The sequence below is a fragment of the Solanum lycopersicum genome, chromosome 12, assembly GCF_036512215.1.
Source record: "Solanum lycopersicum chromosome 12, SLM_r2.1".
NCBI lineage: Eukaryota > Viridiplantae > Streptophyta > Magnoliopsida > Solanales > Solanaceae > Solanum > Solanum lycopersicum.
This window is the reverse complement of record NC_090811.1, coordinates 48,483,616-48,555,704: the sequence shown is the minus strand read 5'-3', so window position 1 is coordinate 48,555,704 and position 72,089 is coordinate 48,483,616.

The following is a 72,089-nucleotide window of genomic DNA, read 5'->3' as shown; positions in this document are numbered from 1 at the left end:
GTTTTGACCCTACAAATGACTAGTTACCATTCTTCATGGTCATCCTTGGATGTTTGACCTCCAAACTCATCAAACTATTTTCTAATGCAATAATTTCACCATTTTAGACCTTATAAACTAATGGAACACATGTTAGGCTCTATTTTGACCTAATTCATTTTGGGGTCCTTAAAATATCCCTCACTTGGAAAACATTCATCCATGAAATGACACCTTTTTAATTACTTCTTTAAAACCCCAGCTGTAGACTAGCAACCCATCATATATGCATTAATTTTAAATGCACATACCAAAATCAAACAAAAGATAAATGTCATGCTAATCATAGATAACCATAATCATATAACGACCTTAGAGATAATGTCACGACCGGGGAGAAATCTTGAGATGTAGCAAGTAAAGTCATCCTTGGAGATGACATAAAGAGGCCCTTAGCATTCGTCATAACATATAATAGGTCTAAAATGCGGAATAATTAAAAACTTGTAATACCCCAAAATGAGTGAAGGAGTATAGAGCATAACATGTTTTTATTAAGGGTATAAGGTCCTAAAATTAATTATAATATTGTTTATAGGCAGTGTGTAAATATTGAGGTTATTTGGAAGTCGAACATGAAGGGACGACCAAAACGTTCGACGACTAGTAACCTATAAGCCTCATGTGTCTTTATGTGTTTATATATATTATATGTAATGAAATTATAAAGTCTTAAAATGAGATATAATGATGTTTAGATATGGTATATGGAGTTTCAAGAAGCTTGGAGGTCAAACGACCAAGAACATCCAAGTCGTTCGAAATATAGGCCTTAAGACGCTCAATGTGTGTCTTGATGGGGCCTATCCTGTTTGGACAAGTTGCAGGTTTTTATTTTTTGTGAATCTTATGTGGAAGGTCTAAAAATTTATAAGGTTTGTATTTTCATTGGAAACGTTTGGGTATGAATTCTAAAGGGCCCCGCAAAAGGCCTCAGAAGAAGGACCCAAGGCTGGTTGAGACACTTCCTTGGCAGTGTCAATCGACGCACCAAACGACGGTCGGTTAGTAAACCAACGGCTTGTTGGTTAGTTTTAGTCGATGTAAACTTATCTTTGGCAGGTCTCAACCCAAAATTTGTATAAGGACCATTTGACGAAAGACAAAGGACGTCCTGTCGATTGACCAACGGCTTGTCGATGGGTCCGTCGATGGTGGCTTGTAGCTACTGTCTAGCGGACTATTTTATTTAAGGGGTGAATAAGAAATTCACCTCACTTACTAACCTGAGTCTAATGGATTTATTTATCTACTTTTGGGTGTTTATTAGTAAGCTAACACGTGAACATCCCATTCCGAATACCCTCTACACGACTTAAACCTTTCCCTCAAAAATATTCTCCCTAGAAACCACCATTGTTTGTATAGATCAAGAACAGCTTTGATCTTGGATTTTCATGGATGAATCATAAATTTTTATAGGTTGTAAACTAGAAAAAGTTATGGTTATCTTTCATCTCTAAATAACCTTTCAATTGGAGAGTTAATCTCTATGTTTCCAAAGAAAGTTTCATGATCAAACCTCTTCTTCAATCTAGCCATGGGTTCCTTCTCAAAACGTTTTTAATGATTAAATAATTATTAATTGATGTTAATGCATTGGTTTGACCGTGATTTTAATCCAATTGAATGATGAACCAATGTTCCTTTCTTAAATCGATTTAGCATCACATGGGCTTTGTGATCTTGACTTGTTATCAATTGAATTGTGATTCTATAACGTTAAAGTGGTTATATCTACTTTTACTTACGTGAATTGATGTTGAAGAAACCATGTGTATCAATGTATGAATATTTGAATATTCTTAGCCTAGTTTTCTATGACTTACTATAACGTTTGTATTTTGATGATTTAGTGGGGAATTGGATTGTCTAGGACTGCTTGTATCTACTTTCTTAATTGGATATTATTGACGGATTGTGAATAAGTTATTCTTGTTGATCAATGTTGGTTAGCCTATGATTCTTCTATTTTCTATTGGTGTCAAAAGTAGTATGTTCACTCTGATCTAGTCGTTATGGCAATTGTAGTAGGATTTCATTTAGGTTAAGTTGTCGTTAACTACTGTCTTGTATTGATGATATTAATGTATTGTGGGTATGAATTCTTGATGATCAAAGAAAAGGAATCTTGGCATGAATTGATCTAGGCTTTTCTAACCAACAATTTGAATGTTGTAATGAACATTATGTGATCTTGATTCTAGGGTAGATGAAGCATGATTTAGATTTGGTTTATATCTATTTGGATACTTCCATAAATTTATATTACTGGTACATGATGATTGATGAACTAAACTAGGGAGGTTAGTTGATGATCTAGGACTTTCTACTTCCTAGTACATGTGACGAGCCTTGTTTTATGTTATAGTATGATTTTGTAGCGCCTTGTACACAATTTCTTTTATGATTAAAGTACATTTAGATACTTCCATATGTATGAATGGTTGACAAACAAGGTGTATTGATCAAAGATTATTCAAGATTGATTAATTGGTAAGAATGTCTTATCCCTCTACTTTTCTATATTAATGTAATTCATGAAGCCTTGTATGGAATTTTGTGGTATGGTCCACTTATGGTGGCGGTGTTTACTTATTATCATTATATATGTGATTGACCATGTCCTTGAAGGTATGTTGACAAATATATGAACACGTTCTTATGAGTATACTGTGTGAAGCCTATGCATACTTTCCTATTCTAGTTGTGATATAGGTTTTATGGCTATTGTATAATCATGTGTATTATCCATGTTAGGATAAAGTATACGTTATTCCATTGATGAGTTAAAATGGTTAATAATCCCTTACCTATATACCTCTATGTGAATTCATGAATAGTACAAATTAGGAGTCCTAAGTGTAATATAAAGTTTGACTTGTCTCCTATGCTATCTGTGACGTGTGGTCTATATTTGAAAGAGTATTATGGTCTAAGAGGGTGGGTGACTCAATTTGTTGTAGATATACATTATGTGATTATGTTGACCAATGTACTCACACACTCACTTTACATGCATGATACAAGTAGTATAGGTCATGGTGTCTAAATGAAAGGTAGTTGTCATATTCACTAGTTTCTACTACAATTCATGTTAAAATGATGTTTATAAAAGTATGATATGTGTTAGGCAACATATAAAGTTTGGAAGTGTTCGGAGGTCAAACCTCCAAGAACGACCAACACATCCGGAAACAAGTCAATGTTAAACTAGTGCATTGTAGTGTTTTGTAGTGGAGTTTTTGGTGATTTTTTGAGAGTGATTTATTATTACTAGTTCCATACATATATGGACATATAATGGGTAGAAAAATCTGAGAACGACACTCGAGAACTAGCCTCAGGGTTCCCCAAGAGGATTAAAACATTGGCCAAGCAAAATGCTACCGTAGCCACGATTTGGTAGTGGCTGCGTGACTGAGAAAGGCAAATTTTGCCCTGCGAAGAGGGGACATCACAAATCATTTTATCTTGACCTCCCAGTTTTGGTCGCCTCATTTTTAAGTCAAATCTGAATTTGTTAAAATGTCCAATAAGAACAGGGATATTTTGGGTAATTTTTAAATCAATTATTTATGGTTATTAAATCCTTTCAAAACCCCTATATAACTAATCAAACAAAAACCCTCAACTCAAAACAAAACCTCTACATTCCTTTTTCCAAAACCTTTATTGATGAAGGTTTGAAGCTCTACGGAAGAAGACTGATTTTCCATGTTTTTCTCCATCAATTTCTTGGGATAATCTTATATACTGAGGTATGGTTCTTCATTCTTTAACTCTCTTCTATTCAAGGAGCAAATTTCTAATGGTTTCAATAATGATCAAAAACATAAATTCTTCTATTTCAATTTCTAGTTATGGGTGCATGAAACAATTTGAAACAATTTTATGATATAATTGATGTTAGTTTAATGATTTTAGATCAAATTCCTTATGAACCAATGAAAATCATGAAATCCTTATGTGATCCTTGCTCTATTATATTGAGTTCTTATGTACTTTACTTTGGTCGATTAGATTATGTAGGAATCATGTAAGAATTGTATATAGGCTGTCCTAATTGGATGACTTTCATATTGTACTACATTTATTCAATGTAAAGATTGATTATTTGTTTGAGTTGGAGACTATAGTTATTGGTAAGATCCTTTGTGTAATGGATTGGTTGAATTGACTATGGGTTAGATGTCTCAATGTTGAAAGAGTGTTACGTTGTCCTAAGATGCTCTATGATGTGTAGTATAGGTTTTGAATTATGTTAATTGATATGTTCCAGTTATGGTGGCGGTGCTTATGTGTTAACATTATTATGAACATGGCCTTGTCAGCATTATTATGAGAATTGTAATGTTATCATATTATGACATGTATATCATCAATGGGAAGGATTATGTGGTATGTCCGAACATGTGAGATTAAAGGATGAGATCTTGTAATTGATTATATGTGACCATGATAGATTAGGGTGATGCCTCTAGTTGTGTTACTAGTGTACCTTGATAGGTTGACTTGATGAATCCTATATTACTTGCACATTATTGTATATGTGATATGAAGATGATATGTGTTTCTTGATAGGTAGACTATGTCTCTCTACTTGATGCATGCTAAGTATATGAATATGAACATCTTTACTTAGTAGGCTTATGAACCGTAGTCTTGTATGTGTATGGATGAATGTTTAATGAATGTCTAGGATCGGTAGAACTAAGATAGTGCCCTTCTTAGTATGAATAATACGTGGAACCTTCTATATAGTAAGAAGGTTAAGATATCCTTGGGCAGTATCTATACTTAGGAAGGAGAATAGAGTCCAAAAAAGCCCTAATATTCTAAATAGTGGACTTAGGGATAGGTTGGATGGAACGACATGAGACTATCTCTGGGAAAGCCATTTAGCTATCCTTATTGACCACTGTGTGGAAGCCCTAGTTTACACATTTTTTGTAGGTGCATTATTGTTAGGTAATGACTAAGAGATGATACCTTTTCATATGCACTTATGTGATTTAACTTACTTTGTGTGAACATGGCTAGCATCGAGTGAGTATGGTTACGTAGTAGCTCTACTTGAGAATAATACTAGAGTTAAAAGAAACCATTGATATTACTTAACCATGTTCCTACATGGAATGTTTCCTAGTTCTACCCTTAGCAAGTAGAACACCCTCCATCGGAGTAGGGTCGATTCCGGATTCCATTCCTAGCTAGTATGGTCATTGTTGGTTAATACCTATTCTCATAATGAGGGATACATTCTAATTTTGGATATGTATTGCACAATTTATGTAGTGGAATGGAACACTATCTAAACATTGCACGAGCAAGATTTGAAGGTGCTAGGATGTAGGTTCCCTAAGTATTTTCCAAGACCATTATGTGAAGTCCTTAATTGATATAATATCTCTTAATTTACTCAATGAATGACTATGACTGAAGTTAATGTGAGTTGAAGAAAAGGGTCCCTATCTAGGGTAGCTTTGAGGGTTTCTTAGGTAGGCTTGAAGAGGGTGTATGGGCGCTGAAAAGGGAATAATATTATCTTAGGTAGTCTTTAGGAGATATTTAGGTGTGTTTGAAGAGGGTGCATGGACAATCTCTTATTGTCTTACTTAAGTAAATCTTAGGATAACCTTTAGTAGTAGGGTCATATGCTTACATAGTTTGAAATGTTGTTATTGCTATATCTGGATTACTTGAAATGTGACTTATATGTAAAGTTTGTGTTAAATGTGGTTCTTATATTTATGTTTTGAAGTTTTCCTCAAAAGAGCATAAAAGAGCTAGTTTTATACAAATGTTCTATTATCATAGTTCAATTGAATAACTCCATAGTTAGTGCATTCTAATGTACTAATTCCATATGTTTTTTATCTCTGAAGGTGTAGGTGACAATTGAGGGAGGTCATTTGAAGTGAAGCTTTGAAACTATCAATATTTCAAGAAAGTTGCGGCATGTTCTCAATAGATTAGAGGACATAACTATGTTTATCTTTTATATTATAAAGACATTGTAATAGACTTAGATATTTTTAATTTTTGATGTATGGGCCGGACCAAGATATTTTTGTGTCTATGATGGAGACAATGAGACTTAGCATTTCCTATGTTTCTATAAAAGCGATTTTCAAGATGATGTTTGTGAAAATTTTTAATTCCTCATACTTTTCTATATTTTTATGTATTGAAAGATGTTTAAGGGATTTCATAAGACCTCGGAGAGGTCAAATACTAATGTGATGACTCAAGACTACTCTAACTTCTAATGTTTACTTGCGGGTCGTTAAATAGGGTTGAGGATTCATGCTCCCCTATGGTAAGATTGCATATACATGATTGGTTGTATGGTGGTTAGGTTGGTATTGTGTATCCGTTCTTGTTAGCTCAGATTATACGTTATGATACTCTCCATGATAGTAGGTCTATTTTTTTAGTATGTAAAACTTAATAGACAAGAGTTTGTTTAGATTATGTTAGCATAGATAAGTACTTAGTATCAATTGTAGTATGGGATGTCATCCATACATGGCACAAGTATGAGTTGAAGCTATCTATGGTATGATCCCTATGAGATGCATAATTATCTTGAGTAGTTGTTAATATTTCTTTACATGACATGATTAACTTAAGATTATAGTTCCTTGTCAATGTGAAGTAGGTATACTAGGGACACCTATAGTTAATGAAAGAGGATAGGGTGACTTCAAGATATACTTAGTGTGTAAGGACGAATGGGATGCCTCACGTGCCTTGCACAAGTGTGACTTGAAGTGATCTAGGGTGCATAGTTCCCATCTGTTATGAAGAACATAGGTCTTAAATATGAGAGTGGATTATGATCAAGAATGACCAAAGAGAGATACTTAGCTTTCATAGTAGTATGGGAAGCTACCTTACACTTGCACAAGTATACTAGGAGGTGGCTTGTGCAGTAGATCATTCGATAAGAAGGAAAATGTTTTAAGAATGACCTTTCATATGCTTTATGATGATTTATTATGCTTATGGTATGCATAATTATTTTATGCTATTATATCTTATGATTATGTCTATTGTTGACTAAACCCTTTGAGATATCATATGTTTGCTATTATAGTTTCCATACTTGATACATTTCGTACTAACACATACTTTTACTACATTCTAATCCACTGTAGGGTCTTGAGGAGATTGAGTTGTTTTCAAGGGTAGTGATTCAAAGATTTCAAGAAGTCAAACTTGGTGAGTCCTCACACCATCCGAGGACACCACCCCTATATTGTTTTTTATGTTCTTTACAATGTTTAGAATTTTGTGGGATGCATCTTAAAGAAATTTGTACTCATGGAGTCATAAATGGTTTTTTGAGACATGTTATAAAGACTTCTGTTTTTTGAAATGACTTCCAAAATATGTATTGAAGAATAAGTTTTAGGTAGGTACTAATTTTTATCTACATATGTGTGCAATGATTAATTTCTAAGGCCTTTTACAGGACGTCTGAGAGGTCAAGTTTGTCGTGTCACTTCTAAGGGGTTCTCCCCGTTTGTGAAAAACATGTTATCTTAGCATAAGGTTATGAAATGGTCTTACAATGTCACAAAACCCCATTTATGAAAGCTTATTCATAGATGTGAGTCACGACACATCTGTGATTAGGAGGATATGAGATGCTTAGGAAAGTTCCACTTTTTGTCTCTTCAAGTCGTGTCATACAGATTGGATTTAGTAGGCACTTTTTAAATGTTTTCCTATACTTTTGTCTAGATTATGGCTAACACTATGGATAATGCTAGAAGGGAAGGTGGTGGAAATGAGAATCAAAACATTTCCCCCAAGGATTCCAAGGTCTTCCTCAAGTTCCCAATGATCCACAAATGGGAATGTCACGTTAGATAAGCTTAGTACTTCTATGAACTTATTGTCTCAAGCCAATAGGTAGGTGATGGTAAACCCTATAGGGGGAATGAGTACATACTGGATTAGGCAATTTTTTGAAGATGAACCATAAAGAATTAAGTGATTCCAAGGTGGAGAAAGATCGAAATAGGTTCAAAGATTAGGTTTATATGACTCTTGTTATTATGGGATTAACTTCTAGGAGAAACTGGAACTAGCCGCTGACCTATTGAAAGATGTGGCACAAGTTTGGTATGAATAATAGAAGGATTCTAGGCCGGTAAGGATGGGTCCCATAGAGTGGGAGACTTTTAAGTTAGCTTTCCTTGATAGGTTATTTCCAAAGGAATAAAGGGAGGCTAAGTTGGAGGAAAACGTAAAACTCAAGCAAATAAATTTTAGTGTTAAGGAGTATGCTTTGAAGTTTACTCTTTAGTCTAAGTATGCTCCAAGCTTTGTAGTAAACCATAGAGACTTGATTAATAGGTTCATGACAGGGTGTCCAAACTAGTATAATAAAAGTGTCATATGGAAATGCTTGTTAATGATATGGATATCTACCGGCTAATGGTGTTTGCTCAACAAATAGAAGATTCCAATATTAAGAAGGAGAAAAAGTGAAGTAGGATGGACATTGATGGGACCGATTGACATGGTTGTTCTAAGAATCGAAAAAAGTTTTTAGGATATGGTCATTCTAATTCTTCGAGGTATTAGGATGAGAGGGTGTGTAACCCTAGGCCTCAATGGAATAGAAATGAGTATGTATGGGCTACTTGCTCTAGGTCTGGTAAGAGACATGAGGGTAGGTGTTTGCCTGGTAGAGATGGTTCCTATGCGTGTGGTGAGAGTGGTCTCATTATGAAGGTTTTCCTAAGTTAAAAGCTAATGTGAGGGAAGGCAAGGAAGTTGCTCCTAGTAATGTTGAAGTTGGTTTTCCAAAAAGGAATAGGTTCTATAATCTCCAATCCACGGATGATCAAGAATGATCTCCTTATATCCCTTTACGGTATGTGTTTCTTTAATGATTTAGGCAAAATATCGATAAAATATTATGACTATAATTTGATTTATTGATTATGATGTTTTCCTAGTGATGGTGAATTTGAATTTAAAAGCCATGTGTGGTCCTAAGTGGGGGATAATGGAGTTATTTTTCCAAAAGGTATTAATATGATTGTGGGTAGCTATGATTAGCGTGGAATTGATTTTTTCCTTGATTTTTTATGTTCATCTAGGAATAATTCATATGTGTTAAGCTGCTAGTCTAGAGTTTATCCTTTAAATAAGTGTTTAGGAATGTGTAATTCGTGGTTGAATGTTTCCCAAGTGGGGGATATTGTAAGGACATCATAATGAATTAGGAAAAATTAGAGCCTAACATGCATGAAATGAGCTTATAAGTTCGAAACTGTTTAATTATTGCATTAGAAGTTAGTTTGAGGAGTTTTGAGGTAAAACATCCATGGACGACCAAGGCATCGGTAACCAGTTGTGTGTATGTGCTTGTTTGCCTTAGTATGTTTCAAGGGGTTTTGAGTGGTGTTTTGAGTTCAAATTGATAGGAAAGGTTTATCATATAGATGGACATATTTAGGGTTAAAATTTCCAGGCACGACTCGCCGAGGACCACACTTAGGGTCCTTGAGAAGGACCCTAAAGCTGGTAGTACACCACCTTGGAAGTGTCGAAATTATGCCCCGTTCATTGGTATACTCTCCATAGATGGAGGTTGTTGCTCTACACTTAGGCGTGGGAGCTTCTTTTCCTGCAGATGTCTTGGTATGGCTAGGGATGAACTGGCAAATTCACCCCATCCAAATTAATGGCCTCATTTATAGCAACATATTTAATAATGACAAATACAATAACTAACTGATCACAGGATGGTGGAAAGAAACAAGCTAGGTATCATGCAAGATTGCAGGAATCATAGAATCAAGTTGAGATCCAATTGGAAAGGAAAGTACACAATTCATACTGCAGGAATCATAAGATGAAATAGAGATCTAGTTGGAAAGGAAAGTAAATAATTCATAATGCAGGAATCACGGAGTCTTGATGAGATCCAGTTTAGAAGGAAAGTAAATATGCTTGCAACAATCAAAGAAATGCAGACAAGGATGTTCTCCCAAGTAAAATGGGGAACACAAGTCAATCATAGAACCAAGCAATCAAGCTAACAATTAGAGGAAATCAACTCAAGAAAGCAGATCAAATAACGACTCAAGGCCATCAATCAAAGGAAAGACATGATTTGTCATGCACATATCTGATATGGACATGACTCATCAAATCATCACAAAGAGATTCAAAAATAACAATCAAAGATGCTTGATTCAAACACCTTTGGTTTTTTTAACAAGGGCAATCTCTATTTAAACCCTCTAAAACATTAGTGTGAAGTATGCAACTTCACTTAAACTTATTGGAATCTTCTTTCATATTTGATAAAGCTATCTGCACGTGCGTGAACAATTGTAAAAGAAAAAGAGAAGGAAAAATTCTGAGATTAGGTTATACAAGTAGAGGTAGTATCAAGTTTAGAGGATTTTATTTGCACATCAGACAAGATCGAAAGACTACTCATTCTGTAAATTAAGTTGATCAAGATTGTAAGGAAATCCTTGAAAACCAAGGGACTAGACTAGGCACCACATTAGTGATCCTAACTAGTAGGAAAATATCTATGTTTATTTACGTTTCAGCATATTACTTCCTTATATTCTGTTGAGCCAATTTGCAGGGAAGTCGACTACTACACATAGGCAGTGGACTGAACATTTATTTTAATACACCCCATCTTTTTTTTAATTGGTATGAGAGAATGTCGCAAAGATTCAGTGTTTAACCACGCGTTAGACAAGATGAAATGGCACACTACTAGATCCCTGGCGCATGGACACTATTCGTGTCGACCACCTTTCTTCAATCTGCAACATTACTCTCACAAGAAAGATTAAGTATCTTTGTCTCCTCAAAAGGACATTAAGCATGAATAGTCATTAAGAAAGGCCTAAATCCAATTCCTATACTAACAGAGAAATATGGGAATAAAAAGCCCTTTGACCTTGAATCATTCTATTTTACTAAGTAACAACAAGAAGTAATTAAAAATAATGCAAGCGCTATAAGTTTGTCGTATTGTGCAGTAAGCGAAGTAGAATATGACAAAATATCAACCTCAAAAACCGTGAAAAAAATGTGGGACAAGCTTTAAGTAACGTGAGAAGGAACTGTTAGAGTAAAGGAAAGCCGAATCATCAAACTCGTAAATGAATACGAATTATTCAAAATGAAAGATGATGAATGTGTTGAATCTATGTTCTCAGGATTTGGTAGAATTGTTTGCGAACTAAAATCACTTGGAATGGTATGGTAAAACTAATTACAAGTCAGTAATCCAATCAGATGTCTTCCCAAGGCTTGGGATACTAAGGTTGCGATTCTTGGTGATGGATCTGCAGAACATGACATGTGATGATCTATGAGATAATTTAATGGTGTAGGAACATAATCATATAAACAGGTACAACAAGGATGAAAAAAAGAAACAGTGGTATTTACTTATGACACATTTGAAACCGGAGAGGAAGCCAATAAAAATGAAGATAAAGGAATGGACTTCATAAATCATTGACTACAACAAATTCTCACACAACGAACTCAATAAGAATTTAAGGGTAAGGACTTCAAAAAAAATAACGAATGATGATACTACTTTAGAGAACCAGGACACATCGAATAGAATTTTCCAAAACAAAAAAGAAGAAGAAGAAATCAACGAATTGAACATCCAAAGAGTCTCGGGGCATGGGAACAAGGAAAACAACCGATGGTGACTACCATGAAATGACAAACATGCGAGGTAAGAACCTATAATTGTTCAGAATGTGATAACTTACAAAAATCTTTAGATATGGTTAGTGATGAATTACAAAATGTTATTAATGAAAAAAATAAACTCGCTCAAGAAGAGAAGAACTGACAGTTTCTTCTTGAAGCAAGTCAGATTGAAGTTGACTTGCTAACCAAAGAGCTAGAGGAAAAAAAGATACATTTGAACACTATTTGAAAGTCATGCAGCCATAATTTTGTTCAACTAATTAAAGAAACTATTTAAAGAAAAACTCCACAAGTCATATTTCTAACACATCAACTAGATCTATCACTCATCATTATTCTCCTAATCCTTTTGCAAATGTTGCTTGTTTCAATTGTGGTGAAGTGGGTCATAACTCCTTTAATTGAAGAAAATATTCTTCTAGAAAGTTGATTTGGAGACCTACAGTTTCTAATCATTAAGGACCTAATATACTTTGCTACCTAAAAGAAACTAAACTTCCCATCTTGCTGGAGAAATCCAAGAAATCTTAGAGGAAAGGAATGTAGGTACTTGATAGTGGATGTTCAAGACATATGTCTGCAAAGAATGAAAAATTCAATTCTATAAAAGTATGTGTTATATTTGGCGATAATGATAAAGGATAAGTAACTGGAGTCAAAACTATCACATTCAGTTCATCAGGTAATTTAGCAGAAGTATATTTTGTTGAAGTACTCAAACACAATCTTCTCAATATTAGTCAACTATGTGATGCGGGATTTCAAGTCACATTCAATACAATCAGTTGCATCATCAAACATCCTGGGAAGCATCTTATACTTATTGGATATACAGTAAATAATATCTATATCATAAATAATTTTGATTTTCCATACCTTAAAACTTATTGCAGTATCAAGTGATCCATGGGTATGACATCGAAAGCTTGGAGCCACAAGCATGCATGCGCTTGAGAAGTTATGAAGACTCAAATTTGTAATTGGTTTGTAAAAAGTTAAATTTTAAAAAACTAACATATATGATCATGCCAATTGGGTAAGCAGAGTCATTCATCCTTTAAACAAAAGACATTGTAAGTACTTTCAAACATCTCGAGCTCCTCCACATGGATCTATTTGGTCCCACACGAACCGCAAGCATTAGAGGTAAACGATATGCATCTGTAATTGTTGATGACTATTCTAGGTTTACATGGGTAATTTTTCGATCTCATAAAAGTGAAGCTTTTAATAAGTTTGAAGTTTTATGTAGAAAAGTCCAAAGAGAAGCTGGTTATTGCATTATAACCATTCACAACGATCATGGTGGTGAATTTTACAATAAAGATTTCAAAGAACTCTACGCTGAAAAAATGGCTTCTCTCCAAATTTCTGTTTACCCAGATCTCCTCAGCAAAATGGAGCGGTAGAAAGGAAAAGTCGATCACTGTAATACACAACCAGAACAATGTTTCTTAATCGAAATCTTCTCGACCATTTTTGGGCAGAGGTAGTGAGTACAGCTTGTCATACTCTCAACATGTGCCTTATCAAGAACATATTAAAGAAGACTCGTTATGAACTTTTGAGGTCAAACAAACACAACAATAGTAAGAATAATCTCGGAAAATTTTATTTGAGAAGCAAAGAAGGTATTTCCCAAGGCTATTCACCTTTCAGAAGAGCCTTTCGTGTTTTCAATATATGAACATTAAGTATTAAGAATCTGCTCATGTTGTGTTTGATTACACTAACCCTATTATCAGGGAAAGTGAATCCATTATTGATGAAGTCATTGAAAATGAAGCAGCTACATCAAAAACTGCTCAACCATCAGTAGACATCACAAGGACCCCTATCGAATAAAACACTGGTGAGACGAATACGGTGGAAAAGGAGTCAACTACACCAACTGATAAGGGAAATATTCCAAGGGTATGGAGATATAATTCAAAATATCCTGAGATTTACATTCTTGGAAAACCTAATGATAAAATACAAACAAGATCGTCCCTTAGAAAGCAAGCCTCAATTGCTCTTATATCTCAAATGGAGCAAAATAGAAAAAATGAAGCTATGGAAGATGAGTCATGGGTAAAGTAAATGTAAGAGAACTTGATCAATTTAAAACAAAGCAGGTATGGACACTCATGGAAAGACTAAAAATTTCTCCGTAATAGGAATAAAATGGGCCTTTCAAAATAAGTTAGATAAGAATGGTAGGTTATTTGAAATAAAGCTTGCCTAGTTGCTCAAGGCTACTTTAAACAAGAAGTGATTGACTAATATGAAACTTTTGCTTTCGTAGCAAGGTTAGAATCCATTCATATCTTATTTCCATATGCATCTTTTAAAAAATTTAAACTTTTTCAAATTGATGTAAAATGCATTTCTAAACGGGGTTATAAATGACGAAGTGTTTGTTACACAACCTCCGAACATTGAAAATTCATCTTGTCTTAGTTCTTTTTATAAACTTTCAAAAGCAGTTTATTGCCTCAAACAAGCTCCAAAAGCTTTGTACGAAAGCCTCAACATATTTCCACTCCAAAATAATTTTCAAAGAGGAAAATTGGATACAACTCTGTTTATTGAGAGATGTGGCTTTTATATTCTTATCGTTCAGATTTATATTGATGAAATTATTTTTTGTATATCTAACTCCTCATTGTGTGTGAATTTTGTTAATCTTATGAAAGGTGAATTTTAAATGAGTCTTATGGGAGAACTCACATTCTTACTTAGACTTCAAATCAAGAATTCATAAAACATAACCATTATTAGTCAATCCAAATATAACAAAGAACTTATAAAAAATTTTGGACTCGACAAAGGAAAAGCTTTTGGGACTGCAATGACCCCCTTCACGTGTCTTGCAACAGACGCACCACAAAAAGATATGGATTTAAAAATTGTATTGGGGAATGATTGGCTCACTATTATATCTTACTGCAAGTCTACCATACATCATGTTCATTTTATGTAAATGTGCACGTTTCCAAGCAGCTCCTATGGACTTTCATCTCACTGTAGGGAAAATAATCATCTGTTACTTGATCGGAACCACCAAAATGAGCCTATGGTATACTCACTTCTCCCACATTGAGTTAATTGGCTACTCTTTTGCCGATTTTGAGGGTGAAAAAAATAATAGGAAAAGCACTAGAGACACTTGGTAAAATTTTGGGACAATCTATTATCTCCTGGCATAGAAAAAAGTAAGCTTCTGTAGCACTATCTACTACAAAATAAAAATATCTTGTTGTTGGAATCAATGGTACTCAATTACTATGGATGATGCATCAATTACATGATTATGATCCATTTTTTTGAACGTATTCCGGTTTAATTCGAAAATACTAGTTCTATGAGTCTATCAAAATATAATGCGCACCATTCAAAGGCTAAGCATATTGACATTAAACACCACTTTTTTTTTCTTGTTTAGCGTGCTCTACTAGTTTCTTTTCCTTAATCATCTTTTGGTTCCTATAATGTCTCTTTCTGTACCATCTTTTCTCCCATTCTCCCATAAAACCTCCCTCTTCTGTCTTTGCCTTCTTATTTCTCCACTTGTTCCTTTCCTTTTCTCCCGCTTTTTCTCCTCTATCATGACTAAGACTCGCTCACCATCCTCTATAAAAAAATGGGTCCACAACCCTTGCCTATCTCCTGATATCATATCCCTAACCCCTGATTCATTTGATGAATGACGCGAAACCTCTCCTGTATCAGTAAAGGGTAAGCTATCTGCCTCATGCACAAGGAAATCTAAGAAATCAAAACCCAGGCTTTCAGAGACTCTCTCTCCTAACGATATGCATTGGTTCTAGGGACTAGATTAGAAAAACATGTATCAAAGGTTCCAAAATTGCCCTGTTGAGTCAAGAAATGTGGTTAATCTCAACCAGTTGGATGATTCAAACTGTTCTATGAGCCCCTTTTTAAAGCTCAGAAATTATCGCTTTTTTTACTCTTTATGGTATTGAAGTTTTTGACAAAACTTTTTGGATTTTTATGTTAATCTTCGTCGATCAAGTGATAGTGGCAAGTTAGAAACTTTAGTCTTGGGAAACCGTCTAGTTATCAGTGAACCACTATTTGGAGACATCTTTGGTATAATGTTGCTAGTGTTATTACACACATAAATGGTACATGGCTCGATGATTTTAAAGTAATCCTAGAAGAGGCTAAATCTTTTATTGCTGAACCATAGTCCTCTTTGTTCGATTTTGGTCCGCTGGCTCTCTACTTTGAAAATTGCATGTTGGCCTATATTGTTGCAACTACCTTGCTGCCTAGGAAAGGCTTTTTGAGAAACATCTCAAATACGGATGTATTTGTTCTTTACTGCCTATTTAAAAATTAAAGAATCAACTGGGCACAATAATTTGAAGAATATATGTGGGGAAGTTTTGAGGATACAAACCCCTCTACAAGTTTACCATATGGATATCTCATATCTCAAAAAAATGTGGATTACCTGTTTGATCTTTCCATGTACAAGCCTATGGTGATAAACTTCACATGTGAATCGCGAACATTTTAAAGCATGGTCGATGTAGAGAGAGGAAACAGATGGGTAAAGAAAGACTCTGTCCAAGAGAAAGTGGAAGCTGTGAAACCAACAAAGGTATCTGCAAACTCTGCTGCTCTTCTTCTCAAGGAATCCAAGGAACCCAAAAATTCTATCGTGGCTAAGGAACGCGATTAGAGACTCAACTGTATCCGCCAAGATCTCACCTAGCGTCTGCACCTCAATATGAGCCACATCGTGGTGCCGCCACATTGGCCTCATTCAGAATGAGACTGATAACAACTTTCCCAATAAGAATATGGAGGACATCTCTGTGCCAAATGGGCACCCCTGCACAACTTGAAGATCAGACATGGAAACAGGTCAAAGGTAGAGGCCTTAAAGGCCCTCTCAGTGATGATAGAGAACAGCAACCTGGCGAAATTAACCTCAAACCCGTCTACCAAAGCTGCTACCAATACAACCCTATCCCAAGTAAGAATATTATCTGCAGTGGGGATAGGCAGTGAAAGACTAAAAGCTAGAAAAAATTGGTCGCGAATGTGAGTTTGGACTTCTTGCTAAAGCTTGTGGTGTCCAAAATCCAATTTTCTCTTTCACCGTCAATGGAGAGCTTCTGTGAAATCCACCTCTTGGTGGACTCTGTCAAATCTCAACTCCGATGAAAATGACCACGCTTTATCACGTCCCACCGGTAGTCAAACTCAGGGGTGAGGGGGACCCTCATGGTCTCAGTTTCCCTACCATATAGAAAATGGTTGATGGCAGGAAAAGAGATATCCACCTAGAAGCCTTGAATACAGACACTTTTGTGAGGTGCCTATTTTGCGGTGTTAGCACGCCAGTCCAAAGAACCTCAGAGAGCCACTATGTAAAAGGAGTAGAACTCTCACACCTTCTTCTCACTGTAAGACCCCACACTTTTAGCCGTCCACTCAAGTCAACAACGGGTAAACAAATCTTGTACCACAGGGACTATTTGGAGGCTATCTATAAGAACCCAGCAATCAACTGTCAGCAGTCCAGTCATAACCCCCTTTTCATTCAGCATCTTAGCATCCCTGTATGCCTTGTACTAACCATCTGCGCGCCACCTATTGGGATCATGAGCGATTGGTGCAGGGACCTCATGCTGGGATATCGCACTAGACTACGAATTCTGGCCCTCATCATACATGGCATGGTTGGCAGGCACATCAGGGATAGGGGCTCCCCGTGATCCAGAACAAGAGGCAGCGACCTTATTCGGCCCTGTAGAGTGGGAAAACTTAGAACCGGTGGCCTCCTCGAAGCTAGATGTTCCCTCATAACCCGAAGAAGACCCAGATGGTGTGTCAGTTATTATGCGCTCTTCATTAGACTCGGAGACAAAGATTACACCGGGCTCCACCTTCTTGGGGGTCCCTAGAGTGACTCTAGCAAGTGGTATCAGGGTTGGGGTGCCTTGAGGCATGTATCCAAGTTCCCTCTTATCTTCCGATGAGCTAATTAGGCGCCGGGATGGTGCCACAAACCTGGACCGTCCCTTGAATAGACAATATCTTGTTTAGGGGCCATTAGTACCTGAAAATGGAGTTGTTAGTTTCCATGTAATGAACTAACACACATAGAAGAAGCCAATCAAAATTTGGATACATAGGACATATGTTAGTGCAGAACTGCAGACTCAGAAGACGGCACTATAAAAGGCCTATAGATAAAAGTCATGAAACGACGATCCGTCAATGTTGTCTGTTGTGGATACTTAGCAAATTTCAGAATTCATCTTTCCTTAAAACTATCCCATTAGAAATGACGGACGAGCACAACGGCCTGTCGGTCCATCGACAGACCATTGTCTACTTCCGTCGTTTGACACTTAGAATAATTTTTGAAAATTTCACAAAGCAAAGTTTCAAACAAAAATGACGGACGTGCAGAATTGCCCGTCGATCAATTGACGGACTGTAGTCCACTTCCATCATTCAACAGTTAGAAATTTTGAAGGTGAACCATCGATGAACCCAATCGATGGTCCGTTGATCAACTGACGGTCCTTAGATTGGGTCTCGTTATATTGGTCAAAGACAGGATTTGGGTCTTGGTTTTTTTTCCACAAAGGATCACTATCAAATACAAACTAGTACACCCAACATGAAATGTAAAGCAAAATACTAATTCGTCATTCCTAGGGATTCAATTTTGCAAATATCAACCATGAATTCTAAGAGAGTAACAAGCCATAAGTCGGAAAAACAAGAAAACAACTAACAAACATAGTTCATTTAGACAAAGTTCACCCACTACCCATTCAATTTCTATAATTCTAGGGGACATGGAACTCAATTTTAACAAGTTTATCAATAATTATGTCCCTAAGTTAAGAGGCACATACAATAACTTTGAATACACAAGCAGATGAATGATAATTCATTGAGAAAGTGAAGATGAAATAGCTGTACGGTGTAGTGTAGTGAATGGGTAGGTGAATGTGCAATAAGAACCTATGACTCCGCCTCCAAACATCGGCCAGAGATGAAAACTTACATAGAGCAGAACAGGGGGACAAGTGTTTTGGGGATTTTTAGAGTTAGGGAGAACTGGAAATTTAATGGAAATTTAAGTGGGTGACTGTGGGAGTTTAATGGGGAGTTATGGGAATAAGGGAGAGAAACAGTTGTGGGGGGGGGGGGGGTTTAAAAGGTGTGAAAGGGTAAATAAACAATTATAATCTTATATATCTGTTTGGGTCGGGTTGGGTCAATGATTTTATAAACTAACGGTACCCCGTCGTTGGTCAGTAAGTGAATCGAACCTTTGTCGATGGATCCATTAGTTGTGCCATAAGACTCAATTTTAAAATCATACCTGAGACCTACAAAAGCATCGACGATCTGTCAATAGGTCCGTAGATCTGCGCACAAGACCAATTTCTGCAGAATTCATGTGGTTTGGTCCATGCACATTTAGCACCCATTAAGCCATTACTTTTGTGTTTTCTGGACACTTTTTTGACACGAACCCTAAACTACTCTCTAGCCAACAAACAAAAAACTAAAAAAAGGAAATTAAACATGACATTGAATAAATAAAAATGATCCAAAATAATGCGACTATTCCTACAAAGCAAAGGAAAACCTATTGTTGGCTAGAGGATACACATTGGGTTGCCTCCCAAGAAGTGCTTGATTTAATGTCGCAGCACGACGCAAGACCCTTTATTACTCAGACTTCATCTAGGTAATATAACTCAACTACTTCATGGTGACTCTCCGCATGCTTGACGTAGAGCTTAACTCTATGCCCGTTGATTTTGAACCTTGCACCCTCCTTGTTTTCCAACTCAACCGCTCCATATGGGAACACCTTAGTGATCAAAAATGGACCAGTCTATTTTGAATTTAGTTGTCCTGGAAACAAGCGCATCCTATAGTTAAATAAATTTACTAAATTACAAACTACAAAGTCGCGCTTCTTGATCTTTTGGCCATGGTACATCTTCATCTTCTCTTTGTAGAGGGTTGAATTTTCATATGCTTTTTGGAGAAACACATCAAGCTCATTCAACCCATTACTTCTCCACTCCACTACTTCATTGTAATCCATCTTCAGTTTCTGCATTGCCAGATGTCCTTGTGCTCTAACTCAACCAGAAAGTTATATGTCTTTCCATATACAAGTTGGTATGGAGACTGACCTATGGGAGTCTTTTATGCTATCCTGTAAAAACAAATAGCATCATCAAGCATCCTAGACAAATCCGTTCTACAAGCATTTACCATTTTTGATAGGTTTTGCTTGATTTCTTTGTTGAACACCTCAACTTGCCCACTAGTTTGCGGATGGTAAGGAGTGGCCACATTAGTAGAACCCCATATTTCTACAATAACCTTTTGAATAACTTGTTGCAAAAGTTGGAACCCTCATTACTAACAATGGCCCTAGGTGTGCCAAATCTAGAGAAGATGTTGTTTTTCAAGAATGCGGTGACACTCTTCCCTTCATTGTTAGCAATTTCTATGGTTTTCATCCATTTTTACACATAATCCACCTCCCCAAGAATATATTTCATCCCATGAGAAATTAAAAACGGTCTCATAATATCAATGCCCCATACATTAAATAACTTTATCACTAGAATGGTATTTAAAGGGAGCTTTTGCCTCCTCGAATATGTCCATCTCTTTGGCACCTATCATATGCCTTAGCGAACTCATGAGCATCTTGATGGATGATTGCCAATAGTACCCACATTGCAAGATCTTATGGGCAGTCCAGATACCGATATGATGCCCACCTACAGGCGAGGAATGACATACCTCAAAAACACTAAACATTTCAACTTCCGGCATACAACGACGAATAAGACCATCAGCACAATTCTGGTATAATTAAGGCTCATCCCAAAATAACTTTTCCACGTCATGCATTATCTTTTTCATCTGATGAAAGGACAAGTTAGATGGGACTATATCACTAGCATAACAATTAGCAAAATCAGCGAACCATTGAATCTAGTATTGAGAGGCTTCCAATACATGCTCATCAGGGAAAGTGTCATGAATTTCATCCTTTTCACCCAATTCTAGCTTAGCGTTATCCTTTAATCTAGAGAAGTGATCGGCAACTTGATTTTTTCCCTCTTTCACCTCAAAATAAAACTCTTGCAATTGTAGAAATCATCTATTCAACCTTGGTTTTGCATCTTTCTTTGCCATCAAATATCTCAAAAAGGAGTGGTTGGTATGCACTACGACTCTCGTGCCAAGCAAATAGGAGCGAAATTTTTCGAAAGCAAATACCACCGCAAGAAGCTCTTATTCAGTCAATGTGTAATTCTTTTGTGATTCATTTAATACCTTACTCGCACAATAAATTAGGTGAAGGATTTAATCTCTTCTCTTTCCCAACACCATAAAAAGAGCAACCCCACTAGCATCACACATCACCTCAAATGGCTTACTCTAATCCGAGGAAATAATTATGGACGCCGACACAAAACTTCATCTTCAACTCTCCAAACGCCTTTAGACAGGATTCATCAAAATAAAAGTAACATTCCTTATCAAGTAACTTGCGCAGAGGATGTGCAATTTTTGAGAAATCCTTAATGAACCTACGGCAGAAGCCCACATTCCCAAGAAAACTTCTCACACCTTTTACACAGATGGGTGGAGGAATTCTCTCTATAACCTCAACATTGGCTCGATCAACATTTATTCCTTTCTCGGAGATGTGATGACCTAATACAATACCCTCTTTCCCCATGAAGTGACATTTATCCCAATTTAGCACAACATTGCAATCTTCATATCTTTTGAGAACCTCGGCCAAATTACTCAAACAACAACCAAAAGAGTCGCCATCAACTGAAAAATCATCCATACACACCTCAATAGTGTCCTCCACCATATAGGAGAATATCAACATCACACATCTCCTAAAAGTAACAGGTGCATTACACAACCCAGAAGGCATCCTCTTGAATGCGAATGTCCTATAAGGGCAAGTAAAGGTGGTTTTCTCTTGATCTTCTGGTGCAATGGAGATTTGATTATAACTCGAATAACCATCAAGAAAACAATACCAACCTTTCCCAGCCAGCCTATCTAACATTTAATCCATGAAGGGCATAGAAAAATGGTCCTTCTCAATCCATGCATTCAACTTTCGGTAATCCGTACAAACTCTCCTTCCGATCACCGACCTCATTTGAACAAGCCCATTCTTCTCATTAGAGACAACAATCATTTCCCCCTTTTTGGGCACACACTGAATAGGGCATACCAAACTACTATTTATGATAGGATATATGAATTTAACATCTAACCAATTAATAATCTCCTTCTTAACTACCTCTTGCATAGGTAGATTCAAACATCTTTGGTGCTCAATAGTTGGCTTATGATTGGGCATGAGTTGGACTTTGTGTGAACAAATACCGGGTGGGATCTCATTAATGTCCGCAATAGTCCAACCAATGGCTCATTTGAACCTTTAAAAGTTTTAACACACTCTATTTGTCCTATTTTCAAATCCTATGCAATAATTACCGGCAAAGTGTCATCTCTTCCCTAGAATACATACCTCAGATGAGGTGATAGAGCCTTGAGCTCTAATTTTGGGGCTTCATCAATATATAGTTTCTCGGGTGAAGACTCGCGATGCTTCATACCTAACTCAAATTTCATTGGTTTGAAGCAAACGCCACCTCGATCAAGTACCACAACCAATGACCCACACTCCTCAATACCATCACTTTCAAAATTCATGATCACCACCGCTAATGCCTTAACACCAAGGCACTCTTCGATCTGTACCTCAAACATACTCTCAACCCTATTGGATATAGCATATACCGTTTTGAGCTCACCACTCTGCTTCATGGACCTAGAAATGTTGAAAGTTGCTTCTTCATTTTTTTAACATAAGCTTCATCTGCCTTTTTTCCGTGTCAACCAAGGCACCGGTAGCAAGGATTGGACTCCCAAGAATAATAGGTATTTTAAAATCCACCTCATACTCAAGAATCACAAATTTGGCCGGAAATATAAATGACTCCACCTTCACCAACATATCATGGATTATCCCAATAGTCCTCTACATCATTCGATCGGCCATTAATAACCCCATCGTAGTGGGCTTTGGTTCACCCAAACCTAACTTTTTGTAAATATAAAAATACATGAAATTGATGCTTGCACAAAGATCACATAGTGCTTTAGCAAAGTATAACAACCCAAAGGTACATGGAATAGTGAAAGCGCCCGGATATTCTTTCTTTTGCACAAGAGACCTTGTATAAATAGCATTACAATGTTGCATTTGGTCATCATCCTCAAAATTTACCTATCTCTTCTTAGTAACCATATCGTTCTAAAACATTGCATAACTGGGTGTTTGTTCAAGAGCTTCTATATAAGGGACATTGATGCAAAGTTTTTTCAACATAATAATAAAAAAACAGGTATTTAGCATCTTCAATCTTCTTTACCAATTATTGCAGAAACTGTGGTAGTGGTCTAGGAACGAGCATTACCTTTTGGGGTATATGTGCTTCTTTCACCACTCTATCTACCAACTCACCATTATCTTCCACCACCTCATCCTATTTTCTCACCTCATCTTCTACACAAGATGTCATATGTGGATCCATGGTTTGGTTACCCCCACGAGTAGTAATTTCCATGAATTGTCCATCATTTTGTGGATTTTTGATAGTATTACTAGGAAGAGTGCCTTGTTGACGTGGGTTCAAAGTAGAAGACAATTGGTCCATTTCTAACTCAAGATGCTTGATTATGATTGCATGTGCATCCACCTTTTTCCTAATATTAGCCAAATCACCTCTCAAATCTTTGTTTTTCTCATCACTAGCATCAAAGCCCCTGATCATCTTCTGCAACATATCTTCAAGTTGCGCCATACTACCTTCACCATACTTAGGAGAAACTTCCCGATTTTGAGATGGAACATAGGGACCACTCCAATCATTTCTGTTACAGTAGTTATCCCGATTGAAGTTGTTATTGCAGTGGTAGTTTCCATCTCAAACATAATGATCCTTTCGCTTGTAATTCCCGTAGTTCCAACCATGATTCCTTGACCTTGGTGCCAATTCTCCTGATTGGAGCTTTGGGCACTTGATCAGAAACCCTTTGTCTAATCATTCAATGCATAAGAATCCTCTTCATAAGAGAATTCTTCTGATGGCGGTTGTGGTTTGATCAAATAATTCACCATGTTTACTTTTTCACACCTCTAGTGATATGTTTCAATACCAACCCGAGCTCAGTTCCATTTGAGACATCTCCTCACAAATCTAATCTGAGGCCGGTCGTGTATAGCCTGCAGTACAAAAGTGTTTCTCCTAGTGTCCGACTTTCTACTGCTCCAAGCCTTATTTCTGCGAGATATATTCTCAATCTTCTCCGCAATCTCTGCATATGTGCACTCACTACAAGAACCACCCGCAATCATGTCAAGTATTGCCTTATTATTATCATCTTCAAACCTATAGAAGTAATCTTTCAATGAATAATCATAACTGCTATGGTTTGGGACACTTCTTAAAAATTAGGTGAACCTATCCCAAGAGCTACTTACCGACTCCCCAGGCAGCCCCACAAAATTTTTCACTCTATCTTTGTGGTTAGGATTTTTAGACACTAGATAATACCAAGCTAGGAACACATCCCTCAACTTCTCTCAAGTGTAGATGAAATTATAGAGGTACTCAGTAAACAAAATTGCAGAGTCTCCCGTTAGTGAGAGAGGGAACACCCTTAATCAGATGACATCCATGTCTAAGTCTAGCCTTCCTACACAAGTCTTGCACACCGACCTCATTTTGTCGATGTGAGCATGTTGATTCTCAAATGGTATCCTCGAAAACAAACCTCTAGTGGTGATCATATGCATCAAGCTACTAGTTACCACAAATGTATGATCCTATGGTAGAGGATGTAGGATAAGAGGCCTATAAAAATCAGTGATGTTAACATTTCCCCTATAATACTATTGATTGAGTGGGGCGGAAGGTTGCCTCCTCAAAGCACCATCACCAGGGTTCTCTACAATCACTTGGTTGTGAGCATCAACCGGCAGAGGAAGTTGACGGATGATCCCATCATCAATATTAGCAGGATTGTGTGGATCGTTTATTTTGCGGAGTGCACAGTTCAGTTCTGGATCAAATGGAAGTATTTGTTCTCCTCGACTCCATATACTTGGCATGTACAAAAGCTAGGCATGAAGAGACAAAAATAAAGAGAAAAAGTAACATTTATTTCCTAAGGTTTTGCATGCAAACTGATAAGTTATTTATATCTAAATCATTGTCTGGCATCGAGAGAATTTCAGCCCGTACCTTAATCCAGCTACGTGTGTTTAAGTTACTAACCCTTACTTTTATAATTCATATTAAGCATCATATTCAATGTTTTGATTAGTTATTAATTTTCACCAATCAAAACTAGCCTATATCATAGTATCCACTAAATCTATGTCGATACTTTTTTCCTTTAAACTATCCCAGAAGTCCGGCGAATATCAATATGGAATGTTCTAACGCGTGCACTCGTTAAAAAGACTTCTAGATGAAAAAATTACCGATGCATACAATAACCTTGTTGAGAATTGTGATTTTAGGGAGGTCTATTAGTGGGACGGTTTAAAAAGCGACACAGCGTAATTTGTTACTAGGTGTACGAATTGACAAAAAGTAAAGGCTGAGCATAAAAATCTTGGTGGCTTACTCCAGCAGATGCAAGTTCCCGATATTATGTTGGAAGACAATTAATATGGACTTCGTAGTGGTTTGCCTTGGATATGTAGGAAAAATGACTCAATATGGGTTATTGTGGATAGATTGACGAAGTATGCCAACATTATGCTCGTTAATTCTACCTACTCGACAAAATATTATGCTAGGATCTACGTTGAGGATATACTGAGTCTTCATGGGGTCCCTTTGTCCATAATATCGGACACATGTGTTCCATCCACTTCTTGTTTTTAAAAGTTCCTTCCATAAAGGATTGGGTAATCAAGTAAAGTTAAGCACCACTTTTCGTCCTTAAATAGATGATCAAGCGGAGGGTACCACCCAAACCTTGGAAGATATGCTAAGAGCTTGTGTTATCAACTTCAAGGGAAGTTAGGACTTGACGTTGACTGAGTTCTCATATAATAATAACGACCATTGGAGCATTTTTATGACATTATTTGAATCACTCTATGGCAGAAGATGTAGATCTATGGTTGGGTGGTTTGAGGTTATTGAGTCTTCTCTACGTGGTCCTCAATAAGTCTATGAGGCTATTTAGAATGTTTCGTTTATAAGTTATAGGTTAAAAATAGCCTATATTCGGCAAAAATCCAATGCCGACAATAGGGGGAGAGACCTTGAATTTGAAGAGGATGATTGGGTTTACTTGAAGATTTCACCTATCAATGGGGTGATGAGGTCCGGTAAGAAGGAAAGGTTAACTAGTATTTGGGTCCATATGAGTTGTTCCAATGAGTCGAAAAAGTTTCCTATTAATTGAAATTACCTAGTGAACTCGCTTCGGTTCGTCCAATGTTTCATGTTTCCATGCTTAAGAAGATCTGGGGTGATTCAATTTCCATTCTCCCTATAGAAGGGTTAGGTGTTGATGTGACCTTTCCTATGAATAGTTTCTGGTGGAAATCCTTGATCGTGAAGTTAAATTGAGGAATAAGGTGGTGGCCTCCGTAATGTTTTATGGAGAAACCACGTAATTGAGGGAGCAAAATAGAAGGCCGACGCCGACATGAAGTACTTCTATACTCATCTTTTTTCATAATAACGTTTGTATTTTCTATTAATAATGTAAATAATGACTAAATATGAATTTGGATTTTTCACTAATTATGTGCATATATTTTTAAAGTTTATGTCAAAATGGGTTTTCATGAAAAAGGCTTTTGTGTTGACTTGCACTTATGTGAAATACATATTTTCGTCTTCTTAAGATTTTTGGTATATTGATGTTTTTGTGAGAAGAAAAGCAGGGTAACTCATTTTTATCATTTAGAGCTCATGATATTGATGTTGAGAAGGTATCTTCTCAATACGTGTTATGAATAGGCAAGCTGTTATGTGTTGTGAGTTGTGATTTGAGTGGCTATATGTGGTGCCATGATTGGGTGTTGAAGAGAGTTGTGAAACACTCCTTTGAGTTGTAAATCATGTGAATTATATGTTGTTGGTTGGGATGCTAGTATTGATTCTATCCTTTCCCCATAAAAATATTTTAGTATCATTTGGGGACGAATGTTCCTAAGGTAAGGATAATGCAAGACTCCAAAAGTCCATGACTTAGTCATTAGAATCACATGTATAACTAAGACTTGAAACAAATTTATAGGCCTAAAATAATGTATTTAAAATAATTAGGAAGTGTTAGATTTAAAACATCAAGAAGCGTTCATGACGTCCAGAGACTAGTGAAATAGAGATTAGAGTGCCATGGCATGTTTCATGGGATTATGAAAGTCAGAATATAATGAAAATTGGTATAAAGATATTTAAAAATTATTAGGTGCATTAAGGGTCGAAAAATCCAGTTATGACTCCTCAAGGATCACCCCATGGGTTCTTGGTGAGGACCCTTGCATTTGACCAAAAGCTGTTAGTTTGACGTTGGCCAAACGATTGACCTAACAATGAGCCGTCGATGGGTCAATAACCCGTCGATAAATTCGTAGGTCCATCCTTATCCAAATCTCCAAAAGGTTTCAAAACACCCCTCTATGATCCAACCGATGCCTTGCCAGTATGGAGTCCTCGATGGACTGTAGGTTGTGGTCTCATAGGCTAGGGTATGTTTCATTGTTAAATTTTTTTGTTAGGGAATTAATTAGATAGTTACTCAGGTTGTTAATTAAGGTTTAGGGGGTGTTTAATTTAGTTAGTTGAAAGACTATAAAAGGCATAACCCACATTAAACTAACCTAATATTCAACAATTCCCAAACTCAAATTCTGTCCACCTTCTCTCAACTTTCTCTCTATTTCCCCAAAGAGCACCATTGAAGACCAAGGTCAAGCTTCACTAGGGCATATTGATTAAAGTTTTTCCCTGAAATTCTCTAAGAGTTAACAATGTATGGAAGTTATTCATCTTAGGAACTCTTTCGCCAAGATGCCTTCAGAGTTGATTTCTAATTGATTAAAACATGGTTTTCTTCTAATTCTGAAATTGGTCTCTATAATTAAATTTTTGTTGGTTTCCTTTTGTCATAATTGATATATTATGATCTATTATTGGTGAATTGTTGTATCACTTCGTCCTTGACTTTGTTCTATGGAAGAAACCTTGATTGAACCCTTTCCCTTAATCCTAGGTTGTGAATTGAGATTGAATAGATTAGTAATGGTACAATTGACTTAGTTATTGTATATATTGCTAATATATGATATTGTTAAGTATATTGGTCCATGATTATGGTTTGATTGTTGGTATGATCTTGAAGGAGGATAACAAAGAAAAATTTGTAAGACTTTGTGATCTTGAATCCTTACTTCAATGATGATGGTTTATTCTTATTATTGGTGTTCACTTGAAATATTGTGTGTGGTTAGATTAGAAAGGTGATGGTATAATTAATGTGATGAAATGTCTTGACTATGTGAATTGTCAAATCATGTTAGGTGTATGAAGATACAAGGTTGAATGTGGTTCACTTGTGTTACTTACTATGTTATCAATGTGATATGTTGATCTCACAAATGAAGGGATGTTAATAAAGAATGTTCTAATGCAATAACTAATGAGATAATGAATATGAATATAAAACGGGTAGTCTCCAATGACCTATAGTAAGATATGATGATTAAGGAAGGTTTAATGACAATTCAAAAAAGAGACTTTAGCTTAGCACCGAGCAAACTAGATGTCAGATGTGTCCCTTCCCAATGTTGGAAGGTAGGTTCACTATTGTACTCACGAGATGGAGATTACAATGCAAATGTGCATATAAAGGGTCTCTAGTATGTCTCCTAATTCATGAAGTATGTTATCCCCATAGGAATACTAGCTAGTGGATCCACCTAGAATGGGATCTTCATAATTTGGTACTACATTGGTAAGTAGATCATCTTATTTCGGTGTACGGTTTTATGACACCATATTTCATGTCTAGATCACATGGTCTATGTCGATTAAGGAAAATGTTCTTGAAATCAAAATGAATAAAGTAATGTACACTAACTAGGGTGACTTAAGAGGTTTTACTTAGTGTAGGTAAGGGTATTGGACTTTACTTATACATGGAATAAGTTGAGCTTGAGGGAAGTCCTAGGAGGTTGTTCTTATGTATTATGTTGTGAATGCAATATATATGATGAATTTACATGTTAATGATCCTATATGATGTTATTCTCATTATTGAACATGTTATTGGTCTAACTTCATGTACATGATTATAAATATGCATTATATGAAGATATATGAAATGTAGAAATTATTATGATCCTTTGTTTGGTTTACTTTGTTTAGTGGGGTTTACGGGACTTCACATAAACATTGCACTTGTATGATTTGGAAGGGGTTGTGAGTAAGGGTCATGTATATTGTTTTAATATGAACTCTTGAACAATAATTGTTGTTATAAGGTTATGTTGGACTTAAGTAACACTTAGAAAATCCACGACGTGTCTTAAGACCTAACAGAAGTGTCATGAGGTCTATAAATTGTTGTAAGATTCATTTTAATAAAAATAGGACATTAAGGAAGTTCAGAAACAAAAATGTCCATGACGTTCAGAAAACTAGTTCATGGAGGTACAAACGTGCCTTAGCCTTTTTCAGTAGCTTTTAGGAGTCGGAAATCTATGAAAATTGGTGGAATGGTTGCTAATATGTGTTTAAGTCTATTAATTGTTGAAACGAATGGGTATGACTCCCCAAGGACCATCAAAGGGAACTTGAGGAGGATCCTTGCATGTTGGAATCAACACTGTCTGGGTAGTGTGCACCCACGAGATGTAATCCACGATCCGTGTGTGGATCTAAGAGAAGTCGTTGCCAACAGTTTACCAACATTAGAAATTTTTTTGGATCCATCACCTGCACATGCATCTTACCATAACCACGGATGTGCAGTTCGAAGAAGGCTTGGTTCGTCAACTGACACACGATCCATCGGTCATGGTGTCAACGATGGCACTGTGATTTTATGCACGTTTTTAATTAAGTAACAATCGATTATGGGGTTAGGTCATTATTTAGGTGACTATGTAAACCTAAATAATTCAATTAAACCCTCATAGAAAGACCCAACCCCATTAGTATAATTACAACTCTCAAAATAAAACTCTCTTCCTTCTCTCTTCTTTCTCTCTCTATTAGAAAACACCATTGAAGACAAGCTAGGGGTGAGATTTGGGGGATGTAAAGGGATAATTTCACCATAAATTATTCATAAACATGGAGGTATGGGATCTAATTCACCTTTGATACTTGTTTCTCAAAGGGTTCTTTCGAATTATTATCAAACGTTGAGTTTTCATATAGGTTCTTCTCCATCTCGAAAATAATGTTATGAATTGTTTAGTTTATGGTTTATTATGGATAAGATGAATATTTTAACACGAATTATAACTTTATTATGATATATATTTATGTTTTTTCATAGTTTGTGGATGATGACCCTCAACCCTCAACCCTATGTTTGATCTTGATATGAATTAGGTTGTATTTTATTCAATTGACTTGGTTATTAGTTGAATTTCTACAAAATGATGCTGTTATACTAATCATGAACAAATTTAGAGTGATTTGTAGTCTTTCATGCAAGTTCTTGAGTAAGTGATTTTAGGTTATAAAGTACTTTGTGAATTAACCTAAGTATCTTGTCTTGAGCTATGATCTAGTATTGAATTTTTATGTAGTGATTCTCCTAGCCTTGTTATCATGTTGTTTATTGAATTATGATGATGTTATGAACTAATTGGTTTTAAGTAAGAGTTAATGGTAAGACCTTGGTGATGGATTATGTGGGAGACTTAGTAAGTCTTATGATCCATATTCTTTACTTCAATTTATGATCGAGTGAGATGTTGTATTAAAGTATGCCTGTTATTAGGATTTATAGGGTTGGTATTATTTTTAATTGAAATGTATTCAATATGGTTGTGAGGTTGATTAAGAAAATGTTATAAGGATGGTGACGACTACCAATGTGCCTAATGATGAACGAATATGAAAATGTGCTTACCTCACTTATACAAATTGTGATGAAAGGACTATACTTATGCAATTATTATTGAGCTTTGAAGATGATGGTTATACAAGGTCTAGAACATATGACCTATAATAACATATGGTAATTGATAAAGAAATTTCAATAAAGGGGCTTAGCTTAGCACCGAGTGAACTTGACAGTGGGAGGTGATGACTTTCCATAAAGGAAGACTCAACCTATAGTTCTACAAGTGGTGTTTACTCCCTAAAGAGAGATACTAATTTAATAGATTTCCATGAGAGGAGTCCCCAATTAACATTTTGTATGTAGAGAGATTATAATTTTCTCTTAGTTGTTGAACTATGTTGCCCCCATAGGAAGACTAGTTAGTGGATCCACCTAGAAATCTACAGTTATGTCAGGTTTTATTTTGATCGGTAGACCACTATCCATCAGTGTAAGGTTTTACAACACCTGATTCCACACTTAGCTTTTGTGGTCTATGTCGGTTAAGGCAAGTGTCCCCTATACTAAAATGAAGCAATGAAGTATAAACTAACTAGGGTGACTTCAGAGGTTTGACTTAGCTTAGGTAGGGGTATGGGTTTCTATCTCATCCTTGCACTAGTTTGCCTTGATGGGAGCTTTAGAAGGTTTATATTATGTATGTATATGATAAAGAATGCAAAAGATGATAATATTACTACTTTACATGTAATGATATTATATGGTGATTGAAATTCTTATGAACGTGTAATTGGTCTATGTTTCTCAAAGTATGAGGTTGTATATCCTTAAAGGTTATGTTATGTGAAGTTTAATATTAGTGATGGTTCTTGTTGGGTCACTTGATTGAGTAAGGTTATGAAGCTTTGCTTCGTTATTGGAGTTGTTGGATTGATAAGGATTTATGAGTAGTAGTCTTGCTTTATTAAAATGTCATTTACTCTTATCCATGATTGTGATGTAATTACTTGATGATAGGGTTGTATTTTATTATGAATTAAAATATGTTGACAATCATATTATTTTCTTTGAGTTGTTGAATATGTCTTTTTGATTTGTATGTTTTCCTTTGATGATGCATAAGGCTTTCAAATAGTAAAGTAGCATTTTTTGGTAAAATGTCCTTTTTAGCATGATTTGATCTAATATGTGCATTTTTCTCATAATTAGTACAAGTGGCGTTCTAACCCCATTTTCTCCCCTTTCCCAAACAATTTAGGTTCTGACGTTGAAGGCTCTTTGAGAATACTTTGAAGAAGGCTTGGAGTTTCTCATTCATCCAAGTGGGTAGATCCTCCCTTTGCTAGGGCGATGCCAATATCGAGCTTATGATGTTGTTTAAGTTTTAAGACTCTTATGTTCTATCTCTTTTCATTAGAGTATGGATCGTATAAATCCTATATGTGACTCTCTTATATTGATGTATTGGCTATGCCCAATTTTGTAATCTACTTAGATGTTATGAGACGAGATAATCTTTAAAGACTATCTTCTATTTTATATATTTATTCTTGTGTGCAATAAAAGTAGAAGGCTATGTAATTTTCCTATATGAAAAGGGTTTATGTATATTCGATACATATATATATTATGTGTATGTAGAGGTATATGTAATCTTCCAAGTAAAAGTAATTAAAAGTTTTAAATTTTCTGGATTTTTGACCAATGAATGTAATGATGTAAACCAAGAGGCTAGTCTTAGTCCTGAAAGAGGAAGATGACGCCAGTTATGTCTAGGGGGGTAAACCCAGAAGTGACAACTAACTTATGTATATATGATCTAAATATTATGCTATTCATGTTGATAGGAATGTGTGAGAATAATAGCTTTTTAGACTTGACTTATTATGGTATTGGTCTTTTGTTGAATATGAACTTGTCTTAAGTGATGTTTTGTCTAAAGGCTATTATATGTTTTTAATTCTCCATAAAGACATTTCAAAGTGACTTAGTATGGTTTGAATAAATTTCCTTTCAAGAATGATTTGAATGGTTTTACTTGCATAGGATTCCATACATAGTACAAATAGTTGTACTTACCGATATTCTTTCCCTTTTACTACACAATGTAGGTTCCGGCCGTTCAAGTACTTGAGGCTAATAAAAGAAGACTTGGACATATTTCTCCCAGTTTTTGTAGGTCCTCAGTGTTAAAGGATGTTATCGTTTACTATTCCAGCTATGTTGTTGTTGGGTCTAAGACACTATATCATTGCTTTATCATTTGAGACACTTTATGTAAGCCTATTATGGCGTATTAAAATTTTAATGCTATGTCCAATGTTGTACTCCGTTAATATGGTTTAATGTGAGATGATGTTATTAGACTAAATCTTATGTATTGGTTATGTTGCCTAAACTAGAAGCCTATTTAAGCTTCATTAAGTGAAGAGTCTATGTGAACTCCATATATGATATGTGAGAGCTTTATGTATACCTCAATATGTAATGTCACATACGAGGAGAAACCCCTAGAATTAACATGGCATACTTGACCTCGCGGAGGTCTTATACAAGCACATAATTATCATTCATCGCATTGACATAGTAAATTTAGCGGAAAATTTAAAACGTTTCATAGATATAATATGCTAGAAACTTTACTTCATCTCTCTATCTATCTACATATATATATATATATATATATATATATATATATATATATATATATATATATATATATATATATATATATATATATATATATATATATATAACATAAGTCATAATGCATATTTAGACCCTAAATGTCTTTGTCATCTTAGACTCTACAACTTTAGTGTACATTAGGGACACATCTCTTAAAACATAAGACAACACATAAGTAGGGAATCCTTGGAACTTAAGCACCCCTTTCCTTGAACAGGAGAATTACATATCAAGCTCCTCAATCATATAAATCCTTTAAAAATCCATAACTTACACTTTGTGTAAACTGTAGAGAAGAATGGTAATAGTACAAGAATGTTGTAAGTATGGCAACCATGCAAAAATATCCATTTAAAGGGACATTTTCTTGAAGTTATACTTCATTTCTTTTTAAGTAAATATTTATAAAAACCTTATAACGTAGCATTTATATCATTCATATAATTTGTAAAATATTCCAATGCCAAACATTACATACAATCACATATAGAATTTAATCCATTTTTGAGGCACATTACAGTAAGCTATCTTCTATTAACAGTGAACTATCTCCTCTTTTATTCATTAACAACCCAAGTAACCATCTAGTGGTACTTTGTGAAATGCATCACCTTAAGGTCAAAAAGAAACATATATATAACCTACCTAAGCCAACACATAACATCATATAAGCACAATACATTAAATACATGTTTAAATAAAGACTACACTGGCTTTACAATAAGCTACTTCTAGTTGTACATATATTTGCTTCTTTGCATATACATCATTATTAGACCTTGTTCCTGTCCCTAATATTAGTCTACTATTTCAATGAACATATGGTGCCCCATAACCCCATACATTCTTAGTAAACCCTTCATGAGACCACAAACGTTAACAATCAATTCATTCCTCAACAAGTAACTGAAGACAACTTCATTCATGTAAATACAAGACCTTCATCACATCGTCATTTAGAAAAACATAGTGCATATAAATTCATACCATGAACATCTTCATAACAAGTAGACCAATACCACAAAGTCATGCATATGGACATAAACATGATCATACATATTAGGTCACCTTCCTACGACTTCCTAAGGAGCTACTTTTGCAATGTGTAGATGGGTTCATTACTTCCACCTATCCTAAGTAACTTACCTTAAGTCCTCCTAGTTAGGATCCCATTAACTAACTTCCATTGTCCATTTTACTTTAGACAATCTATACCATTAATCGACACTAAGACCATGGTGCTAAGCATAAAATTTGGTGTCATCCCCTCGCACCAAAAGAAGGGTATCTTACTTGCCAAGGTAAGACATGAGTAACATATTAGAATCTTAGGTGATATCACTTGCTAGATTCTATGTGGCTAACATTGTTTATGGAACTTGGAAGTACATGTAAAAATCCTTTTTAAGCCAAGATAGGGCATTATGGTTATTCACTTATGGAAACACCATTTATGCCTATTAAGTCATTGTGTTTATCCACCTTATGAGATTTATGGGGACCTACCTTCCCATATTGGGAAGGGACACACATACATATTGATGTTCACTCGGTGCTAAGATAAGTTCCATTTATTGAAAACCTTTATTATCAATTCTCTATAAAACATAGGTTTAGGAGAGTCATCCCCTCATATGCTTAACTCATAGGTCATAGATAAAAGTTCATCAACCTAAGTCATGTGAGAAGATCCTTTAACATGGACATAGTATATGTATTAGCACTATCTAGTTTAGGATAAACTCTACCACACCTTTCAACGATCCTCTATTGACTATATGATCATTTATGTATGTGCATATACATATATGTGAGCAAACCTTCAACATAACACCTTAAGTCACAATGTTCACATATTCATATTCATACATATAGAAACCAAAACTAGAGATATCCTATCAAGGTACACATGTGCAATGCATAGGAAAATTCCCATACCCTTTCCAATACTAGTACACCTATCAAGTCATGCTAGCTAAGGGAACACATATTGTACTTTTATAAAAATCATCTAAACATGTATAGCTGTGGACACTAGTGAATATGGGAACTACCTTTCATCTAGACACCATGACTTATACTAGTTGTAACATGGATGTAAAGTGAGTATGTGTACACATTAGTCAACATGATCACATAATGGATATCAACAACTCATTGAGGCATCCACCCTCTTAGACCACAATACTCTTTCAAACATAGACCACACAACACACATACCATAGGAGACAAGTAAACTTTATATTACACTTACAACTCCAAACTTGTGCTATTCATAAATTCACATAGGGGTACATAGGTAAGGGATTATCAACCATTTAAACTCATCAATGGAAGCACCAATACTTTATCGTACCATGGATGTAGACACGCTTATACAATAGTCATACAACCTAGATCACATCTAGAATAGGAAAGTAGGCATAAGCTTCACATTGTATTATCATAAGCACAAGTTCATATGTTCGTTAATCATGCCTTCAAGGACATTCTAATTCACATATATAAAGACAATAAAGTAAACAGAACCACCATAAGTGGACAATACCACACTATGCAAAATACAAGGCTTCATCAACTACATTAATATATAAAAGTAGAGGATAACTCATTCTTACCAATTCATCAATCGTTGATAATCTTTGATCAATACACCTTGTTTATAAAAAAATCATACATACGGAAGTAGATAAATTTACTTTAACCATAAAAAAAACTATGTACAAGTCGCTACAAGATCATACTATAACATAATACAAGGAATCTCACATGTACTAGGAAGTAGAGAGTCATAGATCATCAACTGACCTCCCTAGTTTAGTTCATCAATCATCATGTACAAATTATATAAATTTTGACCGTATCCAAATAGATATGAATAAAATTTAAATCATGCTTCATCTACCCTAGAATAAAGTTCACATAATGTTCATTACATCATTCAAATTGTAGGCTAGAAGAGCCTAGATCAATTCATGCCAACATTCCTTGTTTTTTTATCATCAAGAATTCATACCCACAATCTGTTAATGTTATTAATAAAAGCCAGTTATTAACGACAACATAACCTAAATAAAATGCAACTACAATTGCCATAACAACTAGATAAGAGTGAACATACTACTTTTCACATCAATAGAATGTAGAAGAATCATAGGCTAACCAATATTGATCAATAAGAATAACCTATTTAAAATCCATCAATAAAATCCAATCAAGACAGTAAATACAATTAGTCCTACACAATCGAATTCCCTATTAAATCATCAAAAGACCAACGTTACAGTGAGTCATGGAAAACTAGGATAAGCATGTTTAAAAATTCATACATTGATACACATGGATTCTTCAACCTTAATTCACGTAAATAACAGTAGATATAACCACTTCAACCTAATAGAATCACAATTCAATCAATAACAAGTCAAGATCACAAGGCCCATGTAAGGCTAAATCGATTTATGAAAGGAACATTGGTTCATAAAGAAATCACATTAAAAAAAATAAAATAACATCAATTAATCATGATTTAATCATTAAAAACATTTTTAGAAGGAACCCATGGCTAGATTGAAGAAGAATAGGTTTGATCATGAAATTTTCTTTGAAAACATTGAGATTAACTCTTTAATTGAAAGGTTACTTATAGATGAAGGATCACCATACCTTTTTCTAGTTTAAAAACTATAAAAATTGATGATTCATCCATGGAAATACAAGCTCCAAGTTTTTCTTGAGCTTCACCAACAATGGTGGTTTCTAGGGAGAATATTTTCGAGGGAAAGATTTAAGTCGTGTAGAGGGGATTGGGAATGGGATGTTCACGTCTTAGCTGACTTATATACACCAAAAATTATCTAAATAAGCGTATTAGATTCATTTAAAAACAAGGGGTGAATTTTCTATTAACCCCTTAAATAAAAAAATCCGATAGACAGTAGCTACATTTCACCATCGACGGACCCATCGACTGGCCGTTAATGAATCGACAGGCCATCCTTTGCCTTTCGTCAATTATTCCTTAGCCAAATTTTGGGTTGATACCTGCACAAGATATGTTTACATGAATAAGACCTCACCAATGGTCCGCTGGTTGACTAACCGACCGTCGTTTGGTCCGTCGATTGACACTGCGAAGGCAGTGACTAAACTAGCCTTGTGTCCTTCTTGTGAGGCCTTTTGCGGGGCCTTTAGAAGTCGTACCTGGACGTTTCCGATGTAAATACAAACCATAAAAAGTTTTAAAAGTTCCAAATAAGTTTAACCAGAAACAAACACCTGCAACGTGTCTAAACAGGCTAGGCCCCATCAAGACACACATTGAGCGTCATAAGGCCTATCTTTCGAACGCCTTGGACGTTCTTGTCCGTTTGACCTCCAAACATATTGAAACTCCATATAGAATATCTAAACATCATCATAACTCATTTTAAGACTTCATAATATCATTACATATAATATATATAAACACTTATAGACATATGAGGCATATAGGTGACTAGTCGTTAAACATTTTGGTCGTCCCTTGATGTTCGACTTTCAAATCACCTCAAACTTTACACACTGCCTCTAAATCATATTATAATTAATTTCAGGACCTTATAACCTTAAGAAAAACATGTTAGGCTCTATACACCTTAATTATATTTGGGGTCTTACAAGTTTTTCATTATTTCTCATTTTAGACGTATAATATATTATGACGAATGCGAAGGGCTTGTCTATGTCCTCTCCAAGAACTAAGACGCCAGTTATATATCAGGGGTTCTCCTCAATCGTGTCATTCTCCATAAGGTCTTTATATGACTATGGGTAGATATGATTAGCATGACATTTATGTTTTCTTTGATTTGGGTATGTGCATTTAGAATTAATGCATATACGATGGGATTTTAGTCTAGAGTTGTTCCTTTGCAGAACTGTGTAGAAAGGTGTCGTTCGTGGATGAATGTTTTCCAAGTTAGGGATATTGTAAGTACCCCTCAATGAATTAGGTCAAAATAGAGCCTAACATGTGAACCATTAGCTTATATGATCAAAAAATGGTGAAGTATTGCATTAGAAAATAGTTTCAGGAGTTTGGAGGTCAAACGTCCAAGGACGACCAAGAAGTCTGGTACTAGTCGTGTGTATGTGCTACTGCGCGTTAGTATGTTTGATGGGGTTTTAATTGGTATTTGGAGTTCAAATTGTTAGCAAAGGTTCTTAACATATAGATGGAACTATTTAGGGTCGAAACTTCCAGGCACGACTCACCAAGGAACACCCTAAGGGTCATTGAGGGGGACCCTAAAGATGGCAGTACACTACCTTGAAAGTGTCCAAATGACGGCCTCCCAAATGACACCCCGTTCATTGGTGTACATTTTTCAACATTTATGCATAAGAGATAAGCCCCAAAACTGTGTGGTGTTTGTTACAAAAGACAGACCTACAGGACGAAGCCATCATTCAATCGATAGTCCTTTGCTAGCAGTCGTCTATTGAGCTTGCAACTTTTCCTGCAGGTGTCTTGGCCTGTCTAGGGGTGAATTTCCATATTCAAATAACATCATGGACGATTAATTTAGGTTTATTTAGTTATATTTAGTATATTAAAAAAATAAAAGATCCATTTAGACTCTATACTGAAAATCAAAACTTCTCCCTCTCCAAAACGCTCTCTAGGATACCATAGAATAAGAAGAGAAACTGGAGGAAGCTTCTGGGACGAAATTCACAAAGGATTCAGTCTATGTTAAGGATCTAATATAAGTTATGTGAATATTAATAATTCATGGAATCTTCCATTAATGGATTTCCCCTAGTTTCCCTCAATTGTAAATTCAAAAGACCCCAATCTAGAGAGGGTTGTTATTGGTAAGGCTTGATTGTAATCCCAATATAGTGGGTAGCATTCAATTATGTTCTTATGATGAATATGTGATTTTTTTCATGAGATTTACATGGTGAATTGTAGTATTTAATGATGAAGGTCGTAATGGTAGGTTTAGGCCATTAGAGGCAACATTAAAGATTCTAAGTTGATCTTCTTAATTCTATTGTATGGCATACTAATTTATCATTATAGGATCTCCTAGATTTGAATTGAGCTAGGCTTAATTGATTAAGGAGTATCTTGACTTGTAAAGTTGGAGTTAAACTTATTTGATCAAGCATGACTAGAATTACCTTCTAATGTTGTAATGGTAGGAAATAACTTGTAATTGGACATGGATCATGATAAAATGAAGTTAGCTTTGATTATAGGGTTTTTATAGCATTGTTATTAGGTCTTTAGGAGTGAATTCATTATGATAGAATTCTGATGAGTTTTTATCCTTCTCCTTTTTACTGAGGCATGAATAAGCTAGGGGAAGCAAGTTCTCTCACATAGATGAATTACAGGTTGACCTAAGAACCTAAAATGAATCAAGGCACGATAGTCTAGAATATCTTGAAGTTGTATTGAATAGTTACTTCTTGTGTAATTGAATTTGTCAGATAAGACCAAGATGTGATTGACTGAAATAGTAGATCTCATCGAAGCTTGCTTTGAATTACTCATTGTAGCTTGAGGTGATGAATCTCATGGTAGCGTGGGATGGAGGAATCAAGCCCTCCTATGTTAATCTTGGTCTTCTGTTGCAACGATACATTATTAAGATAGCTTGACTTTGTTTGTCAAAAAGAATTTCATTTTAGATTTATCAGAATGGAATATACTCCCCTAATGGTAGCTTGATTTGCATGCAAGGTGTGTTTCAAGGAATAACTTGAGATAGATTTCTCATGGTAGTTTAGAGTGTAAAACCTCAAAAATGAGCTAGGTAAAACTATAGACTAACATGTGTATAATGATGTTTTAAATTCCTAAAATTGTTAATAAAAGTGTTTATAGAAATTATATAAATTTTGGAAGTGTTTGGAGTGAAATTGAGTATTAATGGTTCCTATACATATATGGACATGTAAAGGGTAGAAACTTCTGAGAACGACGCTAGGGAACCAGCCTCAAGGTCCCCAAGGAGGATTAAAACATTGGCCAATCGAAATGCTGCCATAGCCATGAATTCGTAGTGGCTGCGTGACTAAAAAAGGAAAATTTTGACCTGCGAAGCGGGTACATCACAAACCATTCTGTATTGAAATTTTCCAAAACCAACAATTGAAAATTTTTCTGCGACACGCAGTGACCGACCATTTTTTGTTGCGTCATTTTAATTAAAATCTGAAATGGTTAAAATGTCTAGTAATCATAGCGGTATTTGAGATTATTTGGAAATGACTTATTTATGGTTATTAAATCCTTTTAAACACCTAAACTCACCAAGAAAAGGAAAACCCTCAACTCAAAACAAAACCTCTACATTCCTTTCTCCCAAACCTCTATTGATGAAGGTTTGAAGATCTGAGGAAGAAGACTGATTTTCCATGTTTTCTCAATCAAGTTCATGGAATAATATTCTATATAGAGTTATGGTGCTTAATTCTTTAACTCTCTTCTATTCAAGGAACCTATTTCTAATGGTTTCAAAGATGATCAAAAACATGAATTCTTCTAATTTACATCTTCTAGTCATGGTGTCTTACATGAAAGGATTTGAAACAATGTTTTGTGATATAATTGATGTTAATTGAATGATTTTAGATCAAATTCCTTATGAACCCATGGAAATCAGGAAATTCTTTTTTAGGTCATATTATAGGGGATGTGATCCTAGCTCTATTGTATTGAGTTATTATGTATTTTACTATGGCCTATTATATTATATAAGAATCATGTTAGAATTGTATATAGGCTATACTGATCGGATAAATTTCATATTGTACTGCATTTATTCAATGTATAGATTAATTATTTAATTAAATTGGAGACAATGGGTATTGGTAATATCCTTTGCGTAGTGGATTGGTTGAATTCACTATGTATTAGATGTCTCAATGTTGAAACGGTGGTATGTTGCCCTAACCTTCTGTATGATGTTAAGTATAGGTATTGAATTTTGTTAATGATACGGTCAACTTATGGTGGTGCTTTTGTTTTCAAATCATTTTGAACATTGCCTTGTCGACGTTATTATGAGAATTTTAATGTTAGCATGTTATGACTTTTATATCATCAATGGGAAGGATTATGTGGTATATGTGAACATGTGAGATTAAAGGATTAAATCTCGTAATCGACTATATATGATTATGATAGATTAGGGTTATGCCTCTAGTTGTGTTAGTAGTGTACCATGATAGAGATTGACTTAATTAATTATATATGATAATTGCACATTATTCTAAATGTGATATGAAGATGATGTGTGTGTCTTTATAGGTAGACTATGTCTCTCTACTTGATGCATGATAAGTATATGAATATGAACATCTTTACTTAGTAGGATTATACACAGTTGTCTTGTATGTGTATGGATGAATGTTGAGTGAATGTCTAGGATCGGTAGAACTAAGATAGTACCCTTCTAAGCATGAATAATACGTGGAACCATGTATATAGTAGGAAGGTTAAGCTTTCTTTGGATAGGCTTAAAAAGGGTGTATGGGCGGTCTCTTCATGTTTTAGTCAAGTGAATCCTAGAGTACCCTTAGATGGTGAGTTATATGTTGAAAAGTGAATAATATTATTTTCGGTATTCTTAAGGAATATTTAGGTGTTCTTGAAGAGGGTGTATGGGCGATATCTTCTTGTATTACTTAAGTAAATCTTAAGATAACCTTTGGTAGGAGGGTCATATGCTTACATGGTTTGAAATGTTGTTAATGCAATATTGTGGATTACTTGAAATGTCACTTACATGTAATGTTTGTGTTAAATGTGGTTCTTATACTTATGTTATGAAGTTTTCTTCAAATGAGCATAAAAGATGTAGTTTTATACAAATTTCCTTTTAACATAGTTTCATAGCATTACGCCATATTTTGTGCATTCTAATGTACTAATTCCGTATGTGTTTTATCTCTAAAGGTGTAGGTGGCAATTGAGAGAGGTCATTTGAAGTGAATCTTTGAAACTAGTTATCTTCCAAACAAGTTGCGACATTTTCTCAATAGATTAGAGGACATAACTATGTTTAGATTTTCTATTAGAAAGACATTGTCATAGACTTAGATATTTTTATTTTGTTGATGTACTGGACGTGACAGAGATATTTGTATGTCTAACATGGCGACTATGAGACATAGAATTTCCTATGTTTGTATAAAAGAGATTTTCAAGATGATGTTTGTGAAAAGTTTAATTCCTCATACTTTTCATATATGTTTATGCAATGAGATGTTTAAGGGTTTTGATAAGTCCTCCGAGAGATCGAGTACTCATTGTACCGACTCAAGACTGCTCTAACTTCTAGGTTTTAGTTGCGGGTTGTTAAATAGGGTTGAGGATTCATGCTCTGCTATGGTACGCTTGCATATACATTATTGGTTATATGGTGGTTAGGTTGGTCATTCTGTATACTTTCTTGTTACCTCAGATTATACGTTATGATTCTCTCCATGATAGTAGGTCTATTTTGTTAGTATGTAAAGCTTAATAGACAAGAGTATCCTTAGATTAGGTTATCCTAGATAAGTACTTAGTATCAATTGAAGTATGGGATGTCATCCATACATGGCACAAGTATGAGTTGAAGCTACCTATGATATGATCCCTATGAGAAGCATATTTATTTTGGGTAGTAGTTATGGTTTCTTTACATGACATTATTGACTTAAGATTATAGTTCCTTGTAAATGTGAAGGAGGTCTACTAGAAACACCTATAGTTGATCAAATAGGATAGGGTGACTTCAAGATTTGCTTAGTGTGTAAGGTAGAATGGGATGCCTCACATTCATTGCACAAGTGTGACTTGAGGTGATCTAGGGGCATATATCCCATATGTTATGAAGATCTTAGGTCTAAATTATGAGTGTGGATTATGATCAAGAATGACCAAAGAGAGGTACTTAGCTTTGGTAGCAGTATGGGAAGCAACCATAGACTTGCACAAGTATACCAAGAGGTGGCTTGTGCAGTAGATCATATGATAAGAAGGACAATAGCTTAAGTATGACCTTACATGTGCTTTATGATTATTTATTATGCTTATGGTATTCATGATTATGTTATGCTATTATTTCTTGTGATTTTGTCTATTGTTGACTAACCGTTTGAGATATCTTATGTTTGGAATAATAGTTTCCATACTTGGTACATTTCGTACTAACACATATTTTGACTACATTCAAATCCAATGTAGGGTCTTGGGGAGATTAAATTTTCTTAAAGGGTAGAGTTTCTAAGCATTCAAGAAGTAAAACTTGGTGAATCCTCAAACCATTCGAGGACACCACCCGTATTTTGTCTTTTACATTTTCTTCCAATGTTTATAATTTTCTGGAAAATTGTACTCATGGAGTAATACATGGTTTTTGAAACATGTTATAAAGACTTATGTTTTTTATAATGACTTCCACAATATGTTTTGAAAAATAAGTTTTAATTGGGTGCTAATTTATATATATATATATGCAATGAATGATGTCTAAGGGCTTTTACAAGACCTCCGAGAGGTCAAGTATGTCGTGTCACTTCAAAGGGGTTCTCCCCGATTGTGAAAAAGATGGTGTATGAGCATAAGTTTATGAAATGGTCTTATGATTTTTCCAAACCACATTTATCAAAGCTTATTCATCTGTGTGAGTCACGACACATTTGTGAGTAGGAAGATATGAGATGCTTAGGAAAGTTCCACTTCTTCTCTCTTAAAGTCGTGTCATAGAGATTAGATTTCGTAGGCCCTTTTTTAATGTTTGCCTATGATTTTTTCCAGATTATGACTAACACTAGGGCTAATGCTAGAAGTGAAGATGGTGGAAATGAGGATCAATACATTCCTCCCCAAGGAGGCCAAGCTCCTACGCAAATTCCTAATGATCCACAAATGGGAATGTCACCTTAGAGAATTTTAGGACCTCAATAAACTTATTGGCTCAAGCTAATAAGTAGGTGGTTGTAAACCTTATAGGGGGAATGAGTGCCTATGTTTTAGGGAGTTCTTGAGAATGAAAACTGCAAAATTTAGTGATTCCAAAGTGGAGGAAGATCTAAATAGCTTTAAAGATTATAGGAACTAACCGCTGACAAATTGAAATATGTGGCACATGTTTGGTATGAGCAATAGAAGGATTCTAGGCCGGTAAGGATGGGTCCCATAGAGTGGGAGACTTTCAAGTTGGCTTTCCTTGATGTGTTCTTTCCTAAGGAATTGAGAGAGTCTAAGTTGGAGGAATTCATAAACCTCAAGCAAGGCAATTATAGTGTTAAGGAGTATGATTTGAAGTTTACTCCTTAGTATATAAGTATGCTCCAATCTTTGTAGTAAACCATAGAGTCTTTGTGTAATAGGTGCATAACGGGTTGTCTGAACTAGTATAAGAAAAGTTTTGCATTGAAATGGTTGTTGATTATATAGATATCTCCCGACTATTGGTGTTTTCTCAACAAAAAGAAGAGTCCAATATTAAGAAGGATAAAAAGAGAAGTAGGATTGACAATGATAGGACCGATGGACATGATCGTTCTAAGAATCAACAAAATTTTATAGGACATAGTCATTCTAATTCGCATAGGTATTAGGATGAGAGGGTGTCTAAATCTAGTCCTCAACGGAAGATAAATGATGTATGTACGGCCTACTTGTTCTAGGTGTGGTAATAGATATGAGTGTAGGTGTTTGGCTGGTAAAGATGGTTGCTATGCGTGTGGTGAGAGTGGACTCATGATGAAGGTTTTCCCTAAGGAAAAATCTAATGTGAGGGAAGGAAAGTAAGTTGCTCCTAGCAATGTGGAAGTTGGTTTTCCAAAGAAAAATAGGTTCTATGCTCTCCGATCGATGGTGATCAAGAATGATATCCTTATATCCCTTTACAGTATGTATTTCATTAATAGTTTATGAAAGTATCGAGATATTTTTATGACTATGTTTTTCCTTATGAATAATGATGTTTTCCTAGTGATGGTGAATTTCAATTTAAAAGACATGTGTGGTCCAAAGTAGGGGATAATGGAGTTATTTTTCCAGAAGGTATTTATATGATTATGGGTACCTATAATTATCATGGAATTGATTTTCCTTTTGTTCATAAATATTCATCTAGGAATAATGCACATGAGATAGGCTGATAGTCTAGAGTTGGTCCATTAAATAAGTGTTTAGGAATCTGTCATTCGTGGGTGAATGTTTCCCAAGTGGGGGATACTGTAAGGCCCTCAAAATTAATTAGGTCATAGTAGAGTCAAACATGTGTTTAATGAGCTTATAAGGTATAAAGATGTTTAATTATTGCATTAGAAGTTAGTTTGAGGAGTTTCGAGGTCAAACGTCCACGGACGACCAAGGCACTTTGTGTGTATTTGCTAGTGGGCCTTCGCATGTTTAAAGGTGTTTTAAGTGGTGTTTGGAGCTTAAATTGATTGAAAGGGTTCTTAACATTTAGATTGACATATTTAGGGTTGAAACTTCAGGGCATGACACGCCAAGGACCACCCTTAGGGTCCTTGAAGAGGACCCTAAAGCTGGTAGTACACCACCTTAGGAGTGCGAAATGAGACCCCGTTCATTGGCCTAAGATGGGGATAGTTGATCCACACATAGGCATGGGAGATACTTGTCCTGCACATATCTTGGCATGGATCGGGGTGAACTAGCAAATTCACACACATCCAAATTAATAACCGCATTTAAAACAACATATTTTAATAATGACAAATACACTAACTAACTAATCACACGATGCTGGAAAGAAACAAGCTAGGGATCATGCATGATTACAGGAATAATGGAATCCAGTTGAGAACCAATTGAAAAATAAACTAAATAATTAATACTACAGGAATCATAAAATAAAGTTGAGATCCAGTTGGAAAGGAAAGTACACAATTCGTAAGGCATGAATCACGGATTCATGATGATATTAGTTGAGAAGGAAAGTAAATATGATTGCAACAATCAAAGGAATGAAAACAATGATGTTCTGTCAAGTTATATGTTGAAGGCAAATGAATCATAGAATGAAGCAATCAATGTAACAATTAGAGGAAATCAAATAAAGAAAGCAGATCAAATAACGAATCAAGGCTATCAAACAAAGGAATGAAATGATTTTTCGTGCACATACCTGATATGGACATGAATCAGAATATCATCACAAAGAGATTCAAGGATAACAATCAAAGTTCCTCGATTCAAACACCTTTGGGCTTTTAACAAGAGCAATCTCTATTAGAATCCTCTCAAACATTAGTATGAAGTACGCAACTTCTCTTGAACTTATTGGAATCTTCTTTCACATTTGATAAAGCTTTGTACACGTGCGTGAACAATTGTAAAAGAAAAAGGGAATGAAAGATTTTGAGAGTAGGCTATACAAGTAGAGGCTGTATCAAGTTTAGAAGATCATATTAGTATATCAGACAAGATCGAAAGACTAATTATTTTATAAACGAAGTTGATCGAGATTTTAAGAAAATCCTTGAAAACAAAGGGGACTATACTACGCACTACATTGGTGATCCTAACAAGTGTGAAATGGTCTATGTTTATTTACCTTTCAGCATATTACTTCCTTATATTCTGTTAAACTAATATGCAGGGAAATCGACTACTACCCTTAGGCAGTCGACTGAACATTTCTTTTAATACACCCCCTCTTTGTTTCCAATTGGTATCACAGCAAGATGCAAAGATTCAGTGTTTAACCACACATTAGACAAGATGAAATGGTATAGTACTAGATCCCTGGCGCATAGACACTATTCGTGTTGACCACTTTACTTTAAGGTTCAGCATTACTCTGACTGTAAAGATATGTTCAGTATTTTTGTCTCCTTAAAGGACCATCAAACATGGATTATCATTAAGAAAGTCCCAAAGCCAATTCCTGGACTAACCGAGAATGATGGGACTCAAAAGACCTTTGACCTTGAATCATTCTATATTACTAAGGAACAACAAGAGGTAATTCAAACTAATGGAATCACTATAAGTTTGTTGTATTGGGTAGTAAACGGAGTAGAATATCTCAAAATATCAACCTCAAAGACCGTAAAAGAAATGTGGGACAAGATTTAAGTAAAGTATGAAGGAACTTCTAGAGTAAAAGAAAGTCGAATCATCACAATTGTAAATGAATACTAAATATTCAAAACGACAAATGATTAGAATGTTAAATCTATGTTCTTAGGATTTAGTAAAATTGTTTGCGGACAAAAATCACATGGAATAATATGGTAAAACACTTTACAAGTCAGTAATCTTGTCAGAAGTCTTCCCAAGGTTCGGAAAACTAAAGTTGTAATTCTTGAAGATGGATCTGCAGAACATGACATATGATGAGCTCTGAAGTAACTTCATGGCGTATGAACATAATTATAAAACAGGTACACCAAGGATGACAAAAAAAAACAGTGGTATTTAATGGTGAGATATTTGAAACAGGAGAGGAAGCCGATGATTATAAAGATAAAGGAATGGACCTCATAAATCGTTAAGTAAGACAAATGCTGAGATAAAAAAGACAAAGTCCTCAACAAGAATTTAACGGTAACGACATCAAAAGAAATAACGATCGATGCTACTATTGCGGAGAACTAGGACACATCGAACAAAATTTTCCAAAACAAAGAAGAAAAAGATTAAATTAACCAATTAAAGATCCAAACATTCCGGGCATGGGAATGAGGAAAACGACCGATGATGACTACCAATAAATGAAAAATTTGTGTTTTATAGCACTAGGAGAAACTAGAGAGTTAAGACCCTATAATTCTTCATATTTTGATGACTTAAAAAAATATTTAGATATTGTTAGTGATGAATTACAAAATGTTATTAATGAATAAAATAAACTCTCTCAAGAAGAGAAGAACTGGCAGATTCTTCTGGAAGCAAGTCAGATTGAAGTTGACTTGCTCATTAAAGTGCTAGAAGAAGAAAAGGTACATTTGAACAGTATTTGAAAGTCTCCCAGCAATAATTTTATTCAATCAAATAGAGCTACTATTTAAAGAAAAAAAATCCTCAAGTCATAGTTCTAACAGATCAACTAAATCTATCACTCATCATTATTCTGTCAATCCTTTTGCAACTGTTGTTTGTTTCAATTGTGGTGATGTGGGTCATAAATTATTTAATTGTAGAAATATTCTTCTTGAAAGTTGATTTGGAGACCGAAAGTTTCTAATCATTAAGGAACCAATATATTTGGTTACCAAACAGAAACTAACCTTCCCATCTTAGAAGAGAAATCCAAGAAAACTTAGAGGAAATGAATGTAGGTACTTGACAGTTGATGCTCCAGACATATGTGCGGAAAGAAAGAAATATCAAAACTACAAAAGTATGCGTTAGATTTTGCGATAATGCTAAAGGAGAAGTAAATGGAGTCCTAACTATCGCATTCAGCTCATCATGTGATTTACTTAAAGTATACATGGTTGAAGGACTCAAACACAGTCTTTTCAACATTAGTCAACTATGTGATGCTGGATTTCAAGTTACATTCAATATAATTAGTTGCATTATCAAACGTCCTGAGAAAAAGCATATACTTATTGGAGATCGAGTAAATAAAACCTATATCTTAAATAATTTGTTTTTCCATCCCTTACAACTTATTGCAGTATCAACTGATCCATGGCTGTGATATCGAAAGCTTGGACACGCAAGAATACATGTGTTTGAGAAAATATTAAGACTGAAGTTTGTAATTGGTCTGCCAAAACTAAATTTTGAAAAAAATCACATATATGATCATGCCAATTGGGTAAGCAAACTCGTTCGTCCTTTAAATAGAAGACATTTTAAGTACTTCCAAACCTCTCCAGCTCCTTCACATGGATCTATTTTGTCCCACACGAACCGCAAGCAATGGAGGTAAATGATATGCATTTGTAATTGTTGATAACTATTCAAGGTTTACAAGGGTAATTTTTTTATCTCACAAAAGTGAATATTTTAATAAGTTTGAAATTTTCGGTAGAAAAGTCCAATGAAAAGCAAGTTATTACATAATAACCATTCACAACGATCATGGTGGTGAATTTTAGAATAAAGCTTTTGAAGAATTCTTTGCTGAAAATGGTTTCTCTCAAAATTTCTCTTCACCCAGATCTCCTCAACAAAATAGAGTGGTAAAAAGAAAAATTTAATCTTTGTAAGACACAACCAGAACAATGTTACTTAATCAAAATCTTCCGGACCATTTCTGGGCAGAGGCAGTGCATACAGCTTGTCATATTCTCAACACGTGCCTTATCGTGCCCATAATAAAGAAGACTCCTTATGAACTTTGGAGATCAAACAAACCTAATATCAATTATTTTCATCCCTTTGGATGCAAATGCTTCATTCACAACAATGGTAAGAATAATCTCAGAAAGTTTGATTCGAGAAGCGACGAAGGTATTTTCCAAAGCTATGAACCTCTTAGTAGAGCCTTTCGAGTTTTCAATATATGAGCATTAAGTGTTGATGAACATGTTCATTTTGTGTTTGATGACACCAACCATATTTTCAAGGAAAGTGAAGCTATTATTGATGAAGTCATTGAAAATGAGTAGCTACGTCAAAAATTGCTCAACCATCATAATATGTCACAAGGACCCCTATTGAATGAACCACTGGTGAGACGAATACTATGGAAAAGGAGTCAACTACACCAACGGATAAGGGAAATATTCCCATGGAAGACATAATACAAAAATATCCTGAGAACTACATTCTTGGAAAACCTGATGACAAATACAAACAAGATTGTCCCTTAGAAAGCAATCCTCGGTTGCTCTTACATCTCATATGGAGCAAAACAGAATAAATGAAGCTATGGAAGATGTGCAATGGGTAAGGTAAATATTAGAAGAAATTGATCAATTAAAAAGAAAGAAGGTATGGACATTTATGGATAGACCAAAAAATTGCCCAGTAATAGGAACAAGATGTGTCTTTCAAGTAAGTTTGATGAAAACGGCAAGGTTATTTAAAATAAAGCTCGCCTAGTTTCACAAGGCTACTCTCTACAAGAAAGTATTGACTAAGATGAAAATTTTTCTCCCATAGCAAGGTTAGAATCCATTCGTATCTCTCTTGAATATGCATCTTTTAAGCAATTTAAACATTTTCAAATGGATGTAAAAAGTGTGTTTCTAAACGGGTTTATAAAAAAAGAAGTGTTTGTTAAACAACCTCCGGACTTTGAAAGTTCATATTGTCCTAATTCTATTTATAAAATTTCAAAAGCAAGCTCCAAAAGCTTTGTATGAAAGGCTCAACATATTTTCACTCCAAAATATTTTTCGAAGAGGAAAAATGGCTTTTATATTCTTATCATTCAAATTTATTGAAAGATGTGGCTTTTATAATCTTATCATTCAGATTTATGTTGATGAATTTTTTTTTGTTAGATATAACTTCTCATTGTGCGAGAATTTTATTAATCATATGAAAGGAGAAACTGAAATGTGTATTATGGGAGAACTCACATTCTTCCTTGGACATCAAATCAAGAAGTCATCATGTGGAACCTTTATTAGTCAATCCAAATATAACAAAGAACTTGTCAAAAAATTTGGACACGAGAAAGGAAAAGCTTTTGGGACTCCAATGAGCCCCTCCACGTGTCTTGAAACAGACGCACCACGAAAAGATGTGGATGAAAAAATTGTATCGGGGAATGATTGGCTCAGTGTTATATTTTACTGAAAGTCGACCAGACATCATGTTAATTTTATTTAAATGTGTACATTTCCAAGCAGCTCCTAAGGAATCTCATCTCACAGTAGAAAAATGAATCATCTGTTACTTGATCGGAACTACACAAATGAGCCTATGGTTTCCTTACTTCTCCCACATTGAGTTAATGGGATATCTGATTCTGATTTTGCGGGTGAAAAAATGATACGAAAATAACTAGTGACACTTAGTAAAATTTTGGGACAATCTATTATCTCCAGGCATAGCAAAAAGTAAACTTCTGTAGCACTATCTACTAGAGGATGAAAATATCTTGTAGTAGGAAGCAATGGTACTAAATTACAATGGATGATGCATCAATTACATGATTATGATCCATCTTTTTAAGGTGTTCCCATTTATAGCGATAATACTAGTGCTATGAGCGTATCAAAATATATTAGTATCACTCAAGGTCTAAGAACATTGACATTAAACACCACTTTAATAATGATCATGTTGAAAATGGTTATTTTCTATTTGAATTTATTGATTCCATAAATCAGCTTGTAGACATATTTACCACATCACTACTTGAAGAAAGATTTTGTGGACTACGAGAAAGAATGGGTACCACTACTTTTCCCTCCTAAATGTCCTTAGCATACTTATTTTAATTTGCTTATTATGGTATTTTAGTTGTTATTATTTTTTATGTCAGGACTAATATTATTTTTCCTTGTTTAGTTTGCTCTGCCTGTTTTTTTCCCTTAACCGTCTTTTTGTTCCTTTTTTGTCTCTTTCTATACGCACTTTTCTCCCGTTCTCACATAAAACCCTCCCTCTTTTCTCTTTTCCTTCTGACTTCTCCACTTCATCCTTTCCACTTCTCTCTCTTCTTTACCTCTATCATGACTAATACTCGCTCAATGTCCTCTCTAAAAACTAGGTCCCCAACTCTTCCCTCTCTCCTGATATTCTCTCCCTAACCTCTTATTAATTTGATGAATCACGTGAAACCTCACTTGTATCAGCAAATGGTAAACTAACTGCCTCATGCGCAATGAAATCTAAGAAGTCAAAACCCAAGCTTTCTAAGACTCTCTCCTGACGATATGCATTGGTTCTATTGACTAGATCAGAAGAACAAGTATGAAAGGTTCCTAAATTGCCTTGTCGTGTCAACACTAGTGGTTAATCTCAACTAGTTTGAATAATTCAACCTGTCCTGTGAGCCCCTTTCTTAATGCTTTAAAATTATCGGGTTTTTTCTATCACAGGTATTGATGTTTTTGACCAAGCTGTTAGGATTTTTATGTTAATCTCTGTATATCAAGTAATAGTGGAAAGTTAGAAACTTGAGTCTTAGGAAATCGTCTTGTTATCAGTGAACCACTGTTTGGAGACATCTTTGGTACAATGTTTTTAGTGTTATTAAGTACATGAATGGTACGTGGCCCGATGATTTTGATTTAATCCTAGAAGAGGCTAAAGCTTTTATGGCTGAACCTGAGTCCTCTCTGTCTAATTTTGGTCCGCTGGCTCTCTACGTTGAAAATCACATGTTGGCCCATATTGTTGCAACTACCCTGCTGCATAGGAAAGTCTTAATGGGCAACATCTCAAATAGGGATGTATTTATTCTCTACGGCCTACTTAATAATTATAGAATCAACTGGGCGCAATAATTTAAAGAATATATGTGGGAATGTTTTGAGGATACAAACCCCTCTACAGGTTTACCCTTTGGATTGCTGATATCTCGAATAATTGTGGATCGCCTCATTGATCTTTGCATGTACAAGCCTATGGTGATATACTTCACTTATGAATCACGGACGTTTTAAAGCATGCTTTATGTAGAGAGAGGAAACAAATGGGTTACACAAAAACTCTGTCCGAGAGAAATGGAAACAGTGAAACAAAAAATATCTCTGCAAACTCTACTGCTCTTCTTCTCAAGGATGCCAAGGAACTCAAAAAAATTGTATCGTGCCTAAGGAACACGGACTAGAGTCTCTTCATGATGTGGTTGAAAAGGTATTTCGCCTCCAGATGGATACCAGCACAAATATCGGTAAGGCTCCTATTTAAATGACAGGTATTAAGCATGAGTGTCTTGCTACTGTCAATAACTTATTCGGCAAGTCGACTTATTGAAAGGGGGATTCTACTTTTCTAACAATGAATAGGCCATCACTGTTCAGAACTCTTACTCCAGTCTCTCCAGGAATGTGAAATGTTCTTAAAACCCCTTCAGTGAGAGAGTGATTAACTCTCTAGAGAATTTTCAGGGTTCTAAGAGCTAATCTATTGGTGATCGTCCTCTTATGATTTTAGTTATGGAGATCTTTATATAGGGTTGTTTCCCTATTTAAACATTGACTGTATATTGAAGGCTCCTAGACTTCCTACTATTTATCTTTAGTATATATATCACTTTTTTGTTTGTTCCATTTACCTTTTCGATCAAGTCAAAGGGGAGACTATTGTGCTACTATCCAGGAGATTGCCTAACCTAAGAGGCACTGAATTCAAGGGGGGACCGATCCCAAGAGGCACTCTATTCGGGGGGAGCCAAACCAAAACATGGATATCGGTATTTCAAGGAAATTTCTCCTCATCTCCTTATTTGGCCTTAGTTGTCTTTATAAAAAAGGGTGAATTTGTTAACCCCATTTACCGTAGCATATTTTAATAATGAAAAATACACTCACTAACTAATCACATGATGCTGGAAAGAAACACAATAGCTATCATGCAAGATTGCAAGAATCATGGAATCAAGTTGAGTTCTATTTGGACACGAAAGTACATAATTTAGACTATAGGAATCATAGAATCATGTTGAGATTCTGTTGCAAAAGTAAGTACACAATTCAGAATGCAGGAATCACGGAGTCGAGATGAAATCCAATTGACATGGAAAGAAAATATGCTTGCAACAATCGAAAGAACGTAGACAAAGAAGTTCTCTCAATTAAAATGGGGAAGACCAATTAGTCACAGAACCAAGAAATCTAACTCATAATGAGGAAATAAAATCAATATACCAGATTAAATCAAGACTAAAGGCAATGAAACAAAGGAAAGAAATGATTTGTCATGCATATATCTAATATGTACATGATTAAGCAAATCATCAAACAGAGAATCAAGGATAACAATCAAAGATCCTTGATTCAAACGCACTGTAATTTCTTACAAGAGAAATCACTATTTAAACCCTCTCAATCAGTAATGTGAAGTACGCAACTTCACATAAACATATTTGTAATCTTCTTTCATCATTTATTAAGATTTGTACACGTTAACAATTGTAAATGAAGAAGAGAAGGAATTATTTTGAGAGTAGGTTATACAAGTAAGGGCATTGTCAAGTTTAGAAGATAAGTTTTTCACATCAGACATGATTGAAAGACTACTTATTCTGTAAACAAAGTTGATTGAGATCTTAAGGAAACCCTTTAAACCTAAGCGGACTATACAAGGCACCACATTGTTGATCCGAACCATTATAAAACTTTCTGTGTCCATTTTATTTTTCAGCATATTACTTCCTTATATTCTGTTGAACTAATTTGCAAGGATCTACTACTACACTTATGAAGTTGACTAAACAGTTATTCTATTCACCCCCGCCCTTTTTATTTTAACAAATAAATGAATGGGAGCTTTATTTTAGGTGGTTTTTGGAATATTTAATGTATTTAAACAATAAAATATTCATTTAGACTCGATACTCCAAATCAAAACATCTTTCTCCTAACACTCTCTCTAGAACACCATAGAAGACAAAGAGAAATTGGAGGACCTTCTAGGAAAAAATTTACCGAGGATTAAATCTAGTTAAAGGCTCTAATATAAGTTACATGAAGCTTATTCATCCATAGATTCTTCCATTCATGGAGTCCCTCTATTTTACCTCAATTATGAATTCAAAAGTGTCAAATCTAGAGAGGGTTGTGATTGCATTGTAGGTAATACTTGATTGTGATCACCATCTAGTGGGTCACATTAAATTATGTTCTTTTGATTATTATCTGATGTTTCAATTAGGTTTTCATGGTGATACGACATATTTAATGATGAAGGTGGCCATGGTTGGTTTAGGCCAATAGAGGCAAAATTAAAGGTCCTAAGTTGATATTCCTAATTCAACTGTATGCTATGATAATTGATCACAATTGGATCACCTAGATAGAATTAAAATAGTCCTAATTTATTAAGGAAGACCTTGAATTTTAAAGTTTGAATTGACCTTATTTGAGAATTACCTTTAATAATAAAATGGTATGAAATAACTTGCGATTGCATTTGGATCCTGATACAATGAAGTTAGCGCTGATTATAGGGTTTGTATAGCAGTGTTATTAGGGCTATTGTTATGAGCTTTTATACTTATCCTTTATACTTAGATATGAATAAGCTAGGGAAGCAAGTTCTCTACCATAGATGAATTCTAGGTCGACCTAAGAACCTAAAATTAATCAAGGCATAATAGACAAGAATAACTTCAAGTTGTATTGAATAGTCACTTCTTGTATAATTATCTTTGGATGATAAGACCAAGAAGTGATAGATTGATACGTTTGAATTTCTCATGGAAGCTTGAGGTGATGCATCGCATGGTAGCTTGTGATGGAGGAATTAATCCCTACCATGTGTAGCCTTTTATTGTGTTGCAATGATACTTTATTATTATAGATAGATTTGGTTTTGCATGAAACATTTCGTGGTAACTTCAGGGGAAAGGCATATACTCTACTAATGGTAGCTTGATTTGCACACAAGGTCTGTTTCATGGAATAGCTTGAGATAGGTTTATCATGGTATCTTAGGGTTAAGGATTCATGTTCACCTATGGTTAACTTGAATATACATGATTGGTTGCATGGTGATTATGTTTTTACTTGTGTACCCTTCTTTGTTAGCTTGGATCACATGTTATATATGATACTCTCCATAATAGTACGTCTATTTTGTTAGTATGATAAGCTTAATATACAAGAGTGCAAGATAAATTAGTTTTGATTAGGTTAGCCAAGATAAGTACTTATTATAGATGACAATATGACCCCTATGAGATGCATGCTTTGCTAGGGTAGTGGTTATGATTGCTTTGCATGAAATGATTGACTTAATATGAAAGTTCCTTTTTAATGTGAATTAGGTCTACTAGGGACACCTATAGTTGATAAAAGAGGATTGGGTGACTTCAAGATATGCTTAGTGTCTAAGTTAGAATGTGATGCCTCACATGCATTGCACAATTGTGCTTTCAGGTGATCTGGGGACACAATTACCATATGTTATGAAGAACTCAGGTCTTTATTATGAGAGTGGATTATGATAAATAATGACCAAAGAGAGGTACGTAGCTTTTGTCGTAATATAAGATTCTACCATAGCCTTGCACAAGTATACATTCAGGTGGCTTAGGAAGTAGTTCATTTCAGTAAGAAGGACAACAACTTAAGTATGGACTTATATATTCTTTATGATAATTTATTATTCTTATGTTATTCATGATTATGTTATGATATTATCTCTTATGATTATGTCTATTGTTGAATAACTCTTTGTGATATCTTATGTTTTGTATGATTGTTTCCATATTTGATATATTTAATACTAACACATATTTTGCCTACATTATAATCCAATGTAGGTATTGAGGAGATTGAGTTTATTTGAAGGGTAGAGTTTCTAAGACTTTCATGAAGTGAAAATTGGTTAGTCCTCATTACATCCGAGGAAAGTACCCCTATGTTGTCTTTTATGTTCTTTACTATGTTCAGAGTTTTGAGGCCTCCATCCCAAGACATTAGTAATCATGTTTTCATATATGGTTTTTGAGACATGTTTGAAAGACTTTCGTTTTTTGAAATGACTTTTGCATTATGTTTTGAAGAAAATGTTTTAATTTTGTGCTAGTTTTCATATATATGCAAATGAATGATGTCTAAGGGCTTGTACAAGACCTTTGAGAGGTCAAGTACGCCGTGTCACTTCTAGGGAGTGCTCCCCAGTTGTGACAAACTTGGTATCACGACTTAAGGCTATGAAATAGTCTTAGGAATTCATAAAATTATGTTTAGTAGTATTATCCATCGGTGTGAGTCACAACACATCTATGTGTAGGAAGCTATGGGATGCTTCGGAATGTTCCATTTCTTCTTTCTCCAAGTCGTTCCATAGAGTTTGGCTTTAGTAGGGCCTTTTTATTATGTTTTCAAATGATGTTGTACAGATTATAGATAACAATAGGGATAATGCTAGATGGAAGGAGGTTGCAATGAGGACCAAGAGATTCCTCCTAAAGGCGGTCAAGATCGTCCTGATGTTACCAATGGTCCAAAAGTGGGGAATGTCACTCTAGAAGAGATTAAGACTTCTGTGAACTTGTTTTCTCAAACCTTAATGACTTAAGCCAATAGGAAGGTGGTGGAAATCCCTATAGCGGGAATTATTGCTCATAGAATTTGGGAGTTTTTTGAGGATGAACCCTCCGGATATTAGTGGTTCCAAGGTGGAGGAAGATCCAAATGGTTTAATAGATAAGGTCTATAAGACTCTTGCTATTATGCGATTAACTTATATGGAGAAAGCGCAAATAGCCCATTATCAATTTAAAGATGTGGCTGAAGTTTTGTATGAACAATAAAGGATTCAAGGACGTTACGGGTGGATCCCACAGAGTGGGAAACCATTATGTTTTATTTTCTTGAGAAGATATTTTCAATTGAATTAAGAGAGGCTAAGTTGGAGGAATTCATAAACCTCAAGCAACGCAATTTGAGTGTTAAGGAGTACGCTTTGAAATTTACTTTTTTTCTAAGTATGCTCCAAGATTGGTATTAAAACGCTTGTTGATGATATTGATATCTACTCACTATTGGTGTTTTCTAAACAAATACAAGAATCCAAACTTAAGAAATATAAAAATAGAAGAAGGATGGACAATGATAGGTCTGATGGATATGGTTGTTCTAAAAATCGACAAAAGCTTTCCAGACAACGTCATTCTAATTCTCCGTTGTATGAATATGAGAGGTTGTCTAACCCTAGGTCTCAATGGAAGAGCAATGAGTATTGATGACCTACTTACCCTAGGTGTGGTAAGAGATATGAGGGTAGGTGTTGTTTAGTCATATGATCGTTGAACCGTGTGCTATGATATGACTTTTTTGGTATATGAAGGGTTATTATTGCATCATACGGAAGCTTATAATTGCAAATCATATGGTTGATGAATTAGATGACAAAAACATATACTAAAACCAAAATATTATTATATTTTTTGACTAATTGGTCTTCAAATGAAAACTAATATACAAGAAATTATTAAAACTATTGACAGAAAACCTCCCCGTAAACAAAAGTAGCTTAAACAACTACATTGTGGATGCTCTAGTTGTAATCTTGATATGAGATGAGGGGTTATCAATTTATAGATCTCACAACTTTTCCTCGAAGAAAAAAATAAACCAAATATGGAAGAATAATATATTTTTATTAAGAATAAGTAAAAACTTTTTTGGTAATATTTTCTCTTTTCTTTTAGTAAAAAAAAATAAACTATAAATAAGATAAGAAAATCAGGGCAAAATCCTAACAAATCTCCCCTTTTTGCTTGAGTTTTCTGGCATAATAATATTCCTTCTCTTTCTTCATATAATCTTTATATATCACTTCTACTTGCTATGATTCAAAATTGATATGGGTTAACGATAGGAGACCTGTGTGAAAAGTTATGATAAGGGTTGAAAGTGGAGATCATGCGTTAAAAGTAATATGCATGAGTTTAAAGTTGAACTCATGCATTAAAAGTAAAATGCATGAGTTTAAAGTGGAGCTCATGCGTTAAAAATAAGATGCATTAGTTAAAAGTGGAGCTCGAGCTCTAAAAGATTGTTGGGGTTAAAATTTAACTTTTTTTTTAAGGATAGAATATCAAGGTGGATGAAAATATATTTATAAAATTTCTCCACATGTAGTAACACAAAAAATATTGACTAACATCACGTTGAATGCAAATTCATTTGAATCCATTTTATTCTGCCTTTAACCTCATTTAAGCATTCGATCGTTGAACCATTGGATCTTTGAACCATGTGCTCAGATACAACTTTTTTGGTCATAAGATCGTTGAATTATGTAGTATAATACCTCTTTTGGGGATATGAAGGGTTATTATGGCGTCATAGGGAAGCCTACAATTGCAAATCATATGGTTGATAAATAAGATGACAAAAACTTATACTAAAAGAAAAATTTAATGATATGGTTTGACTAATTGGTCTCCATATGAAATCTAATATATAAAGAAATAGTAAAACTATTAAAGGAAAATCTCCCCATAAACAAAAGTATCTTAAACGACTACATTGTGATGCTATTGTTGTATTTTTTTATATGAGAAGAGGGGTTGTCAATTTTTAGATATCCTAATTTTTTTCTTCAAGGAAAAAATAAACCCAATATGGAAGAATATTATATTTTCCACTAGAAAAATTAATAGTATTTTTGGTAATTTTTTCTCTTTTCTTTAACGAAAAAATACACTTCAAATAAGGTAAAAAAAAATATAGGCAAAACCCTAACAAATGTTTTGCTGGTAAGGAACGTTGCCATTGGTGTGGTAAGATTGACCACATGATGAAGGATTTCCCTCTGGAAACATCTAATGTGAGGAAAGGCAAGCAAGTTGCTCCTTGTAATGTGGAAGATGGTCCTCCAAAGAGGAATAAGTTCTATGCTCTCCGATCAAGGGGTGATCAATAATGATCTTCATATATCCCTTTCTTCTATGTGTTTCTTTAATGGTTTATGATAATTTCCAGAGTTTCTTATGACTATGATTTTCCTTGTTGATAATGATATTTTTCTTATTATGCTAAATTTGAATTTAAAAGACACGTGTGGCTTACACCAAAGTGGGGGATAGTGGAGATATTGCTCCAGGTCTTTTATATAATTAAAGACAACTATGATTATAATGGAAATAATTTATTCCTTGATTTGGGTATGTGAATTTAGGAATAATGCATGTACAATAGGCTACTAGTCAAGGGTTGGTCCCATAAAAAAGTGTTTAGGAAGGTGTAATTCGAGGACAAATGTTTCCCAAGTGGGGGATATTGTAAGGACCCTAAAACAAATTAGGTCAAAATAGAGTCTAACTAGTGTGTCATGTGCTTATTAGGTCGAAAAATTGTGATTTACTGCATTAGATGTTTGAGGATTTTGGCAATCAAATGTTTAAGGACTACCAAGAAGTCCACTAACTAGTCGTATGTATGTTCCACTATTCCACAATATTTATCATGGTGTTTTAAGTTGTGTATGGAGTTAAAATTGATAGGAAAGGTTCTTAACATGTAGATGGACGTAATTAGGTTAAAAATGTTCAGAAACAAATCCCCAAGGACCACCCTAAAGGTCATTGAGGAGAACCCAAAAGCTAGCAGTGTCCCAACGATGGTCTCCCAAACGACAGTCTGTTCATTGTTCTATTCTAATTAATGGGTACGTTCCTCAACACTTAAAAGTGGGATCTAAGACCACAAAATATGTGGTTTGTGACGCAAACGATAGACCTGCAGAACAGAGCTGTCATTCCATTGACGAAATTCACAAAGGATTCAAGATTGGTTAAGGCTCTAATCTTAGGTATGTTAAGATTATTAATCCATGGATTCTTTCATTCATGTAGTTCCCTTAGTGTCCCTCAATTATAAATCCAAAAGACCCCAATCTAGAGACGATTGTGATTGCATTGTGGGTAAGACTTGATTGTAATTGCAATTAAGTCGGTAGCATTCAATTATGTGTGTATGATGATTATGTGATATTTTCATGATGTTTTCATGGTGAATTATAGTTTTTATGATAAAGGTGGTCATGGTGGTTTTAGGCCAATAGAGGCAAGATTAATGGTTCTACGTTATTCTTCTTGATTCAATTGTATGCTATGCTAATTTATGATAATAGGATTACCTAGCTATGAACTTAACGAGGCCAAATTTATTAAGGAGGATCTTGAATTTTAAAGTGGGAATTGAACTTATTTTACTAGGTATGATTAGAATTAAGTTCTAATGATCAAATTGTATGAAATAACTTGTAACTGGACATGGATCATGATAGAATGAAGTTACCTTTTATTATATGGTTTGTATATCATTGTTGTTAGGGCTTTGGGGGTGAAATCATTATTAGGGGATAGTGATGAGTTTTTATAATTCTATGGTATACTTATACATGAATAAGCTAGGGGAAGCAAGTTATCTCACATAGATGGACTCTAGGTTGACCTAACAACCAAAACTGAATGAAGGCATGATAGACTAGAAAATCTTGAAGTTGTATTCAATAGTCAATTCTTTTGTAATTTACTTGTTAAATAGGACCAAGATCTGATAGCTTAAGATAAGAGATCTCATGGAAGATTGAGTTTAATTTATCATGGTAGCTTGAGGTGATCAATCTCATGGTAGCTTGCTATAGAGGAATCAAGACCTATTATGTTTAGCTTGGTCTTGTTTTCCAAGGATAGTTTATCATGATAGCTTGACTTGGTTCGACCAATGCCATTTCATTTTATCTTTAGAGGAAAGGCCTATACTCTCCTAATGTTATCTTAATTTGTATGCAATCTGTGTTTTATGGAATAGCTTGAGATAAGTTTCTTATGGTAGCTTAGGGTTAAGGATTCATGCTCCCCTATGGTTAGCTTTCATCTACATGATTGCATGGATGGTGGGTAGGTTGGTAATTGTGTGTCCTTTCTTGTTAGCTTGGGTTGTATTTTATGATGTTCTCCATGATAGTAGGTCTATTATATTAGTATGTTAAGCTTAACAGACAAGTGTGAAAGATAAGTAAGCTTTGATTAGGTTATCCTAGAGAAGTACTTAGTGTGGATGGTAGTATGGGATGTCATTTATACATGGCACAAGTATGAATTGAAGCTACCTATTATATTACCCGTATGAGATGCATGTATAGCTTGGATAGTGGTTATGGTTTTTTTCCATAATGACTTAAGATGATAGTTCCTTGTCAATGTGAAGTAAGTCTACTAGGGACACCTATAGTTAATATAAGAGGATAGGCTGACTTCATGATGTGCTTAGTGTGTGAGATAGAAAGTGATACCTCACATGCACTGCACAATTGTGCCTTGAGGTGATCTAGGGGCATAGTGCCCATATGTTATTAAGACCTTAGGTCTTAATTATGAGAGTGGATTATGATCAAGAATGACCAAAGATTTGATAGTAGTATGACATTCTACCTTAACCTTACATAAATATACTTGGAGGTGGCATGTGAAGTAGTTCATTTGAGTAAGAAGGATAATGTCTTAAGTATGAACTTACATATGCTTTTTTATGATTTATTATTCTTATAATATATTCATGATTATGTTTTGCTATTATCTATTATGATTATATCTATTGTGGACTAATCCTTTGATATATCTTATATTTTGTATGATAGTTTCCATACTTCGTACATTTCGTACTAACACATATTTTGCATAGATTCTAATCCAATGTAGGGTCTTGATGATATTGAGTTTCTTCGAAGGGTAGAGTTTCCAAGGTTTTCAAGAGGTGAAGATTGGTGACTCCTGATAGCATCCAAGGACACCACCCTATGTTGTTTTTATGTTTTTTACTATGTTTAGACTTTTGTGGGCTGTGTCCCAAGACATTTATTCTCATGTTGTCATAGACAGTTTTAGTGATATATGTTAGAAAGACTTCTTTTTTATGTAATGACTTCGACATTATGTTTTGAAGGAAAATTTTTTGTTCCGTGCTAATTTTTATTTATATGCAATGAATGATGTCTATGGTCTTGTACAAGACCTCCCAGAGGTCAAGTACGTCGTGTCCTTTATAGGGGGTGCTTCACGTTCTTGACATTCCAAGACTATAGCAATTGAGTGTGAGAGTGAGGAGAATGTATTCATGAGTCTACTTAGTCATCATGAGATCCTTGATATCATGAACCATAATCTTAAATTCATAATTTACATTCAAGAGAAAGTTAGGAGTAGAGGTCCAGGAAATGTTTGAGTTCAATTATGAATCCTTATGGATTATTTCATGATGTTCAACTTGCAGGGTTTGTGCTGAATTATTAGCATGAACTACTCAACTCAAGAACTCCAAAACACTTCTCATCTCAAGATTGTATGACTTAGAGTATGTGGAGAATTATAGGCAAGATAAATATCACTCAAGAACTTCATGGATAACATGTTATAGTAGCATTGTTATGAATATAAACTAAGGGGATTAGGAACTCAATACTCAAGACTTATAAATTTAAGATACTACTCTTCTGAAAGGTACTCATTTGATAGCGTTCATAAGGAAAAAATGAGCATGAACAACTCGACTCAAGGGCTAAAATATCAATAAGGAACTCATGTATACAACTCTTATCATTCTCATACATCCTTCCTACAACTTAGATCAAATTGATAGTTGATGTCAAAGGATTTACAACTGAACTCAAAGATTTCCTTGAACTCTACTCTCAACTGATAGAGTTCATGCATAAACAATGAGCATGAATGATTCGACTCAAGGGCTAAAATATCAATAAGGAACTCATGTTTATGACTCTTCTCATTCTCATACATAATCCGTACATCCATTTAAGAAAATTTAGGAGTCGAGTCTAGAAGCTAAGGAGCAAGTCAAAGAGAAGGTTATAAAGTTTTAAAAATTCTTTCACAAACGTTTTTAATTTTGTTTTAAGACATAAGACTTGTATTGAGTAAAGTTCACTTAATCAAAGATTACATGGGAACTTTATTCCCAAGAGTAAATTGTTTTTTACATTTAAGATGAGAAGAAATTGAGATTACAAAAAGAGTTTTAAAATGTTTTCACATTTGAGCAAGAAAACGATTATCGATTTCAGGAGAGATTTTAAGCAAAGTTTTGAGTACTTTTCTACAACCAAATAAAAGAGTTTTGTTTTTACAATCATATAAACTAAGTATATTTTTGAAGCAGTATTGAGCCAAGATATGGGAATGCGAGTTTAGATAACTCACATCTCCATGAACCATGTAGCCATCATGTGTAGTAAAGGATCATACTTTTTAGATGACTCCTTAAAATTCATTTATCCTAAGGTAGTGGATCTACTGAGTTAAGTAGTTCTATATGAGAATAAAGTATAGGACAATTCTGACAACGTGGGCAAGACGTTGTATCATCGCTTAGACTCAATGTGGTGATTGTCGGGTCTAGAAACTCCTACATAACCTTAATTACTTTATTTTATATGTAAAGTTTAGTTTGTTATTGAAATTTCTTTAATGAACTAAGTTGTTTTTACGGTTTTATAAATTTTTCCATATTTTGCATCTTTCACTAGTGCATTATCCTTGATAATCATGAGTTGAATATTTCAAGTCGAGTATCATATCATTGAAGTTGAGTATATTATCCTTGAATATTCTTTGAGTTTGGTAAGTTTGAGAAAAGTTATGCTTTCATTTTTATCAAACTCAAGTTTATGTTATGCTTTGTAATTCCCCTTATATGCTCGTACATATCACATATTCAGTTATTTTGCCTGCATCTTTTAATGATGTAGACAAAGGAACTCATGATCATCAAGAAGAGGTTCGTTGATACATTCGAGAGTTCAAATTAGATATAATGATCAATCTTGCTTTAAGATGATTTAGCTAACTTTTTGATTTAGTGATGATGTCGTGGGTCTTATCCCGACTTCAATATTTGTCATATAGAGGCATCATAGATAGGTAGTATAGTTGACAAGTATGTATCATTTATTTTATTAATAGTTTCATAGACATAAGTTGTCTATTTTATGACGAGTTGAATATACTTTATTTTTCATAGATTTCTTTTGAGTTGAAGCTCTGTAAAGTTGAGTTTATTGAATTTATTTTTCAGTTTTAAGCTTTTGCATGCTTATTTATGCTTTCACTTGTAGTCAACCAGGATAATGGTTCACTTGGAGGACAACAATGGTCTTTGCGTACCGTCCATGGCTAGGGTTTAGACTCGGGTCGTGATATATACACAGCTAACCAACAAGGTTATAAATGATAGTTGAAAAGACCTTACAAAGTATATCCACAATTATATTCGAATACTATAACTCATATGGTTGAGGATAAGACCTAACAAAATACTAAACTACATAAAAATTGAATTATGGAAAACTTACACATAACAACTCCATGAATGAAGAAGCTCACCTATCCTCATATGAGACAATAACGTTATTGTAATGATCAAGTTGTAATAATAATCTCTGCTTTGGCGTAGTCTCGACATGGAATCTCACAATCTGATCACACTTTTGCACAACTTTGCTTAAGCTAGGCTCTAACACTAGTTGTCATGACTGAATAATCAGGTGCCATTCAGAATCAAACAAAGAAAACTTTGAAAGACCACCGAGTGAGAAGACAAAGGAAAAAGTACCAAAACACACAAAGATTTGATGTGGTTCATCAACTGACCTACACCCAGAAAGGAGATGAATAACTCACTATAAAAGTATAAGAGTGCAATACCTAGAGAATAATAACCTCAAATAATTCACGCAGAATAAAAGGAGGTTCACACATATCTTGTGTCCCACAAATTCTCCCTTAACCACAATTTCTAAAACCTAAGAATGTAGACTACTGTAATACGTAGTATCTCCCTCCAATATCTCATAGTCTATACTATCTATATTTTTCATAAATAAAAAATTAAAAAATATTACTCTACAAAATTCTAGAAAAAGATTTTTTTATACCTCCAAAAATCAACTTTAATTTTCACTGATACTTCTAGGATAATAAGCACACTTCACATCAACACAAATTTTGTGGATTAAAGTTGTTAACGGAACTATAAAAAATCATGTGAACTCTTGAAAATCACGAAAAGAACCAAAACATAATTTTGGCCTAAAAATTAATTACAAATGCAACAAATAATAGATAAGGACCCACAATTTTATAAAAATGGATTTAATGTGAAAAAACGTTTAAAAATAGAATCCATAAATCTTATAGCGAGATGACATACACAAAATCTTATTCAGGCACCATTGTTACTAATAATAATAAAAAATAATCAAGTCAAAATGAAATTTTATTAATTTGTCTTCATCAAGGAGAATAGAAGAATCATATAGACTTAAAAAATAATAATTTTCAAACTAGTGAAAACTTCGATCAATAATTATGTCAAGATAATCAATATGTATATGGAAATGCACGTTGCGTGTATCCCTACCATGTCTTTCCAGCTTCCTAAAATAACATGAATTTAAATAATACATGCATCTGCAAGTGTTCGTTGATATATTGTGGTTTCACGACATTTTTAATGCTTTTTCCTTAAGTTTAGTGTGTGTCCAAAAGCCTTTTTGTGTTAATTTTTATGTAAGTTTCTCTTTATTTGTAAAATCTGTCTAAAGATGAAAGTGGATGTTTTAGAGCAAGAAATGCAGAAAAGTACCACCTACGGAGCTTATGACAATCCGTAGGTGGCATCGTAGTAAAGCTGCTGAAGAAAGATGGGGAAGTCTGACCAAGTGTGGGTTCCGAAGTGCGTGACGGACCATCGTATCCATGAAGGTCTATCCTGCTGATTCGTCGTGATGATCAAAGAAGTAGTCCTAGTACCCAACTTTCGAGAGTTTAAGTGTTATGGAACGGACACCCTCGATGGACCGTTGTGCCTGTGACAATCTGTCATACTTGCCGTCGAGGGTAATGAAGAGAGAAACAGAACAATTTGAAAAGTATGAGATGACGGAGTCCATGACTGTCAGTCGTGACCAAGACGACTCGTCGCGAGGTCCGTCGACCCTACCGTGTTATGACAGATTTTAAACAAATAGAGTCCTTTGATTAGGTTTTTTTTATAAATAGTTCGAAAAACCTCATTTTTGGGGTTAAACTCTTGGTTATTAGACAATTTTGTGTTAGATCTTTGTTGAGATATTATTTTTATAAGTAGACTTTGGATTGTTACACTATTATTTGGAGTTGATTGTTGGTTTTTTTTCAATTAATCAAGTAAATTTCTGTATTTTATTCTTTCTCATTGAAGTTAGTGCATGAATTCTTATATTATATACATGAATATTGTGATTATGATTATGGGTAACTAAACTCCATAGCCAGGGTTGTGGGAACCATCGTTGAATAGTTAGATAAAATATAATTAAAATAACAATTCTAGAATAGTGTCTTGCATGTTTTGATAATTCTTTAGCTTAAAAGTCTTTTTAACGGATGACCAATGTTAGAATTCTCCTTAATGCTACTTGCTGGACCAAGGAGGTAGATAATAGGAAAACAGTTATCAACATAGATTTATTGTATACTATCTAATAGGATAATACTGATTGGTACGAGGTAATAACTTAGTCAAATATCGAATACAATGCTTAATATGAGGTAAAGGTAAGGGTTGGTATAGCAACACACGTAGCCTCACCAAGATGCGGAGTGAAATTTTCTAGATTCCAGACAAAGAATTTAGAAATAATAACTTATCACTTTGCATGCAAGATACTAGCAAGGAATTGTTATAGTTAGAATTATCAAGTTAGAAACCTGTGGGGAACATAGAAACCTTTGTTGCTTTTATTAATTGATTAAACTCAAACATGTGAATCTGTTAGTTGTCTACTTTAATTTAGCTAAATATTTTCATTCATCTAGAAATAAAACCCCCCCTTTTATTTTCTTCGCTTTCTATGGAAAAATTGACTAAATAATAGTATAATAGATAGAAGTTAAGTCTGAATTATATTCCTCGTGGGAACGATCCCAACCTCATTAGTTGGGTTCTTTACTAAATACGATCGTTTTACTTATTATTGAGAAGTATGTTTGAGCGTTATCATTCATCAATTTGAAAATGACAGTATATTTTTCCATGAGAAAATATATGTTGCAACAATAAATATCAATTGCAAAAGATACCATAATGTTATTGGATAACAAAACCTCAAATAGTAAGTAGAATAATTTTGTTGATTTATATTTTACTAAAATATGAACAAAATGAAGTTTAACTATGACATTTTAAATATTTTTTTACATGATTTTAGTTTAGGAACAATTTTTAGCAGTAATAATGAAGGATGAAAGGAATTCATACACAATAAATTGAAATGTCCAAAGGCAAACATAACTTTAGTTCTATGTCTTAATTATAAACTTTTACATAAAATGACGTGAATTTTTCTATGTTCATTACTCCAATAAATTGTTTTTAAAGGCTTGAGAAGAATGCATTTTTAAAATAATTTTAACTAATAAATTGTTAGGGAGACAATTTCATCCTAACTTATAAAGAGCTAGAAATCCGTTAAGGCTATAACATAAGAGAGAAATATATATACAACAAACCTACAAGGTTATAAAAGGAAGAAAAAAGACCCAAAAAATTGTTCACAAGTATCTATGAATACTATAACTCAGATGGTAGGGGATAAGATCTAACAATATCAAAAACTACATACAAAATTCAATTATGCAAAACTTACACATAACCGACAACTCCAAGAAGAAAGAAGCTCATCTATTCTCATCTGAGACAACAACCTTATTGTAAAGGTTGAGTTGTAACAAATATAGATGCTTTGGCGTAGTCTCTGCATGGAAGTTAACAATCTACTCACACTTTTGCACAACTTGTCTCAAGATGGGCTCTTATACTAGTTGTCATTACCAAATAATTAGGCGTCATGCAGATTCTAACAAATCAAACTTTACAAGACCACGAATAAGAAGACAATGGAGATATATATCAAAAGACACAAATAGCTATTTTGTTTCATCAATTTACCTACATCCACGAAAGATATGAACAAATCAATATAAAAATATGAGAGCACAAAGCACAGAAAGAAATAATGTCAACCAATTCACTCAGAATAGAAGGAGGTTTACACAATTGATAACGTATCACTTGTGTCCCATAAATTCTCCGTTAACCACAAAATCAAAATACGAAGAATCTAGACTATTCTAATCTCTTAAGCACATGTCTGCCTCAAATATCTAATATTAAAGATATTAGCCTAAAAAAATATAGAAAGTTCTATTAAATATTTAAGATATTTTTTATACCTCCAAAATACTAACATTAATTTCACAGATAATACTAGGATGGTAAGCACCCTTTACATGAACACAAATATTGTGGATTAGAATTATTAATGGAATCGGAAAAAATCATAGGTACTCTCGAAAAAAGGTAAAAGAATGTATATATATATATTCCATAGGATAATTTTAGTCTAAAAATTAATTATAAATACAAAACGTAATAGATATCGACCAACAATTGAAAATGAAATGGATGTAATGTCAAAAAGCCTTTTAAAAATTGAATCTGTACATCTTAATAATGGTGAATACTCCTTTGGGGAGATGGAATACTCAAAATCTTACCCAGACACCACTGTTACAAATAATCATAAAAAATAATTAAATCAAAAGGAAAATTTACCTGTTTGCCTTCTTCAATGAGAATTGAAACATCTCATAAACTAAAAAAAACTCTTTTTTGGTGTTGCAAATTGGTGAAACTCAAATGAATTATTTATTTCAAGATAATCAAATATGTATATGGGAGCGTGTGTTGCACGTATATCCCTATCAAGTATTTCAATCCTCCTAAACTTACATGGATGTTAGTAAGATATGCATGTGCAATTGTTCCCAAAATTTAAAACGAAAAGATAATTTTCCATGACAAAATATATGTTGCAACAATATTAAAACAAAATTAAAACGCCGTAATGTTACTAGAGAATAATATACCTCAAATAGTATGTAGAATTATCTTCCTTATTTATATTTTACTAAAATATAAACAAAATGAAGCTTAACTATTACATTTTATTATATTTTTTACATGATTTAAGTTTGAAGAGTAGTTTTTAGTAAGTAATAATGAAGGATGGAAGGAATTTATATAGAAAAAGTTGAAATGTCCAAATGCAAAGATAACTTTAGTTCTATGTCTTTGTTAAACTTTTACCTAAAATGATATGAATTTTTTTATATCCATTACTCCAATAAATTATTTTGAAAGGATTCTAGAAGAATACATAGTTGAAATTATTTCAACTTATAATTATTACGGCGACTATGTCATCCTAACATAAAGAGAGCTAGCAAACCGATAAGGTTGCAACTTAAATGTTAAAACATATATAAAAAACAAAAAGCTGATAAATGGAAGTTGAAAAGACCCAATAAAGTATGTCCTTAAGTATTTACGAATAATATAACTCATACGATTGGGGATAAGACGTAACAATATACAAAACTCAATTAAGAAAAATTTACACAAACCGACAACTACAAGAAAAACTGTCACGATCCAAATTCGGGCCGCGACTGACACCCACACTTACCCTCCTATGTGAGCGAATCAACCAATCTAACCTTAACATTTCAATATAATATCAACAGAAAGTAATGCGGAAGACTTAAACTCATTAAATAAAGACCAATTCATTAACTTCTAAAATTCAACATCTATTATTCCTCAAAATCTGGAAGTCATCATCACAAGAACATCTACGAACAAACGACTAGACTAAGAGTATTCTAAAAGCTAAAACTACATAAGAAGCTAGTCCATGCCAGAAGTTCAAGGCATCGAGACTTGAAGAAGAAGATCCAGTCCAAGCTAGAAGCATTAGCTCACCCTGAATTTCCGATCTAGTAAGACTGGCTTGAATTATTGTTGAGTTGAAGACGATGGCACATTTGCTGCACTCCACAAATAAACAAGAAGAGAACATAAAAGTAGGGGTCAGTACAAAACACAGGTACTGAGTAGATATCATCGGCCAACTCAAAATAGAAATCAATATATACCAATAATATCATAAAATCAACCATGATACTCAACATGTAGCAACAACAAGTACTATATCATTAACAATTACCGTCAAGTTCACGCTTGAGGACTCAAGCCTCAATGCCATACTCATTTGGGAATTATGTTCATTAGATTGAGTATATTAACATCTTTCAAGATTCATTATCTTTATTCCTCTTGTGTCGGTACGTGACACTCCGATCCCTCATATTCATTAATCCTCTTGTGTCGGTACGTGACACTCCGATCCCCTAAATCTACGTGTTGGTTCGTGACACCCGATTCCCTAAATCTACGTGTCGGTTCGTGACACCCGATCCCCTAATTCTATGTGTCGGTACGTGACACCCGATCCCCTAATTCTACGTGTCAGTTCGTGATACCCGATCCCCTAATTCTATGTGTCGGTTCGTGACACCCGATCCCCTAAATCTCCTTCCATCAATTCGACAAGCCTTCTCTCTTACCAAGGCATCATCAATCTCATTACTTTAGTTCATTAAGCCTTCTCCCTTACCAAGGCATCATCATTAAAAAGAGATTAGGTTTTTATCAAGATTTGGAATTCAATAACTTCATCATGCTTAATATAATCATAATTATATAATCACGTTCATGCATGCATACAATTAAGCACATAGCAGAGTTTACAATACTACCAATACATATCATTTTCTATTAAGAGTTTACTATGAAAGCATGAAAACCATAACCTACCTCCACCGAAGATTCGTGATCAAGCAAGTGATTTCCCATGCTTTGTGTTTTTTCCTCTCGATCGATCCTCTTTCTCGTTCAACTTTCTCTCTCTTTCTCTTGTTCTTTCTATTTTC